General features: G+C 36.3%; 1 protein-coding gene across 5 annotated transcripts; it reads left to right on the forward strand.

The window, feature by feature from the left end:
* Window positions 1-29,135: 29,135 nt before the first annotated feature.
* LOC131150734 (RPM1-interacting protein 4-like) lies at window positions 29,136-56,136 on the forward strand. Of its 5 annotated transcripts, none has more exons than XM_058101653.1 (5): window positions 29,231-29,435; window positions 40,763-41,533; window positions 42,196-42,387; window positions 42,631-42,699; window positions 55,773-56,136. In XM_058101653.1, exons 1-4 carry the CDS (start codon window positions 29,430-29,432, stop codon window positions 42,661-42,663), a joined length of 1,002 nt encoding a protein of 333 aa, XP_057957636.1. In that variant the 5' UTR covers window positions 29,231-29,429; the 3' UTR covers window positions 42,664-42,699; window positions 55,773-56,136. The 5 variants fall into 5 exon arrangements, with proteins under 5 accessions (XP_057957635.1, XP_057957633.1, XP_057957636.1 ...); XM_058101651.1 differs by lacking the exon at window positions 55,773-56,136 and adding an exon at window positions 51,499-51,807; XM_058101654.1 differs by lacking the exon at window positions 55,773-56,136 and adding an exon at window positions 50,159-50,855.
* Window positions 56,137-72,089: the final 15,953 nt, after the last annotated feature.

A 72,089-nucleotide genomic window follows, 5' to 3' on the forward strand; every position in this document is an offset into this window, starting at 1 on the left:
ATATGTTCTTACAATCCCTAAAAAGACATTCTAAACTAAGTCTAGTATATATACAAAACACTTACGTAAACTACACACAATACTACACTCCAAGTCCCTCTAGAAACTAAGATCGATGTTCTGCAGGACCTGAAACAAAGGTTGTATGTTGGGGTAAGACACTTCTCAGTAAGGTGGAAGATATTACATTAGTATGGGACAACATATGTTTAAACCAATAGAAAGCAGTTACATACTTAAAGCATTCTCAATCCTGTAATATAGGAGATATATACATATATAATTCTTGCAATAGATAGTTTAGCATCATAACAAGCGAGAGTTCGTGAGGTTAGGGTATGGTACAGGCCCATACATTGTACAATCCCTCCACCTGGTACTCTAACCTGTGACTTTTCCCATTTTATTTTTAAATCATATATATGCATATTTAGAACACCGTCCAACTTTGAAACAATCAAACTAATGCCAACACTACCCTATGGCGTGGGTTGTGCGATCATAAAGCCCTGATCAAGCCCTACCTTGCGCAGGCATTGTCAATCATTATGGTTATTATAGTTCGACTGAATCTAATCCACCTGGTCCATTAATCCACCAGTGGCCACACCTACCTAGCCGACTATCTTGATACGCACAATGAAAAATAGATGTGTGGTTGCACTGTACCTGAATTATAGCAACGGTACCACGGTTAAGCTTTTTAAGGCTTCCATATAATATTGACCTTTCTAAGGCTCTCATAGTAACAAGCTGTGGTCCCAATATCATATATATAATTTACAATAAGATATATTAACTTGTTTCCAATTCATAAATCACCTATGCAGTTCCAGTACTTTCACCATTCATTCATACTGTGCTATAAACCAGCACACACACTCGGTTTAACCCTTTTTCACATATAGAGCTCGGTATCTAACCAGCACTTTTTTTCCACATTTTCTAATAACAATTTGGAACTTCAGTTCCCATAATTCACATACGTGCTAGTCAGTTCATCACACTCCTTTTCATATCATATGTCACACTCATTTGATCAAAATATGCTATATATAGTATAAGACTAGAAAATATCATTTAAATGGAAAAACAAGGGTTTCAAGTGTCCCCTACGTTAAGTTTAATGCAAATAAAGAAGTGTTGGAAAGTTTGGAGATGTAACGCCCCGACCCCCTACGTGGGCCTGGAGTGCTACTAATCCATCCATTTACCTGATAATCCACATACTAATATCATGTACACAGCGGAAAACAAAAATATAATTTCCACAAATATAATACCAGAGTTTACTATTCCTATCCATAATCCAAATTAACTATTCGTCACCTGTAATTACATATTTACATGTCTCCAAAACATAATCCCCAAATACTAGTATTCTTAACTATTCATCTATCTGAAAACTTCAATACATAAAACATAGAAATATGCATCTCAAAATTAGCATAAAAATATACCCTTTTCTTTTTCTATTTCCCAAAAATGCTATAAAACCTCGAGCTCTCTAAGCTCGATCTCGAGGAAATCCTAAAAAAAATATATTTATATTCGAGTGAGACACATCTTAGTAAGGGAAGAAACAATATATTAAAACAATGTGTGGCCAACATGAGTCTATATAACAGCATATTATTTAACATTTGAAAATCATTAATATAATTTATGAAATCATTCTCTGAACCTAATCAATCACATGCAAAAGATTTAACCCACGAGATTACCTAAGGATAGGGGTTATTACCTGCCTATACAAGTAGCACTCCTCTGCTCTGATACATTTGGTAACCCGAAGGTCACAACTGAAGCATATAAGGGAACTCACCATACTCAGTAAGCCCTCAAGTATTAGATTGATCTCGAACTCATACAGTTCAAACAAAGGTTTACCAGTGAAGGCCCCAAGGATAGGAAAACCTACCCGCCTATACAAGTAGGTTCCCTCTGCCCTAGTATGTTATGCATCTACTGCCACATCTAAAGTTACTAGCGCACTCACCTTTCTCAACAAGCCCTCAAGCGAAGAGTACGCCCCGCCCAATCGTAACATGTTTTACGAGCATAGATACTTCTAGTATCATAATACATTGTTCTTTCTATCATTATTCAACCATTCACATATGTTCATGTTCATAACTTTAACATTTCATTTCATTTCACTTTAAGTGACTCTTTCCCATTTTACATTGTTCACATTTCAAACTTCATTTTCGTTTCATTCATTTCCATTTTCATTTCATTTCATTACATACCCAGCATCTTTCAAGTGTTTTACCCAGCATCTTTCAGCTATTTTACCCAGCATTTTTCAACTATTTTACCTAGCATCTTTCAGCTGTTCTACCCAATATCTTTCAACTGTTTTACATGGTTGCATTAACACTCACATGCAGCATATTTCATATAACATTTTCATACTCAATTCATCTCCTGTATATCCTACATCTCATACATATAACATATATCCACACAGAATTGCTATTTACCCATGCCATACTATTTAGCAGTAAAATTCATATATATTTCCACACAGTATTCCTATAAAATAAGCCAACCCATATTTAGCATTCACATACTGAAAAAATACCTTTAATTTCTTACATAATTATTTTGGAAAATATTTCACTTTCATTAGTTCAATTTCACATATAAGTATCTAATAAAATAGCCCTACGCTCAGAAAGCATAATTTAAAGGGTTGTCAATTTAAACCCGAACCGATACATATACACGTATATATAACACAATTCATTTTCCATTAAATTCATAAAAATTCTGGTTTAATATATATTTTTTCCCTTACCTGATTTCTTGAACTACGCCAACAAGGACCTCGAAAAAATACCTGCAGCACTCACCCGAGTCCTAAATCAAAAATCCTAATTCTATTAAATCAACCCTAAATAAAATACTATTTTAATATTTCCTAGGCCCTTAAATACCAAATAAACAATTATATTCTCAAATATAAATCTCACTCTCGCTTTGGAGTGGGGCCTAGAAAACCCCAATTAGAAATTTACCCACGCCAAAATGACGACGATCACGACTAGGACCTCATAGTGGTGCCTGATCGTTGATTTAATGGCAGATTTAAGGAGAAATTAAGGATTTAGAGGAAATATACCTTTTTCCATAAGTGGTGCCTACGCCGCTCCCACGATAAATCCGCTATAATAGAAATGTCGGTGACGGAGCTAAGAACTCAACAGTACCTTCTGTTTTCCAATCAGCGCCCGTTAGGCTGACGAAATCGAGGAGAGAGAGGAGGAGGATGGAGGAGAGTGACGGAGACAGAGAGAGAACCTGAGAGATGTAGATGTTGAAGAAGAAGATGGAATTGGATTTTCATCCTATTACATTTAATATACATTATTATATATATATATATCTTTATTCATATTTTTTTTACTATTCTTTTTTATTTATTTGTTTAATTAATTAATTTAATAATGTTTAATTAATTAATCAATAAATACTCTTAACTTTTTTTCATACTATTTCTTTTTACTTGTTCATTTAATACATTAATTTAGTAATGTTTAACTAATTAATGGATTAATAATTTTAATTAATTAATTTTTTTTAATTTTTTCCCCGGGTTATTACAGGAGATCATATGCCAAAACCCTAGTTTTCACCAAAACTGTAAAAATCATAAAACCAACATTTTTATCTGATGAAATTTTGCAAACGAGTAGTCATAACGTACATATAAACATAAACTAACTTTCTAGTGGTTCAGTTTTCTAAAAGGACTTATGTAAACAAATACCCTTACCTATTTCCTAAAAATAGACGAATGTTCGAAAACTGACCATTGACCTTTTTCACAAACTCAAGAATCTGCTCCACTAGTATTAAAGATCTTAGTTTCCTGATCTTTGTGGTAACCTCTAATCGTCAAAACGGGCAACAAACGGCGAAGGATCAAAGAGAGAGAGAGAGAGAGAGAGAGAGAGAGAGAGAGAGAGAGAGAGAGAGAGAGAGAGAGAGAGAGCTTTTGTGATTTCTTAACCCCTAAGTAATGAAAAATGATATTTATAAACCCCTTAACTCGGTCAAATTCATCGACAAATTGATGCCTTCGTTGACGAGCTATAGAAGGCTTTTCGTCGACAAACCTCTTCCTTCGTCGACGAACCCTAGTCCGATATTTTTCCTATCAGTTGGGATCTCTTCATCGCCGAGGCTCTGAATTACGACGATGAACCTTATAAGAGCATTTGTCGATGAGAACCTTGGCTTCGTCGACGAAGCTTGCTAAAATTACTTTTTACGATTTTCTTCTTTATTTCCTTATTTTGTGGGTTCGGGTCTTTACAATCTCCCCTCCTTATAAGAATTTTGTCCTCAAAATTTGTTAACTGTTTATAAGCATAATCTTACTGTCGCGACGTCTCGGGAGCGCGTGTGCCCCGGGCGGCGAAATAAAAATCAATTTTAATCTTCAATTAAAAATAAGATTATCGGAAGGTCTTTAAGACTCGGGACGAAACGTAGGCTTAAGGACTGTCATTCTCTTCAACTGTCATTCAAAAGTCATGTAACGTTGATTTCCCAGCTTAGATGACTGTCATTCTCTTCAACTGCCCCTGTTTCATCAACTCATGCTTTGATCTCAAGATGGTCTTTAAGACTCGGGACGAAACGTAGGCTTAAGGATGTAGGATTTCAGAATAAAAGGGAAACTAAGGCTCAAAAATACCACCCCAAATAATGTTTTATGCTCCCAGTTCGAGTTGAGGCGTTTTGCAAGATGTTAACCGAACTTGTTATTTAAACAAGCTGCCTACGTACCTTTTCAGGATCAGGTCATTACGTAGTTCAGACTCAGTATTGAGTCTAACAAATCATTAGAGACAACAACGTATACCAATCTGGTCAGGACTTTCATTTGGACCGTAATGTAGGCTAAGGATATGGGTTAAAGAAGAAAGGAATTACATAAGGCTCAAAATCATCAATTTTATCAAGGGTAATTTGGTCAAAGATCACATATGTAGTAAGTCCCTTATTCTCTTTCTTCTTCTTCCTGTTTTTCTTTTTTTCTTTCCCTTTTAATCTTCTTTTCCTTCTTTTACTGCAACTTTTACTTTTTCTTTTATAAAGGAATCTTGACTTCATTTTCATTTGAACTTCAATTGGGACCAATCTTTTAAAAACTGCCCCAGTGTGGGGTTTGATCCTTTGACGGTTTAATCAAGAAATGAATCTTTCAGGCTCAAAAATGGTTTGCAAGGGATTTTCTTCTTTGACTTTCTTTTGGGTAGCAGAACAATGGCCTGCCATCCTTTTTGTAATGACTATTGACTCAAATGATTTGCCAAACGCTAAGGGACCCAGACCCAGGTTGGATTTTTAGTGATCTGACTTTTAAGAGAAAGCTGGTTTAACATTCAGGCTCAATTTGGTTAACAAATGGTAAATCATTGTTTGGGTTCTTTATAGGGATAACTGGTCAGCCAAAGAGGGCCATCCATCATTTGATCAAAACATGAGGGATTAATTGATAGGAAATTATCAAAACAGTATAGCCGCTTCGTTGGATTCCTTGGAAAGTAAGATACTTCTTCATAACGTCTGAATTCAATAATTATTTCATCCTTTAACATCTCTTTCTAACTTATGAACACTGGTAATATTACTTTCCCTATTCCGGCATGAAACATAGGTAAACAAAATTTGGCAACTGGACTCATGATGCAAGTGAGATAACGAAATGCATAATTCATTTTATTGAATATAGAAACTATTCCGAGCCACAGGCGTCCACGAATTACAAAAAGCCAATAACAATGGGAAACAAAAGAACATTAATTGAAAAGGATTAGATAGTCAAGAGTTCGGTACTCCATCATTTTAGCCTCGGTGGATAACGACTGAAACCATTGATTTGGGAATCTCCTGGATATGTTAACCACTTCCTTCCTCGTGTTTGGGCAAAGGATTCCCCTGGACTCCCGGTTGCTTGTCATCGAAGGCTAACCATCTGGCGTCTCTTAACGATTGCACCTTATGCTTGAAAGCCCAACAACAGTCAATAGTATGGCCGGGAGAGTTAGCATGGTACTCACAACGAAACCCAGGATCATACCATTGTCGAGGAGGGTTCACAACGGGCATCCCAGGGATTGCAAATACCATCCCCCTTTCCCACAGCTGAGGAAATAATTCGGCATATGTCATGGGAATGGGGTCCACCCTTAAAGTTTCTAGTCACATTCCTATCTTGTGCTTGTTGATTCGGTGGACCAGAGTGAACAATCTGGGGCCTTGTGCCCGAATGCGCCGTTTGATTTACCATGGGCTCAAAACTAAAGTTTCTTTTGGGCCATTGGTTCCCACCTCTGGTGTATTGATTCTTCCAATTAAATTGCCCCTGTATCATTTGCGCCTCTTCCTCCTTCTTCCTATTAGTCCACCTTTTGCCTAAACCAGTTTTCGAGCCACTATCCTTGACTAGGCCTGCCTTGATATCGCCTTCAATTCTTCCTCCCGCAGCCACAATATCCATAAAATCGTGGGGAGTTGCTCCCCGAAGGTGCGTGCGGTAGGGGTCTTTTAATGTGCTTACAAACAAAGAGATGGCTTCTCGGTCACTCATCGAGGGGTCCACTTGGATCGACATATCTCTCCACCTATAAGCATATTCTCTAAATGTTTCGGTGGATTTCTTCTCCATTTCTTGCAGCATCATTCGATCAGGTGCCATTTCCGTCACATGGCAGTAGTGAGTGATAAAGGCACTGGCCAAGTCCTTCCAGGTGCGAATCCGAGCCTTATCTTGCTGAATGTACCAACGGATAGCGGATCCGGTCAAACTGCTTTGAAAGCAATGCATCATTAGTTTTTCATCGTCTGAGTAAGCGGCCATTGCTTGGCAGTACATCACTAAATGAGTTCGAGGGCACCGGGTCTCGTCAAACTTTTCAAAGTCTGGCATTTTAAACTTTGGTGGCAAGGTGACTTTCGGCACCAAGAAAAGGTCATTTGGATTGACTGAATCAAAAGTATTAGGACCTTCCATTGCTTTTAAGCACTCTTCCAATACGTCACAACGATGCTCAGCCTCAGATTTGCTGATCCCCATATCAGAAGGTACTAACGGAGGAGTTCCTACTATTGGGAACCCCTGTGTTGGCATAGCAGGGATGAAAGGAGGCATATTTGGCGGTGGACCCCCCATGACACCAGGTGGAGGAATTGATGTTTGTCCATGATCTGGGGTGAATCCTGGGGGATGAGCGGGGTCCACCTCTACTTCGGGGTCAACATGCACTGCCTTTCCCTTGTTCATTAATAACTCCAAAACCTTACTTATCTTGTCATTTATCTCTTCTTGTCCTTGTTCTAGACCCAGGACTCTATTTTCCAATTGTTCGCTCATTTCTCTCGCTCTTCGCCTGGTATTGTACTGATACGTGGTGGTCTCAATTATTGCTTTATATTACTCAAACCACCTCTTTGATTAGGAATTGAAAACCAAAAAATTTCCGTTTTTAGAACCATGAATGCACAATTATGTACTGCATGAGTGAAAGTGTTTTGATGCATGATTAGGGTATGCAATAGGTGTTTATGCATGGATGCAACTAATGCACTTATATATACAAACAAAGATATGAGTGTGCACGCAACCTATCATGCATGGCTATGTATGAAATGAAGTGCATGAATATGAAGTAACCTAAGTGACCACTTAGCCAAAATTCTAGAAAAATTCCACTAATGAGAGATTTCAAGATTAACACGACCATTGATGGGCCACGATTTCAATTCAAATCTTCCCTTAACCATTCCTTTCCTAATTAACGGTCTATGTACCTCAGGTTTTATGAAAGGTCAGATTATGTTCTGAGGTTGGGGGTTGACCCAGGCTAGTCAACCCGTCGGATTTGTTCAATGTGGACTTGTGGACTTTTAGTGTGCACTTGGGCCTCAAGTATTTTAAAATATGGGCTTCGACCTATTTCATGATGGGCTAAGGCTTTAGTTGAAAAGGAATTGGGCTTGAATTACTTGAAAAAATGTTGGCTCAAATTTTTAGGCAATAGGGCTGAAGCCCATTTTTGGAAATTTGGGTTTGACCCTTTTTGAAAATCAGGCCTGGGTCGAGTTTTTGCTTAGGAAAATGTTGGGCCCAAGATTTGTTTTTAAAGAATTGGGCCCGAGTTATTTGAAAAGGGTTGGGCCGACCCATATTTTAAAATGTTTGGGCCAAGTGCTTCATTTTTTTTTTTTTTTTTAAAAGGATGGGCCATGGTCTCATTATTGGGCTTTTTCAGAATACTGGCTAAGTAGCATGTAAGTCTAAAATGGATGCCGAATGCATGGTATAATATAAGGTATCTCACAACATATATACAATAGACAGTATGGGGATAAGGATGTCTCAACCCAGGGTAGGTATGTATATACAGGGTTCCTCATGACTCTATCCTAGTTAGGGAAGACTATAGACAAGTATGTGTGGGTAAGCTCTAATCCCTATATACAAAGGTTCCCAATCTAACCTTCATCCTCACCCAAAAGGGGTTTGGACGAAGTTTAAATTGAGCGGAGTGGTTCGCGGGTCCCCACAAGCCCTGCCACGTGGGGACAAACGCTATTACACCCCTATCTAATCTTAGCAGGTAAAGCCCGGGTATAGAGCGTGAGAGTGTGAATTTAAATTTAACCTAATCCCGCTATCTCCACATTTATTCACATGCTATAAACAATATGGAAACAAGATATCAACAATTAATATATATATTCAAAAGATAAGGAAACACAATACATGCAATTAATATGTTTATTCACAAACAATTTGGAAACAAAAAATAAGGAAACAAAATATTTACGATTAGTATACAAAATATTGGTAATTAATATGCTTATTCAGAATATTTGAAAATAAAATATCTACAATTAGTATTCACAAAATTAGGAAACAAAATATTTTTAACTAACTTTGGTTATTTACAAATTATGGAAGTAAAATATTTACAATTAATCAAAGTTTATTTACAAATTACAATATTTACAAAATAAGGAGTAATTAAAAGATTTATTAAATTTAAACTTGGGATAATTTTCAATTAATTAATGGCTCGACTCTCTAAGTCCCCAGCGGAGTCGCCAAGCTGTCGCGACGTCCCGGGAGCGCGTGTGCCCCGGGCGGCGAAATAAAAATCAATTTTAATCTTCAATTAAAAATAAGATTATCGGAGTCGCCACTAACCTTTAGTGCGGTTAGAACACATGATTATTACCCCATTAGGGGTAGAATCGGTCTACATTACCAGAGTTGGGGTCGGGAGTTCGGTTACGCGAGGGGAAGGTACGAGCACCCCCTACGCGCCCATTCTTACGAACGGTACCTAATTAATTTGAAATTATCCCTTAGTTAATCTAATAATCCTTTAAATTACTCCTTTTTATGAATTTATAAATACATAGAGAAAATAAATAAATAAATATATACATATATTCCCTCAGAGTTTAAGGTACGTGAAGCCCGAAGGCTCATACCCCCGCATTTAAATCATAGGGATAAAAATCAAAAATATTTTAATAAAAATAAATAGTCTAGTACATATAAGACCAAATAACAAAAAATAAATAAATAAATAAATAAAAATAAAAATAAAAATAAAAATATTAGTAATAGTAATAATACTAATGCTGATAATAATGATAATATTAATAATAATAGTGATAACAATACTAATGTTAATAACAATAATAGTTAATACCATAATGATAACAATACTAAAAATGATAATAATAATAATAAATACTAATAGTAATAATAATGATAATAGTAATATTAACAGTAATAGTAAGTAGTACAATAATAATAATAATAACAATGGTAATAATAATAATAATAATAATAATAATAATATTAAAATAATAATAAAAGTAACACGCATATTTTAACTAAAAGACATTTACCTTAATATGAACACGCAATCAGTGATACACTTAATACATACGGAAACAATATTACCAAAACTAAGGAAATAATTTACACATCGAATTATGGAAATCAATGTATGATGAGATGGGAACACTATGAATCAAAATGAGGAAACCCTAAAAAATTAGTATGAAACCTAATACGGACACTAAATACAACAAAAATATAAACTTAAATTTTAAAACATATTTTAACCATAACAATTCTGCGATAACAACAATGATTATTAAATAATACGTATAGCCAAAATACAAACATGGATACTAACTAACAAATATTAAAAATCCTATTACAGTAAAAGTTTAACAAGAAAATTCTACAAATATAATCATAAATACTACAAAAGATAGAAACATGAATATCAATTATCAAACATGAATGTTAAATAAATAAGTACAACAATGAAATTAAATAAAAACTACCCTAAATGCACAAACATTGAACACACAACAGTAAACAAAAATAACCCCCAAACATGAAAACCGAATATTTAAAATAACTATAACAATAATAAAAACCTACAACATGAATAAAACATATGACCACGTATTATAACATTAAGGATCCTACAATAATAATAATTCAATAAATACAAAAGGTTAAACTTTAAATATTAAGACAAAATCCAACTATAAAAAACTTCACAACAATAATAATAAAACAATTAACCTATAGAACAAATACAACAAAAAACAAGAAAAAAAATTACCATGAACATTAAATCAATAAAAAAAAACCTATAAAACGAATGGTACTCATTTAATATATATACAACCTAAGCATGCCACCTGCATTTACAATGAAACCCAAATATTAGAATATGTCAAAACCAAGAAATAAACCAAACTGGAAAGAAAAAGAAAAATAAAGAAAGGAAAATAAATAAATAAATAAAAATACAGGTGAACGTGTGTGTTTTACTCTGTGTGTGTGTGCAGTGTGTGTGCTGTGTGTGTGTGTGCTGTGTGTGTGTGTGTTGCTGTGTGTGTGTGCTGTGTGTGTGTGTGTTGCTGTGTGTGTGTGCTGTGTGTGTGCGTTTCTGTGTGTGTGTGCTGTGTGTGTGTGCAGTGTGGTACTGGTTGGAGCAAGGGCGGCTACTTGCTGCGGTTTTGCCGGATTGCTGGAGTGTTGCAGCGGTGTGGGCTGGAGATTGCTCTGCTATGATCGCTGGGTTCTGAGGGAACTCGCCGGAGTTGCAGCAAAGAAGGTGGCCGGAGCAGAGCGTGGAGACGTCTTCGGATTTCTGGTGCTCTGGTTCGTGGACCACCGGCGACGGCGGTAGCGTGGTAGCAGATGGGTCTCGGGTCTGCTGTGGAAGATGGATGATGGGGCAGCAGGGTGATGGAGAGGATGAGAAAGATGCCGGTCGTGGAGGCTGGGTGCGCCGGCGCGTGTGAAAGAGAAGGAGAAGAAGAAGAAGAACACCACGAGAATTTTTTTTATTTTTTTTTCTTCTTTGCTGTTTTGGCCTCCGCCCCCTTCGTTGTCTTGGCCTCCCTTCTTATAAAAAATTTTTGAAAACCCTAAAAACATTTCCTTTTTTGGATTTTATTTTTCTTTTTCTCTTTTTTTATTTTTATTCTTATGGTAATAATGAAAAAGGAAATAATATTAATAATAAGTATCATAATAATATAAGTATCCATAAGATAATAATAATAATAATACTACTATATTAATATTAAATAATAATAAATAATTATGGTAAAAATAAAAATAAAGTATTATCAGTAAATTAATAAAAATAGAGTAATAATACAAAAAGTAATAATAATAATGATATATCAAAAACAACAAAATAAATGAAAAATAAAAATAAGTATAGTAAAGTAAAAATAAAATAAAGATAATAAAAGTACTAGTAATAATAATAACAATGAAAAATAATAATAATGATAATAAAAATACTAGAAAAATAATAGTAAAGTACTAATAATATAGGAAAATAATAATAATAAAATAATAATAATAATAATAAAATAATAATAATAATAATAAAAATAAGAGGGGACCCAGTGTTCTATTTGGCTATGGCAAAAATAGGGTGTCTACACTTACCTTATGACTCAATTCTACAGAAGAGTCGGCAGCCACCCACAAAGCGGCTCTGACCCAAGTTTATTACATACCCTCACATATGATGGAGGAATGCTATGGTTACAACGTGATGCTTCGAGTGATTACAATACACATACAAGACACCCGTTCTGTAACGACCTACCTATTTTGCTTTATAAATTTTTTTTCCTTCATAACAACATTCATAATAACTCTAATATTCTGCTAAATTGATATAGTCATGATCAACTCGGACCCATGGGTGCCGAGAATATACCTGTCATACATCTCTGATACCTAAGCAGTAGAAAACATAAATTACATACATTTCATACAACATCGGACACAATAACACAGTTCTACTGAATCTGTCATATAAATAAAAACATCCACAAAAGGACCAAAAAGTATCCTAGGGTCATAACCCCAAAAACCAATCTGACCCTAGCTCAACTACTTACCATTCTGACAGGGTAGTTCAGTCAATCTCTACTGCTGCGGAGCTCTATCCGCCCTTCTATCTAGATTTCCTGAAATGTTTGTAATTCTAGGGTGAGACACCTCTTAGCAAGGGAGATAAACTAATATCAGTGTGTGGCAACATGATTATTATCGTGCTTGAACCTGAACTGTACATAATACGTATATATTTGATAAAACTGGCTGTATAAATTCTACGTAAAACATGATTCATCATATCATAATAAATAGCGTACTAAATTCTATAATCATGTAAATCATCTTCTATAGCTGTACAATACTGAAATAATACCAAGGATGGATAGCTAGCTGATGTCATGTCTTACCCCCCGCATGACAGGGTTGTGCGGCTCGAAGGCGGGACCTAGCAATGGTTGGCCGACCACACTAAGTCAACATATGTATGTAAGTACGATGGGCTTGTCCCAATTGGTCTGGACTGTCAGAGGAACACCTGCCCTACACTGAAGCCACATCGACTGCCATCTCCCACACTCTATCTGAGATGTGTGGTAGCACTAACATAAACTTGAACTTATACATATAGCTACGGTACCGTGCTCTGAAAGATTAAACTAAGTCATCCTGGTTCTGATAACATATAGTACATTTCATTCTGATACATAGCTATTTCGTATTTCTGAGTAATATCTGACATGATCATATTTTCATGGATTCTAACATATCATACAAAATTGAGGCATCTGCGTCGATTGTAAATCATGACATCTACGCCAGCCATATCATATAATATAAATCACGACATCTACGCAGGTCATATCATAACATATAAATCACGGCATCTACTCCGGCCATATCGTAACGTACTGAACATGAATTTTCTGCATTGTTTAACATAATATTTTAAACCATAATTTCTGTACTGCTTTCATGTTTTTTCTGTGTAACATGCTTATTTTGGAAAATCATATTATTCTGATTTAACATAATTTTCATGGAAATTTATACTCATGCCACACAAATATGAATAATATTCTAAATATAAAATTTGATCTGAAAATTATATTTTCTGGTAAAATATGCTACATCTATTTTCCTATTCAACAACAGTATTTTCAAACACTGTACTATACATATATAATTTATGAAAATAAATGTTGTATATTAATAAATAATTTCATGAAAAGTGTTGACTTAATTTATCCCCTTACCTGGCTTATTGAGAAGCCCACAAATCTAAACAAACCTATTCCTATGTGTTCCTAGTTCAACACCTTGAAATTCACATTTTCCAACAAATCAACATATACTAGTATAACACCTTCCAACAAATTCCCCTCAGTCCAGAAATACTCAATAACTTATAGAATTTAAAATAACCAACTTATCTAAATTTTGGGAAGGTGTCCAAATATTCCAAATCAAAATTCTGATCCGGTAGTATTGTAGAGAATCTTCCCAGGAGTAATGTGACGGCTTTTAATCGTCAAATAGGCGAGAATTGAAGCCGAAATCCTAGAGAAAAAGAGAGAGACAAATTTTTGAGAGAGAGAAAGAGAGAGAGGGTTTTGCATGTGAGTTTCTCGCTGAAAACCCGTTTTGAGCTTATTTATACACCTTTGAACACGTGACTTCGTTGACGAGACATGTCACCTTGTCGACAAGTCCAAGAAGTAAGTTCATCGACGAACTTGTAACCTTCGTCAATGAACTTCAGGCTCTGATATAACCCCTCTCGGTATTTTTCTGTCGACGAGACACGTGGTGCACAACGAACCTAAGAAGGAGTTCGTTGACGAGACCAGAGGGTTCGTCGACGAATCCTACTTAATTCCCTTTTTGAATTTCCTTTTTCCTTCCTCCTATTTACCTCTCTCTTTATTATTAAATGACTATTATTTTTCGGGTCTCTACATGTTCTACGAACGATACCTAATTAATTATGAATTATCTATAATTTGAATTTGATGGTCTTTAATTAACTCCTTAAAATAAACAAATAAAATAAATAAAATAAAATAAAATAAAAATAAAAATCAAAGTGCGATTTATGAATGTCTCATTAGATAAACCCCCCCCCCCCCTCAGAGCTAATAGAGGCGAGCTGTGAAATACCTCTTTACTATTTTTGAAATCTTCGGGATGCATCCACACAAAAACAAGTAAAATCATCAAAAAGTATCTTTGAAAACATTTCCAGATTTTTTTTTTCAAAAATCTTCGTAAAATTTTTCTGAAATTTTTCAATATTTTTCTGAAATTTTCTGATATTTTTAAAGATTTTTTCTCATTTTTTGGTATTTTTATTTTCCATTTCTTTTATTTTGATTCAAAATAACTCGAAATACTTTTATTGAGTTCAAAAATATTTTTTCCAAAATTTTCTTTATTTTTTAATGATTTTTTCATTATTTTTCTTCAATTAAAAAAACCAATTAAAAAATAAATAAAGAAAATATCATTAAACACAATAGAAAAAAAAAAAAAAATTGAAAGAGAAAAAGTGTACTTATCAATTGCCTTTTCTTCAATTTGACCATAAAACTGTAGGCTTCTTTGTGGATTACAATACTTGAAGCTGCTACTACAATGGAGCTATTGTATGAGGCACGAAACCAACGTTGAAACAGCTCCAAATGAAAATTCGACTGCCCATAATGAAGAAGGATGAGTCATGCACAACTTTCCAAAAATTTTAACTCAATCGAATGAGAAATGTTCATCCGAACATCTAGATCAAATTGACTGCGCAGGCACTTCCAATCCTGAAGTTGTTGTTGCAATGGGGGGTTGCTGTCCAAGCCATGAAACCAAAGTTGTGAATCTTTAAATGATAATCTGCCCGTCTAGAATGAAGAAGGATGAATTTGGAACAATCTGTCAAAAGTTCAGTTCAATCAGACAAGACATTACCATCCGATTGTCTAGACCATGCTGACATGCGCAGGCACCTCCAATCTTGAAGCTGCTGTTGCAATAGAGCTCTTTTCCAAGCCATGAAACCAATGTTGTAAGGCTTGAAATGACAATCCGACCATACAAAATGATGATTAATGAGCCATGAACAACCTATAAAAATTTCAATTTAATCAGATGAGAAATTACTATCCGATGGTCTAGATCAAGTTGACATGCACATGCATCTCCAATCCTGAAGCCGCTGCAGCTGTAATGGGGCTGTTTTCCAAGTTACAAAGCTCCAAATAACAATATGACCGTATAGAATGAATACAAATAAGTTATAAACCACCTATCAAAATTTTAGCTCAATTAGACGAGAAATTACCATCTGATTGTCTAGGTCAAGCTGACTGCGCAGACACCTCCAATCCTAAATTTTCAGCAAAAACAATTTTTTTCTCCTTCACTCTTTCTTAGCACGTAGCTCTCTGTTTTTTTTTTTCCTCCTCTCTTCTTGTGTTGTGTCCTTTCATTCTCTTCAAAAGCCTCTATTTATAGGCTTAGTGATTCAACCAACTTTAAATTTGATTTGAACAATCAATTTCTAATGGATCAATCAAACTTAACACAAATTGATAATTTGACTAATCACGCCAATCAAATTTACTTTTGATTTTTGCACATTTCACACAAGTTTATTTTTTTGATTTTTCCTCGTAGGTTTAAATTGGAGGCTTGAATATGTTGATTCACATTTATTTTTTTTAAAAAAAATTTTGATCTAAAAATGTAGTTCCCTTTTCTCTACATTTTGTATTTTTTTGTATTTGCATTTTTTTTTTGTATTTTTTTGTATGAAATTAAAATTCTTTTTTTTTTCCCTTCGTTTTTGTAATATAAGACCCTTGGAAAAATTAGGGTGTTTACAATATGCACTCTTGGGATTTGACTATCAATCACTTGTAAAGGGCGATTGACCACCTAGTAACCCAACAACTACTTTTTCAAATCAAACAGAGGGCGGTTGGCTGCTTGAATGAACCAGTCGACCGCCTATAGGCAAATTTCATGAAAACATGCATTTTTTAGCTTTTGAATATGTAGAAACATATATTAACATTTCTAACATACATTATTGACATAAATGAATGGAGATATCATAAAACATCGAACATGTACATTCAAAAAGCATCAACATGTTTCATCATAAAAAAATTCAAAAAAAACATGTGAAAAAGAATGAAGTGGTAGTTTAGACATTAATCTTATTGAAGGAAAATCCTCTATAGATCAAGTGGAGGACTCTCTCACTTTAGTTTACTCCCTAAATACCCACAAAACAATGAATAAGAGATGGCATCTCTATTTCTTTCTTTTAACCCAAACTGCCTATTTGACCTCACAAAACACTTAAAAAATCATCTCCTTGCCTCCACTTGGACATGTCATCATATTTCTCCCAAGAGGTCCTTTTATAAACCTCTAATGGGATGAAAGAAAAAGGCTCTTTGAATTTAATTTTTAAAATTCAAATTCAATTTTAACTATCACCAATTACCAAACACCAACTACCAATGTCGTTGCTTTACATGCAACAACTTTAGGACACATGGCATGCCTAGATCTCCTACACAATCACAAAAAAATAACATAAAATTTTAAATTTTATTAGGTTTAGTCGACTGACTAAATGGGTTGGTCAACCACCTTCTGGTGCTACCAAGCAAAAAAGGGCGGGAAGGACGTTGATTGCCATCCTATAATGGCCATTTGACTACCTAGTAGAAAATTTTCTCTCTATATATTTTCTTGAATTTTGATATCTTCATTTGAACTAAGATTTATTTGATAAAAAAATGGTTGTCAACGAGAAACAATTGATCAAGTGCATAATCCACTAAAATGTTTTGGTCTTGGGAGATTTAATTTTTTGTAATTAGTTAAAGCTATAAACAACTTGTTTTTATGCTGTCCATTGCCATTTTTAATAATATGTTTTTTATGTTGTGCCCAAAAAAATAAATAAATAAAAGAGAAATGATCATGTAATTTTATTTTATTTTTTTAAAATCTACTTATAGAAATGAGGTTAATGTCTCAAATCAATGAGAACAATAGAGGAAAAAAATTCATTGGAAATTTTGGTAAAAGTTTATGATTATTCATGAAAATATTTAAAGCTCAAGTGCCTATAGAGTAGCCTAAAAACTCTCATTATTTTTATTTATAATTTCACTATTTTTAATTGAACATGTCATTGTAGGGAAACATAATCCCAAAATCATGGAGACCCATGCTTTGTCCCTTTCACAATTGAAAAATGTTCATACTTTTATGAATACCATTTGTACTTAATATTTATATATCCTTTTTCTTATTTTATTTATATTTTTCATTTTCCTTTCCTTAATTACTTCAAATTATTTCAAAAGCTAAATTTTGTGAAAAAATATTCTCCCCCACAAAAATTGATCAATAAACATAACTTTGGTTGAAGGAAAAGTCACTTGCAATGTCACTAAAAATTTGCAAATATTGAAATTCCTCCAAATTTTCAAAAGTAAACAAAAATATAATAAATTAAATAAAAATATTTTTGCACTTCCAAAAAAAATTAAAACATTTTTTAGTTGAATTTCATCCCCACAAATATTTTAGACATTCTAAATTAAGTTTCAGTCGTCATATTTTATTCTCATTAATTTTAACAATTGTAGTAAAATTTTGAAAATACGATCTTTGACTGAAATTTTTTATTTGAAAAATTACAAAATTTTAAATGTGAACATCAAAGAAACCTTCTAAAGGAATAATTTCCATTCCCAACTAAGTGGTATATGGTATCTTGGAATTGACTAATTTTATAGTTTTACATTTCAAGTTCTTATGTTAAGAACATTTTCACATGACATTTTCATCTCTTTGTCCTCAAAACATAAAGTGTGACTATTTTGTTTCTTAACTTTCAAACTTACTACTTTCACTTTGTAAAGTTGAAATTTTATGGATATTTAGGTTTGAAATATGTTGTCTAAAATTATATGTTTATTTGTATTACCATAATTCACATATTGTGATACTGAACTTGTAATGGCATTATTTTGTTTTGTAAAATTCTCTTTATGGGTAAAAATGTTTATAAATGTTTTAGCAATGGAAAAAAATTAAAATTAAATTAATTTTATTAAAAAATTATATAAAATATAAGCGGAAAAACATTTTAGTCAATTTTCAATCTTGTACTTAATTAAAGTGGATTTAAAATTTTTAATCTTCATACATAGTTGGATTGTTTCAAGATACTTAAAGTGGGTTTGAAATATAATGATTAACTAGTTTCTATTTTAATATTTATTATTTTGGATATTTATTTTTAAATTCACATTTAATTAATTTAGCTTTAAATGTATTTGTAACGATTAATTCATTAATATTTAATAATTACTATAGTGATTCCAAAAAATAAATAAATAAATAAATAAATAAATAATTAATTAAAATTATTAATTAAATAATATAATATAATATATTATATAATAATAATAATAATAATATTATTATTATTATTATTATTATTATTATTATTATAAACATTCCTTAAAAGAAACCACCCCCTAGCTCACTCTCTTGTCTCTCTGCTCTCACCCTCTCTCTATTTCTCTCTGCGGTCTCTCTCGTCACACTCTCTCTCTCTCTCTCTCTCTCTCTCTCTCTCTCTCTCTCTCTCTCTCTCTTCAATTTCTCGGCATTTCTCAGCCTAATAAAAAAACGAACACCATATCTAGATCCTAACTTCGCTCCTAAACATTTTAACCGGAGTGAATTCGTTGTTAGGAGTAGGCACCACTCCACTACTAAGATAAGAGTAATATATTATGTCAGGTATTTTAGAAAATTTACCCGATTAAATTGAAGCACATGAATTTAATTAGATTTGTATTATTTAAAATATGTCCGATTTAAATTGAGTATGTGAAATTAATTATATTTATGTCCAGATTTTATTTTAAAAATAAGTTTGAGTTAAATTAAATTGCAAGGATTTGATTATAGCAGCTTTTTGGGAATATTTTGGAATTGAATTAAATAGGTGAAATTAATTCTACCCTCGTTGTCAGCAAAAATATATTTTTCCCAAACAGTTATTATATAATGGATTATCACTCAAACTGTGTGACATGAGTTTAATTATTTTTATCACATAAATGAGTTTTTTAGAATATTTTATGTATATTCAAAACAATTACGATATGATAATGATTTTTAAAAAATGTTATAAATATTATGGAATTACGATATGACAGTTCAGCCAGTTTAATATCATGTTCAGTACGATATGACAGTTTAGTTGGCTTAATGTCAAGTTCAGTAAATTATGATAGTTCAGCAAGCTTAATGCCGTAATTAGTATATTATGACAGTTTAGCTGACTTAATGTCGTGATCAGTTATGAAATAATGAGTTTATACAGAAATATGATATGACAGTTTATGCAAAATTATAAAACTGAGATTTATGTTACAGCTATATTATATGAATTGTATTATATGGTAGCAGAACCCTGATGGATTAGTTAAAATTCAGAGTACGGTACCATAGCTATTATGTTAGATCAGTGCCACCACACTTCTTAGATAGAGTGTTGGTGAATGGTAGTCGATTGGGCCATTGAAGAGTAGGATATCCCTTCTGGTAGTTCAAACTAGGTTGGGCGGCCAATCGTACAAACAAACGCGTTACGTTTGACTTAGCGTGGTAGGCCAGCCATAACTAAGTCTCGTCTACGGGATGCACAACCCAATCATGTGGGGGTAATACATGATATCAGCTAACTATCCATCAAGAGGAAACTTTCAATATTATATAGATATATCAAATGATTTACATATTCAGAGAAACTTATTATAATAAAATATGTTTATGTTGAAAAGTACATATTTACCAAACTTACATATGTATGAGTACATATTTATATGATTTACCAGTTAAAGTAAATTATTTACTGGATATGTTTATGATACATTAGAACTCATGTTATCACACACTGATGATAATTTATTCCTTCTTACTGAGAGGTGTCTTATCCCAATATTCTTAACATTTCAGGAAATGCGAGAAACTAAGGTTAGAGAACTCCGAGGCAGGTTCAAGATAGTTTTGTCAAAAGTAAGTGCCTGTGAGTACTAATATGTATATAATTATATTTTGTACACCATGGGTTGTAATTATGGTTATGGGAAGATATTTGTGTGATGATTGATGGTATTAGAACTCTGGTATTGTATCTGAGATTTTATGTATATGTTTCCACTATTTGGATTAGATGAATTATGGACAGGTATACCCGTTATCCCACTTTAGGTTAGTATAGTTTTGGTATCAGAGTATTTTTATATTATAATAGTATAATTTTTGGGTCGTCACAGTTTGGTATCAGAGCCTAGGTTGTTAGGTTCTGTAGACTTCAGCGGATAACAATATCAGTATAGGAATGGATCTTTATGTGGGTAGGAAATGGGGTAGATCAAGATTTTAGTAAGTCATTATTGGAGGTTAAAGAAGAATTTAGGGTTTTGTCTTGCAGCTTGGAGGCAGGATTTCCATGAAGGTTTTTGTGATTTTCTTGAGACAACGGTTTCAGAAAAGTCATGGTAAACTATCGTCGGTTCTTGTTTTTGAGTAGTAAGACTGAATCTTAAATTGGAATCATGGATGTAAGTTCGTTGATTGTATGATGATATTTTATGGTTTCTTAGTTAGATAAATGCACTGACCGTGTTATGATATTGGGATTCTAACACTTTCTTGTCCTAATTTCTAGATGGACCCTGGAAAAAACAATGCAAATGTTGGAGGTAGTAGAGACGCGGGGCCTTCCAGCATGGGTGGCAGTGATTCAGATACATTGTTGTGTAGTATAGCCCAGTCGGTTATGACAGAGATAGCAAGAAACTCAAGAGAACAAAACTACCCAGTAGCTCATCAGGGATGTACAATAGAACAATTCACTCGTATGATCCCCCCAGTTTTCTTGGGGGGAGCCGACCCATTTGCTGCAGAAAACTAGGTCCAGGAAATTAAAGAAATACTAGCAATCTTTCCTTGTACTGAGGAACAAAAAGTCTTATTCACCACTTTCAAGATGACGAAGGAGGCTAAGCGCTAGTGGAGACCAGTGAAGCTATTAGAGGAGCAGAGGTTGGCACCCATAACTTTGATCTAGAGCCGCTTTAAGGAAATTTTCTTCGATTGGTATTTTCATGCTACTACCAAAATTGCTAAAGCAAAAGAATTTTTGAATTTGACCCAGGAGCACCTGACAGTTCAGCGGTGTGCAGCTAAATTTGTAGAGCTATCCCATTTTTCCCCATATATGGTACCAGATGAGGAGAAGAAGGCGAGGAGATTTGAGAGAGGCCCGAGGCAGGGTATTTATGAATAGGTAGTGGCTTTCTAGGTCTAGAACTTTTTAGAATTGGTGGATAAAGTCACAGTGATAGAGACCAGCCTACAGAGAGGTGCTGGGGTGCAGAGTCAGAGGAAGAGGCCCACGCCTCCTAAATTCCAAGCAGGTACCAGTTAAAATCCATAGAAGAGACACAATGGGGGGTAGAGACAGGAGATAGGGAGGTAAGTGTATCAGGGTAATAAAATATATCCTACTTGCCCTAGATGTAACAAGAGGCAAGTGGGAGAATGCCAAGTCGGAATGAATGTTTGCTATCAGTGTGGTAGATTTGGTCACATGGCACAAGACTATCGTGCGCTGCCTAGCTACATGCCCGCTCTTAGACAATTTCGGGGAAATAACCAAGCATCGTGAGGTGGCCAATAAAGGAACACCACCTAGGTGTGGGTTTATGCACTTACACCAAATGATGCAAAGACTGCAGGTGACGCGGTGATAGGTATTATTGTTATGTTTTCAATTAAAGCTGTTGTTTTGTCTTATTCTGGAGCAACACAATCTTTCGTTTCTTTGGGGTTTATCAAATTGTTTGGGGTAGAAACTCAGTTATTAGACGTCAAATTATTTGTGGCCACATCGACAGGAACAGTAGTGGTATGTAGGAAGGTGCTTAAGGGCTATCTAGTGAATATTCAAGGAAGAATGTTACTAGACGATTTAGTAGTGTTTGATATGCATGAGTTTAATGTGATTTTGGGAATGGACTGGCTAGCTTCCAACTATGCTAGTATTGATTGTTACAAGAAAGATGCAGTATTCAGACCTCCTGGGGAGTAGGAGTACAGGTTTGTTGGGTCGAGTGTGCACTCCTCACCATAGATATTGTCAGCCATTCAGGCGAGAAGGTTACTTCTGGAGGGATGTCAGGGGTACTTAACCTGCGTGAAGGAAGCACCATGGGGAGACTTAAAGATTGAAGATATTCCAGTGGTGAGAGAGTTCTCAGATGTATTCCCAGAGGATTTACCTAGGTTGCCTCCCGACTGTGAAATTGAATTTGCTATTGATTTATTTCCAAGGACGGCACCAATCTCTAAGGCTCCCTACAAAATGGCTTCGGTAGAGTTGAAATTGCAAGAATTACTGGATAAGGGGTTTATTAGACCCAGTGTGTCACCTTAAGGCGCACCAATTTTGTTTGTTAAAAAGAATGATGGGTCGATGAGGATGTGTATTGACTATCAGGAAATAAATAAAGTGACAATTAAGAATAAACTCGCTATCCTGAATTGATGATTTGTTTGACCAACTCTAGGGAACACAAGTTTATTCTAAGATTGACCTTTGATGTGGGTATCATCAGGTGAAAGTCAAGGCAGAATATGTTCCAAAGACTGCTTTCCGAACCAGGTATGACCATTATGAGTTTTTGGTTATGCCTTTCGAACTGACTAATGCCCCTACGATATTTATGGACCTGATTAACAGGGTCTTCCATAAATACCTAGATTAGTTTTTGGTGGTGTTTATAGATGATATTCTAGTTTATTTGAGGAATCCCAGAGGAACATGAAAATCATTTGAGGTTGGTACTTCATTTGCTAAAGGAAAAGAAACTTTATGCTAAACTCAAGAAATGTGAATTGTGGCTAGAGAAAGTTGCATTCCTTGGACATGTGATATCCAGGGATGGTGTTTCCATAGATCCGAGTAAAATAGAGGAGGTAGTGGAATAGGTGAGACCAAGGAATGTTCAAGAGGACAGAAGTTTCTTGAGTTTGGCAGGATACTACCGGCGATCCGTGAAGGGACTTTCTAAACTATTGGGTCTTCTGACATGGTTGACAAGGGAGAATGTAAATTTTGAGTGGACAAATGAATATGAATGAAGTTTTTAGGAATTAAAGCAGTGACTCGTCACTACTCAGATTTTAACTATTCCATTAGGAGATGGTTGATTTGTAATTTATAGTGATGCGTCTCAGAAGGGATTGGGGTGTGTTTTGATGAAATAGGGAAAAGTGGTGGCTTATGCTTCTCAGTAACTCAAGGAGTACAAGAAGAACTACTCCACACATGATTTGGAATTGGCAGCAGTGGTATATGAGTTAAAAATCATTACCTGCATGGTGGAAGGTGTGAAATTTTCACAAATCATAAAAGTTTATAGTACTTTTTCATGCAGAAGGAGGTGAATATAAGGTAGAGAAGATGGCTAGAGCTAATTAAGGACTATGACTACACTATCATCTATCACCTAGGGAAAGCTAATGTGGTAGTTGATGGCTTGAGCCAGAAATTAGGGAGTGCATCAGTATCAGCAATGGTAACCTAACATCAGATCATGATGGATCTAGAAAGACTTGGTGTGAAACTAGTAAAGGGAAGTCATCAAGCATTCATTGTGAGTCTGGTAATTCAGCCCACTTTATTGGAGAGGATTAAGACTGCTCAGATGAAAGACATAGAATTGGTAAAAATTATGGGTACGGGACAGAGTGAACTAATGGCAGATTTTAATGTTTTAGATAATGGACTTTTGAGATTCCATACCAGATTATGTGTAACTAATGATGCTGAGATTCAAACAATTATTTTGGAAGAGGTACATCGCTCCTTTTGCACAATACACTTAGGAAGCACTAAAATGTATAGAGATCTGCAAGAATCCTCCTGGTGGAGTAATATGAAAATAGAAATTTCCCGATAAGTAGAGAAGTGCTTGACATGTCAGCAGGTAAAGGCTGAGCATCAAAGACCGACATGACTATTGCAACCACTTCACATTCCAGAATGGAAGTGGGAGCACATTTTCATGGACTTCATCATGAGGTTGCCATCGGAACTGCATGGGCAAAACATCATTTGGGTAGTAGTAGATCGATTGACATAGACTGCCCATTTTCTTCTAATTAAGGCTAACTACTTTATGAATAGGTTGGTAGAATTGTATATTTAGGAGATAGTTAGACTTCATGGCGTGTCAGTGTCCATCGTATCAAAGCAGGACCCACGGTTCACATCCCAGTTTTGGAAGAGCTTATAGAGGGTCTTGGGATCCCAACTGACATTTAGGGCAACATTTCACCCCAGACCAATGGACAGTTAGAAAGGATAATTCAGATACTAAAAGATATGTTGCGAGCTTTTGTGCTGAATTTATGAGGAAGTTGGATTCAATATCTGTCACTAGTAGAGTTTGCTTATAATAATAGCTATCAGGCCAGTATTAGGATGACACCATATGAAACATTATACGGTTGGAGGTGCCAAACTCCAATATATTAGGATGAAGTTAGTGAAAGGCAAATTCCAGGGCCAGAAATTGTATAGCAAATTTATGAGAAAATCAGACTTATTTAGGAAAGAATTAAAACAGCCCAAAGTTGACAGAAAAGCTGTGCAGATACCCGCTATCAGAAGTTGGAGTTTGGGGTAGAAGATAATGTATTCTTGAAAATTGCGCCAATGAAAGGAGTTATGAGATTTGAGAAGAAAGGTAAGCTAAGCCCTACGTATATTAGGTCATTTGAGATACTAGAAAGAATTGGTCTAGTTGCCTACAGGTTAGTGTTACCCTCAACATTATCCAGGATCCACAACGTCTTTCATGTGTCTATGTTGAAGAAGTATGTCCCAGGTCCATCACACGTAATAAGTTATGAGGCACTGGAGCTTGTAGATACTTTATCCTATGATGAAGTGCCAGTTCAGATCCTAGATTGGAAAGAACAAAAATTACGTACTAAGAAAATTCTGTTGGTAAAGGTACTTTGGAGGAATCATGCAGTTGAGGAAGCCTCATGGGAATTAGAAAAGGAGATACGTCAGAAGTATCTGCAATTAATTGATGAGGCCCCAACACTAGGCAGTTTAGTGTGACTGTTCAGGTAAGTATTCATCTGTATGTAAGTTGGTTTTGTGCAGGGTAATTAGTTGAGTGTAATTAGTTGTAAATCTAAATGTGATGATTTTTATGTTGAGTGGTTTTGGGAGAGTTTTTGTTTGGGCTATTTGTAATCTCCTAGAGCCGTTTATGTAACCACGATATTCCTACGCCATAAGTGAGGGTTATTAATAAATTGAAACGGGGCTGCTATGTGGGTGGCCGTCGTCTTTTTCTAGAGTTGGGTAAACATTTCAGTAATTTCTTAACAAATTTCGATGACGAAATTCTTTTATAAGAAGGGAAGAATGTAGTGATTCAAAAAAAAAAAAATTAATTAATTAATATAATATAATATAATATTATATATATATATATATATATAATAAATTAATCTGGATGCCTAGAAGCATCCATATTACATTCCTAAAAAGAAACCCCTCCGCTCACTCTCTCATCTCTATGCTCTCACCCTCTCTCTGCACTCTCTCGTCACACTCTCTCTCTTCAATTTCTTGACATTTCTTAGCCTAATCAAAAAACAAACACCATATCCAGGTCCTAACTTCGCTTCTGAACATTTTAACCAGAGTGAATTCGTCGTTGGGACGTCGTAGACACCACTCCAGGGCTAAGGTAAAGAGAATAAATTATGTCAGATATTTTAGAAAATTTACCCGATTAAATTGAAGCACGTGAATTTAATTATATTTGTGTTATTTAAAATATGTCCATTTTAAATTGAGTATGTGAAATTAATTATATTTATGTCCAAATTTTATTTTAAAAATATACCTGAGCTAAGTTAAACTGCATGAATTTGATTATATTAGCTTTTTGGGAATATTTTGGAATTGAATTAAATAGGTGAAATTAATTCTACCCTCGTTGTTAGCAAAAATATATTTTTCCTAAGCAGTTATTATATTATGGATTATCACTCAAACTGCGTGACATGAGTTTAATTATTTTTATCACATAAATGAGTTTGTTAGAATATTTTATGTATATTCAGAACAAGTACGATATGATAATGATTTTCAGAAAATGTTATAAATATTATGAAATTATAATATAACAGTTAAGCTGACTTAATGCCGTGTTGAGTACGATATGACAATTTAGTTGGCTTAATGCCATATTTAGTATATTATGATAGTTCAGCGGGTTTAATGCCGCGATCAGTATATTATGAAAGTTTAGCCGGTTAAATGCCGTGATCAGTTATGAAATGATGAGTTTATACAGAAATATGATATGACAGTTTCATGAAAAACTATAAAAATGAGATTTATGTTATAGTTATATTATATGAATTGTATTATATGGTAGCAGAGTCTTGATGGATTAATTCAGATTCAGAGCACAGTATCGTAGCTATTATGTTAGATCAGTGTCACCACACTTCTTAGATAGAGTATTGGTGAATGGTAGTCGATTGGGCCATTGAAGAGTAGGATATCTCTTCTAGTAGTCTGGACTAGGTTGGAGTGGCCAATCGTACCTGCAGATGCGTTATGTTTGACTTAGCGTGGTAGGTCAGTCATAGTTAAGTCTCGCCTACGGGCTGCATAATCCAATCATATGGGGTAATACATGATATCAGCTAACTATCCATGCAGGAGAAAATTTCAGTACTATACAGATATATCATATGATTTACATATATAGAGAAACTTATAATGATAAAGTATGTTTATGTTGAAAAGTATGTATTTACCAGACTACATATGTATGAGTAGAGATTTACATGATTTACTAGTTAAAGTAAATTATTTATAGGATATGTTTATGATATACTAGAACTCATGTTATCACACACCGATGATAATTTTTTCCTTCTTACTAAGACGTCTCTCACTCCAATATTCTTAACATTTCAGGAAATACGAGAAACCAAGATCATAGAACTCTGGGGCGGGGTCAAGATAGTTTTGTCAAAAGTAAGTGTTTGTGAGTACTAATATGTATATAGTGATGTTTTGTAGACCATGAGTTGTAATTATGGTTATGGGAAGATATTTGTGTGATGATTGATGGTATTAGAACTTTAGTATTGTATCTGAGATTTTATGTATATGTTTCCGCTGTTTGGATTAGATGAATTATGGACAAGTATACCTGTTATCCCACTTTGGGTTTGGGTCAGTATAGTTTTGGTATCAGAATATTTTTATATTTATAGAAGTATAATTTTTGGGTTGCTACAATTACGCCTTTAAATATTTAGTTATGTCATGATTAGCAAAATGAAATGGTAGGAATAAAAAAGAATGAAAATTTGAGTACAAAACAATAAGAAATCAAGTAATAAATTCAAGTTTATTCTACCCAATTGCAATCCATTCTTATGTACAAAACATGTACTTAGTGCTTAATGATGAAAATAGTTGTAGTGATTAAAATGTGGTGTATAGTTATTTATAATTTAATTCAACTGCGAAAATGAATCCATTCAAAATTTCAAATTATTTTAGCTTGAGGAATTTAAATTGCCAATTTTAAGGTTATTTGTTTCTATTTTTTATTTAAACTATTTTTAAAAATTTTTCTTCCATATTTTTTAAGGATGACATGTGATCTAAAATTTCCTAATTTTAATTTTTTAAAATTAAAAAATTCAGTATTTGGAATGTTTTTTTTTTTTTAAACTAAAAAAAAATAACAATATTTTGTAAGTCACTAAAGGACAAAGAATAAAAAACAATTCCCATCCTTGGCACTTGTAGTTTACATTACCAACTTATTATTTAAATAAATATTTATCACCTAACATAACAGAAAATTAATGACAACATTAAATGTAAAGTACTTTCACAAAATAGTAACATCTAGGACATTTAAAACTTGGAAAGTAGAAGTGGGGAACCACCTTTTCATATTTAGTTTTTAAGGAAAATCATATAAAAATAAAAAATATTTTAATTTATTAATGAAAATTTAATTTTATACATGATTAATATATGATTTTTAAAGTTTCAAATAATATTAAAATAAATTTTCATTTTTAATAATATTTGATATAAACAAAAATATCATAAAAAATTAATTTCCTTTGCCTAAATAAATTCTTAAATAACACAATACTATTAGAAAAAAGTTTAAAAAATAATTCCCCATTATTAAAAGCAAACATTAAGAATAGAAAGGGCAAAACTACATTGACATTTGACATACATGATATAATACAGTTGCTTTAGTTATGGAGGGAGAGGAAGGAGCCACAGGGCATGGCTCAGGTAGTAAACTCGTCCATTGGGTGTGCCTCTCACGAGGTCAGTCTTTGCACCTCCCGGATTCGAGTTTTCCTTGGGTTCCTGAATTTACACCCTCGTGGTGCTGTGAGGCTGGTATCACGGGGCGCGGGAATAGTCTTGACTGTGTTACATCCTAGGATAATCTGGTAGATGCGGCTGAGGACACCGGCGTTATTAAACAAAAATAAAAAAAGAGGAAGGACTACACAACTAAATACGGTCGGCAGGATAACAGTACAGCGTGCTTGACTTTGCGGACCAAAGAGTGGCAGGTCAACATTTACCGGCAGCTCCGGTCAAGCGCTCAATTATTATTATTTTATTAAATTTCACTTTATGTTCTCTTTCTCCTCTACTTTCTGGTTGGATCTTTGTTGGCATTTCTGAAGATAATCTAATTTTTCTGATTAAAATGCCTTCACTCTTTGTGAATTGTGTATGGTCATTGGTCAGAGAAGCCTGAATCTGTTGTGAGTTTCTTCCCCTTTGGTGTTTCTGGGTTGAAGACGAATGGCAGTGAGTTCTACTTCTCTTGATCTTTCCTTTTTTTAGAATTGACCATGTCTCTCTGAATGTGTATGTGCTCATTTAATCAACTCCCTTTGATTTTGACATCTGGTGGGTATGTACATGGATTCCACTGAATTTCAGTGCATGATGGGCATAAATTTTATGTTATAAGGGTTTTTTTTGGGGGGGCGGGGGTTGGTGGTGGTTGTAGTTCTTTCGAGACGATATGCTTTGATATCTTTAGCCTTCCTCATAATTTGAGAGAGCATGTATTCAATAAGTTTGGAGTAAAGAATTTTCTGAGTTGGTTGGAGGATTTGGTTCAGAATTTTCCCCTATTTCAATTTTCAGGGGAATAGAAAGAGAAACTTAAGTTGACAGGTGGATGTTGCCGGTTTGGCTTTTCATTCAGTTAGTTTTTTTTTTGGAATTTAGTTTGAAGCTATTTGGTTGAAATCTCAATGCTCTGCTATTGGTGCTTTCATTTTGTGTCTACCATTTATTGTTGGGGTTTTAGACATTTAGCCTTTTGGTTCTTGGAAAATATTATGGAAAGGAAAGGAACATGTGAAGGATACTACTTTCCATATTTGGCTCTGTATAGAAAATCAATAAATATATTTTTTACTTATTGTGGTTTTAGCTTTTAGTTTTTCGTAATGTTTAATCTTATCTGAACAAATTTTAGTTCTTATTGTATTTGATATAGAGAGAAAATACAATAGAAAATTGATTTATTCTTATTTTCTTTTCCTTTCTTTTTCTCTATCAATATCTTTGATCTGAACCGAATGTTGAGGAGAAAATACTGTTGGGATCCTGGCTGAGTTGAGTTGCCCTTGAGGCTTTAATTGTTTCTTTTGGCTGCTGTTTGGGGTCACTGCCTTCATTTACAAACAGTGGATAATGGAGTTGCATGAGTTATTCCTTGTCATTTTTATAGAGCAATATTGATCAGGAGGGCACAGTTTCCTATACATGATTACTGGTAGAATGGATATATTTTTTATAAGGAAAGAAAATTCATTAAAGGGCATCAAGGGGAGCCATCCTAGTACAAACAAACAGAAGGAAGAACCACACTGGGCCAGGATCCCAAGAGTATTTTCTCAGTCAGGATCCCAACAGAATTTTTTGAATATCAAAAAATTCAAGGATTACATGACTTTCATTCAGAAACAAACCACTGAGCCAATTAGAAACAGTAGCAATCCATTTATCTTTGACAACATGAAGGGCATTAGCTGATCCTTAGAAAGCTCTCCTGTTTCCGTCCCTCTATACCAACCAAAAGGTGGCAAGGGGAATGAGATAAAGAGCTTTCCTCCTTTCTTTGCTAGTGTGGATACCTTCCCACCCCATAGCTTACCCTGCACTTTACTGGCAGTAACCACTGTTGCCTGATACGGGAAATGGCCAAAAAACTTTAGTCTAGGAGCGATGTGCTCAGATGATTCAGCTTATTCTAGACATAAGTAGCACCTACTAACTAGAGGCAAGCCCTTTTTTTTTTGGAGGTTTTCAATGGCAAGAATCCTTCTGAGAGCTGCCTCCTACATGAAGAAAGCAACTTTGTGGGGGCTGCAGTTCTCCAGATAGGCTTCGCGGGGGGTTCCGCGGCGGGGGGGGGGGGGTGTGGATGGGGAGAGAGACTGCAGCTGGTTTTCCAAAAGAAAAGTCAGATAATTGTACAAGGGTCTGACTGTAAAGTTTCCATTTTTTGTCCAGGGTCCACTTGGGTTGATTGGTAGTGTCCCGACATTGGATTTTATATAGGTTACCGTAAAATTCTAAAAAATAATCTCCTATTTCCCAATTGAAAACATTCCTAGCTGGGGGAATGTTCCAGGAAGTTCCATGGTTTGTGAGCTTGAGGTGTTTGCTAAAAAATTTTTATCACAGGCTAGCCTGAAGATGGAAGGGTATTTTGTGCTAAGAGGAGACTTGCACACCAAGTATCATGCCAAAAGAAAACATTCTCCCCATTCCCCACTTGGAAATGAATGAGAGCAAAAAAATCCCATTCTCTCCTGATGAATTTCCAAACACCAACACTGTGAGGGTTTCTGTGCATATAGTATTAGGGTTTCTTTGACCTATATCATATGCACACCTCTGGTTAAGATATGTATTACTGAATTCTGGGCAAAAAGGAATTTACGTTCATGTTTTGTCAGATCTATTCTTCCTTACAGACATAGCATCTGCATGAGAATTCTATATATGTTTTTTGAAAAGGATAGAAATGCTATTGCTTGTTGTATGGCCTGTTTATGTTTTTCATTTAAATTTTAATTCAGTTTCATCGGAGGAGAAAGAAAGGTTTACTCTGCTCCTGGTTTCTCCTTATTGCTTAAAACATATTTGTCCTCTTGTAGCTTTAATTTGATTAGGCTGATGTGGTATAAATTTCAAAGATGGATTGTGGAAGTGGGAATGTAAGTTTGTTAGAGCTGCAATTAATTGGAATTCCTGAAAATAACATTCTTTAGTGGCCAGAAAGGGTTGTCTTTTGTAGGGTTATATAATGCTGGAGAAGAGCAAAAATGTAGTAAAAATATGTTGATTGATCTAAAATCCTGTGACTAGGCAACAAATATTTCAAATTGAGACGGTGAAATGGTAACCCATAAGTCGTGAATGTAGTTTTTATGATTGCACATAGGTCTGACCTATCTCACTGTAGTCCTCCTCTTTTGTTTATAAACAAGGGGCAGTTGGTCTAATTATCCTGGTTTTCCATGTGAACAGTACCTGAGACGCAATACATGTTACATTACATACATGCTGAGGGACTCAGGTTTTGTTTTTGTACATGTAATGCTCATCAATATCAGAAAATTTAGTGAATATTGTGCAAGAGGGTGAGGTGATGCGGATGAGGAGATTCTGCATATTTTTGAGGATTGAGTTGTAGAGTAGGTGGAAGACTTCTCACCTTGTCTTTCTTGGTGTGCAAGTCTTTTAACATTAATGTTATCTGTGGTTTCAACATATTTAAGATTTTAGTTTCTGGCATGGAAAACTGGGTAAATTTTATTGGTATCCTAAATAATCTTTCCATCTAGGATTCAGTTACTAAGAAATTTTAGGACTAAATGAAATTATAGAAAAAAGAAATAAAAAAAATCTCAAAAAGTCATTGTCTTGAATGGGAAGATAGCTTTGGTCTTGGCCAGCCCCTCCTCCTTCACCTAGGCCTAGTTTTGTACATAGCAAGAAAATAGAAGGTCTTGTTCTCGCTAGGGTTGCTAGGATTAAGAATGATTTTTGAGCTTGGGGACTGGTAAGTGGTAACTGTGGTAGCATGAATGAATTGAACAATTATATCTTGTCTCCCATATGGAGTTTGTCAAGGTAGCAACCATGGTCTTAAATTTCAACAAAATTCCATCAAATTTTTACTTTCCATCACCCTCAAAATAGAAATGGCAGTCAGTTTCCATCTTACAAAAAATTTCCGTCGAAATTTTAATGAACCATATGAAGTTTATCAAAATCTTGAAATTTTAGCAAAACTTGTTGAAATATAAACTATAGAAAGAAACATCCTTGGAATTGGAATATGAGACCTACACAGTGAAATTTATTTCGCAATTTATCTTTTTTGTTTTTATTTATTTTATTGAATCCAAAGATTATTATGAGGGAATTTGAATGAAAAATTAAACTTAGATATTAGCGATAACATTTTGTTTCATCATTTATGTCTAAATTATCTTTGTTTTTATAGTAAATAATATTTAAATAATTGATAAATTTCAATTATATTAACTAAATATGTGTAGTACTAATATTATATTACAACTACTACACCTTGTTGAATAATTGGGGAAAATGGAATGCCTAATGATAGGTCAAGTACATACCATGACCATAAGACACTTAGTAACTCTCACTAATTAACATAACACTAACACAATAATAATGCTAAATGACTAAAATAACAATCAACACTCCTCCTCAGGTTGGAATATATATATCATATGCTCATAGCTTGTTACAAATGAATTTTACACGAGACCCCCAAGACTTTAGCAAATAAATCAACAAGCTGCAAATCAGACTTCACTTAGGTGGTGATAATGAGCTTTTGCACTAGTTTCTCCCAAACAAAGCAGCAATCAACTTCAATGTGTTTGGTCTACTCATGGAAGACTGATTTGGAGGCAATATGAATGGCAGCTTGATTATCACACATCAAGTCCAAAGACTGAGAATGTAGAAAACCCAATTCTTCCAACATTTTCTTCAGCCAAACAAGTTCACATGTAGTGTGAGCCATGACTCTATACTCTCACTTAGCACTTGACCTGGCCACTAGCCATCATTGTTTGTTTTTACTTCTCCAAGAAACCAAATTACCACTAACAAAGATTCAGTACCCAATTGTGTATCTTCTATCGAAGGTGACCCGACCTAATCAGCATCAATATATCCCTGAATATGAGTGTGACCTCTATCCTAGTATAAGAGACCTCTCTTAGGTGCACCTTTGAGATATCTCTAGATGCACATTATTGCATCCTAATGACTTGTTCTGGGAGAATTGAGAAACTAACTCAAAACACTTGTTGTGAAAGATATATTTGGCTGAGTGACCATGATAGTTTACCTTTCCAACAAGTCTCCATGGTTGGACAGCAAATCACTCATATCTAGCACTAACTTACATAGCTATATCAATGGGTTTGGGTCCAAGCATCCTAGACTCATTTAAAAAAGATAAAAAAACATACTTCCTTTATAATAAGACAATTCTTGTACAAAATCTCGATACTTCTATACCCAAGAAGTGCTTCAATGGTCCCAAATCCTTAGTTTTAAACTTAGTTTGCAGGAAATGCTTTAGGCTTTGGATTCTTTGATCATCATCATCAATAATCACAATACCATCCACATAAAAAATAAGCAGAATCCTGTTGGATGGAGTACGATGATAAAATATAGAATGATCTATTGCACACCATCGAGGGCCAAACTCAAGTACTACAACATTGAATCGACCAAACCATGCCCTAGAAGACTATTTTAAACCATATATTGACTTCTTGAGCTAGAAAGCTAAGCTTGACTCTCCTTGAGTAATAAGCCCAAGTGGCTGCTCCATATAGACCTCCTCCTAAAGATCACCGTGTAGGAGAGAATTCTTCACATATAACTGGTGTAGAGACTAGTGATAGGTGGTGGCTAAGGAGATGAACAAACGTATTGAGGCAAGTTTGGCAATAGAGGAGAATTGTTGACTTTGGTGTGATTCCAAGAGGTGGGGTGAATTGAGTTTTAAAACATTTCGGCTAATTTAAACATTTACATTGATTCACCATAGTTCATATCCCATTCATAATATAAACGTGTATGTAAATTAATAAAGCGATAAATGCAGACATACAGGTAGAACATATCTCATTTGAAATAGAGATGTGCATGCAAATAATTATAACTATAAATGAAAGCATACACGTGCAGAAATTTAAGTGCATAAAGATAAATGAGATAGAGAGAGAGCGACACAAGATTTGTTATCGAGGTTCGACCAAACCAGCCTACGTCCCCGCCTTGAGCATACCCCTCAAGGATTCTACTAACCCTGCTCACTTAAACGGGCGGAGTAAAAGCCGTTTCAACCTCTCCTTATGGGGCAAGATAAACCTTAGCTCAATTACAAGGTTGAACCCAACTTGTCTCTCTTACAGGGCAGAAACTCCCCAACTCAATTTCCGGGCTGAACCTAATCGGTCTCACGTATGGGGTTGAGACTCTTTAATTCAATTTACGGGATGAACCCAATCAATCTATTAAAAGCCATTTTGTGCATAATACAATGCTTCTAAATACAAGTATGGATGTACACATTAAAAACTCTAATGCACGAGTATGATATGAAATTAATGCTCAGTAGAGTAAGGGTGTTTTCAAAATAATTGTGCAATCTTTGAGTATGATATATAAATGAAATTTTTGCACAAATGAAAAGTATATGATCTTTGATTTAGAATAGAGTATGCAATAAAATACTTCAAAGATCTTAAAACCTACAAAAAGTTTCTCCCAAAATATTTATTAGGAAAATAATCGGGAGAAACCAAGATTTACTCTCAATAATGATTTTAAAATAATGAAAGAATTTGTGAGAGTAAAATGCTTTTGATAAAATAAATGCCCAATCAAAAAATGAATACACTCTTTCAAATGATTTTACAAAGAGTAATAAAGAGAGTTTGAGAGTAAAAAATTTAACCCCAAAATGATTTTTGAAATAAAAGTGTATGTGGGGGAACTTTGATTAAGTGAAAAATTTTAGAGAAAATATTTGTTAATCAAAGTTACTAATTCAAGCAAATGAAGGGGTATTTATAGTTTTTCTGAAAAATATGACCGTTGGGGATATATTGGGGATTTTGAAAAAATTTAATTAAATTTTAACCCTAATTACCGCTGTTAATTCTTGGCAACCCGAGAGATTTGGTTGCTCGGTCCTTAAGGTCGGTCGCCCAAACAGACACAAAGCCTGTATTGGGTTCCGGTGGCTGTAGGTGAGTCAAGTTAGTTGAAGTCAAGGCAATTTCCTAACTTTCGTAGGTTCGGGCGCTCGGTTCTTTGTTCGGTTTTCTGTGCCTCACAATTCGGTCGCCCGAGATGATTTTGAACTATAAGTTCGGGCGGTCGGTGCCAGTGGAACAATCAATGATCAGGGTTCAGTCGACCGTGGATGATACGTTCCTTTTTTTTTGGTCGCCCAAGGCTTAGTCAACAGTTTGACTTTTTGGCCAACAAAGTGTTCGGTTGACCGAGGGCTATAACACATAAATTGGTCAGTCACCCGAGGCATTTAATTAAATCTAAAAACCCAACGTCGGTCGATCGAAGTCTGTCCTAAGGTTAGGCTGTCTATGGCCTATCTGATTATTAAGTCATATCATGCAGTATGTATGCATTTATTACAGACCAAAATATAAAAACCTAAATGCATATACAAATTAAATCAAATATGTCTTCTTCTTTGCTTTCCTGACATCATGGAATGCGCCCAAGTATATAGTCTTTACGTCCTTCAAGGCTTCCATTGCCAGTTTCCTTATGTGTGTGTTGAATTATAACCTGTTCAATCACTAAATACACACATAAGTAACTTGTGCTTTGTTTGCATCAAAACAGGGATTGGACTCAAAAAGCCAACAAGAATGTGTTTGAATATTCCAAACCATATGCCTGAGTATATCCCTTAGCAACAAGGTGGGTCTTTGATCGAGGCATGGAACCATCTAGATTGACCATCCTGGTTTACACCCAATGACAACCAACCATAGACTTACCAAGAGGAAGAGGTACCAACTCCCAAGTATCATTATCCCATAGTGCATGCATCTCTTCTATCATTGCATTCCTCCACCCAGAATGGGACATGGTTTCAAAATAGGCTTTGGAAGAGCAACAGAAAATAGAGTACTAACAAAATTGTAGTATGAGGTTGACAAGAATGCATAACAAAAAGTTAGAGATTGTAACAAATCATAAATGGAGGGATTCAAGTACTACTTGATGAATTTAGGCCAGAAACATGTCTAAAATTAGCTTCACACACCAACATGTGGGGTTGGCCTTGGCAGCCTCCAACCGGCATGTGAGGGCGGCGCATGGGGGAGTGTCTTGAGGTGGGATTTCTGTTTGTTTGGGGGGGGGGGGGGGAGAGATAGGCAGTGTCCATGGGTGACTATGATGTTGCTTTTGCAAAATCTGTAGTGGTTTTTGTGTTCCTGAACTGGTAGTGTCGCCCAGGAAATTTGTGGTGACTGCTCTGGCTTCTGGAATCTGGTGGCTGTTTTTCAGGGCTATAGTGTTGATTGAAATTGGTCTATGATGGTATATGTGCAGAAGATTTAGAGTTTTAGGCTTTGCTTTTGATGGTGGCTGTGACAATTGGGCTTTAGATCTCAGAATCATGCTCTGACACCATGTTAGAATACCACTTTGTCTAAAAGCTTAAGTTGTGGCTTGTGGGCCAACCATGTATATCGGACCTTGACACTCCAACACAATAATTTTTTAACAAACTTACATTAACCTCGGGAAACAAGAATGGAACCCAGGACCTCTTGGCAACCATGGCACTAATACCATGTTGAATAATTAGGTAAAAAATGGAAGACCTAATCACAATGGTAGGTCTCTCCCTCTATTTATAGTATATGTAAAGTACATTCCAATGACTATAATACCCTTACTAACTCTCACTTATTAACATAACACTAACACAATAATAATACAAAATGACTAAAATAACCATCAACACACCTCATACACAATATACCTGTAATTGATTATTTTGTTTATAATGTATTAGTTCTAAAACTTGCATTAGCATGTCTATTAAATATTTCTAAAGTTTAATAAACGAATTACATGCTTTACTACAAATTTCTATCATTTTTAAAATTGAAATTAAAATTGGTATCAAAATCGAAATTTCTATACTTTTGGAGTGTTGATTTTAATTGAAATCGAATTTTAAGACCTTGTTGGCGACCACTGAACTCTTCTGTGAAATCATCTAAAATATAAATTTATGGTTAGGTGGAAAAGCAGAAGTTTAATTTTGGGAGGACCTATGATGAAATGAGGATCTATTAAAAAGTTTTAATTCCAATTTCACTACCAGTGGATAACAAACTTTTTCTCTTCCTATTCTACCACTTTGTGGGCATAAACTAAAGTGTTTCATACCTCTAGAGGAAATTCAGTATCTCGTACTTGTTAGCCTTGGTTGACTGACGCTCAATCTGTGAAAACCACTGGAAAAGGAAGCCATATTTACAGACTAGCTGATGCAGTTTTGCACATAAATCCTTTCCTGCCATCCCTGCCAACCATTCTTAATAATGTGCTCAACCATTCTTAGTAATGTGCTATTTATGCAATGTCAGCAATGTAATTTAGTTGTTTCATCTTATGTTCTGGAGAAAGCACTTGCCATTATAAAAGCATGCTTATTTTGTGTGATAGGAATGCTGTCTCTGTATACCAACCGAAATGAAAACTGGAATGAGTTGGATTAAATTGCCAGATATTGTTTATGGTCCATCTAGTTCAGTTTGCTGGGAAATGATACATTATTCTCAGAACTTTCCCTAGTTTTCCATTGGTATCCTAAGAAGTGCTACTACCAGGCTAACAGCAGCCTAGAGGTGTTTGCCATTAAGTGCATCTTCTTTCCTGCGTTATATTGTCCTGACAGTCCAAATGTGTTCGTGTTGTTGGTTCCCTTTTTTTTCAAGAAAAATAATTCGAAATGTTTTGTTCATTCTTTATCCCACTATGCCTTTTATTATTGGTGCTTGAATTATGAGACCCAAACTTCTTGTATTCTTGTTTTTGTTTTTGCTTTTATTCTTTTTCTTTCTTTCTTTCTTTTTGGAAAGGTGCAAAAGCCAATGGTATATGAGGTGTTTTAACTGCCTTTTGATGCTTTGCCTTTTGGATCAAAAGCAAACTGCTTCTACAACCAGAGAAACTATTCTCATGTCTCGTGATATTGCATTCAAAATCTACATTCTTGGTCTTGCAACGGAAAAATGGGGAGACTAGGCGTACGAGTTAGAAAAGATGTCTCTGTATGAGAGAAATTCTTTATTGAGTCTTTGCTTGTTCATTCCAAACAAAGTGAACTGATAGTCCAGAAGATGCAGATAAAAAGCCAAAGAAAAATTTTCCCTTTATGTATATCACAGGCAAGACTTAGGGCCCATTTGAAGCAACCATGTTGTTTGGGTAAAGGAAAATAAGAAAGAAATTCATTTTCCATTGTATTTTCTCCCTATATCAAATACTACTAAAAATGAAAAAAATTTCTAATATGATTAAAAATTAGAAAAAATCAAATGTTAATCATGTGTAATATCAAATTTTCATTCATTTATTTGGTATATTTTTTTATTTTCTTTCTCACTTTCCTTGGAACCCATGCATGAAAAAGTAGAATACTTTTGTATTTTCCTTTCCTTTTGCCAAATATTTTTCAAGTACCAAACAGGCTTCTAGGGTTTTGGGTAAATTGTTGTTGGTTTCTTGACCTTACCAGGACTTGAACCTTGGCTTCCTTTGTAATACGGATGCACGAATCGAAATGTTTTTCTTCTTATTCTTTAAGTTTTAATTCTTAATTTATTAGATATGGCTTTGCTCGTGCTTGTATAACTCACAACTTTTCTCTTGTGTAAATAGTTGAAAAACATTTTCATGTGGTTAGCTGGCAGATTGTGGGCCAACAATGTATGTCAAGCTTAACACTCTTTGCATGTGCAGTCTGATGGCATGTGGATAGATAAACAAATGATAAGTAACTCCCACATGGAATGCAATAATTGTTAAACGCCACACAATAAATGCAGGCAACAAGACTAGAACGAGAACCTTTTGGCAACTTGGCCTTGATACCATGTTAGATTACCACTTTACCTAAAAGCTTAAGTTAGATTGTGGGCCAGCAATGTATATCAAGATTTGACACAATTGTTTTAATCTTGCATTATTATTTTGCTTTAAATGTAAATTAACATTGAAGGCAAACACATATAAAGCTCTTGTAGGGAATAAAAAAGAAAGCAGAAAAATGTGTCTCCTTTCTTCGATGCACAATAGATTGGTCTTTTTTAAGCAAATAACATTGCTTCTTCCTAAATCCTAACCACCCAATTTTTGATGCATAGTAACATTTCAACTGCTATCCAAAATAGTGGGATAAAAGCCAGCTGCTAGTATGTTAGTAGTAGCAGTAACATTTCTATTGCTAATCCTTCTTGTGTTGAGGTTAATGTCCTCTATTTTACATGTCATTCCCATAACCCAGAAAAGGAGGGGGTTCCAATAGGCTGACAACTAGTGTAAAACTTGTGATCTTACACATCTTATGCGAATGGTGGAAAAATCAGTTTTATCGGTGCTATTGGATGAGCATGGTGCCATTGTTATGGTAATAATGATATGAGATGATTGAGGGTGAGCATAGGCGGTCTGGCATCTGTTAAAGAAAAACTTTGAGCAATGAAGGAAAGAAAAATGGATACATATCAATTTTTTGCCCATTTTGTAGCAAGATCTGTGTCCTATAACACATGCGTGCACAACACACTTATTGATACATAAAAAACTGTGGACACAGGACAGTTGTTTGTAGTTCTTTATGCACTCACTATTTTCTAGTACCGAACAAGAATTGAGCTTCTGAAGACATGGCTAAACTCATTTAGACATTGCTCTCAACTCATCTCTTTTTTTTGAGTTTATTTTTTTGTATTGAATTAATTTTACTTTTTTTTTTTCCTGGTTCATCACAGCAACGTTCATCTGTGCCAAAGTTTGGAAATTGGGAAAGTGAAGAAAATGTCCCTTACACGGCTTATTTTGAAAAGGCAAGGAAGGATAAAGGTGGCAGAAAGATGGACCCAAATGACTCTCAAAGTGACTCTGATATGCTCTCTAAGAGTACACATCCAGTTCAAGCCCCTCCCTTTCAAACAGAAGTGAAGCCAGAAGCACCAAAAGGTTCTGAAGCAGTAAGGTCAAGGCATGAGCGTCGAATCAGCCGAGAAGATGTTGAACTAAGGAGGCTAACTGAATCTCCATTGCATCATGACCATATGGGCCGGAGGCCTGTCAATGACTTGTCTCATCAAAGTCAAGGGGGTGTTAGATATGGAAGCAGTAAGACTGAAACAGAAGGACCAAAGGTCTCTGAAGCATTAAGGCCGAATCATGAACGAAGATCAAGCAAGGAAGATGGTGATGTGAGGATTCCCATCGATCCTGTGTTGCACCATGATGCTGCTGGCCGGGGAGCATCTGCTGACTGGCCTCACCAACGTCATGGTAGGGTAGGCTCAGGTGATAACCCCAAAAAGGTTGTGCGGCAGGGTGCTGGATCTGATCGCAGCGTCGAACACTCGCCACTACATCCACACCACCAGGCGAGGGTTGGAGGCAAAGGCAGTGGAGTGTCCTCTCCTTCATGGGAGAGAAAGGGTTCATCTGAAGGGAGCAGCCATGGCTTAGGTTCCTCTACTCCTGGAAGGTCCCGACTGAGATCAGGTGCTCGTGGTGATGAAACGGTAACTCTTTACTCTCTTTATGATTATAAAAATTCTCAACTAATTTTCATTAATTCTGACAATTATCTGCACCTTTATATTGGAGAACAAGTAATTTGGAACCAAATGAAACTGCTAAAGGTGAAGTAATTTGGTACAATGTTTCCAATGCCCAACCAAAATTTGGAGCTCTTATTTCTTGGTTGTGATATCTAAGCAGTTGACAGGAGGATTTGGAAGAAATCAAGCAGAGGGCAGGATATAAGAGATTTTTGACTAAGCTCATTGAACTCCATCAAATATGGTGTTTTTTTTTTTCCCTGAATTCATATTTGCAGGACCATTTTTGTAGCTCTTGGAATTTTATAATTATTCATTTTTAATTGTGAATCTCTGAAATGTGCTGTTGAAAACTTTAAATTTTTTTTTTTTTATTGAATCCCATAAAATCAGAAAGGGCAATATTGTGTTTTTAAATTTTTCATCAGGGTTTAAGTTAGCAAATGGATGGAAGCTTGTAAGAGGCTGGCAAATGGAACTGTTAAATGTTTACTGAACTCCCTTGGCAGTTGGATTGTTCTTACATCTCACCTTCTTTTTCATTACAAATTTTTAATGAAATCTTCCACACTGATCTTTCAAGGAATGTTTAAAGGATTATGATGTTAGTTCTGATGTGGCAGCCTGATCACAATGCGGCTGTTCCGAAATTTGGCGATTGGGATGAGACCAATCCAGCTTCTGCCGACGGGTACACTCATATTTTCAACAAAGTGCGGGAGGAGAGGCAAAGTGGAACAGGGAAGGTACCAATCATGTCGACAGACACTTATTATCCCAATGGTCAGAAGCATGGTCCTAATCGTGGTTCCAAGGTCTGTGGAACCTTTATACTAGTATTTTTACATCTTATAATTGTTGCAGTTGACACGAAAGTAGCCAATGAAAATGCCTAACATTGCAGTCTGTACAGTGTCCAAGTCATTTATTTGAAATAATGCAGAGATACTTTTTTCCTTTACTCCTTTGTTGGTTGCAACAACCTACGACTGTTCTTTTTGGCTCTTTAATTTTTCTGCTTTTGCAAATATTCTGAACTCTCTCTCTCTCTCTGGCAGAAGAGCTGCTGCTTTCCATGGGGTCGAAAATGAAATTTTTTACATGTGGATGAACAGAAAGTGTCTGAGGTGTGTATATTATATATGTAGCTTTGAAGGTTGCCTTTGTATAGGATTACATTGTAGTAGTTCATTCATTGTCATATGCTTTCTATGACAAGAAAGGATGTTTACCCATGACATCTTTTTTCATATTCTTCTGTTAGTTTGTGTGGCTATAATTCTATATATGTTTTGTTGACCAATTATTTTTAAGTTTATTTTTGGTGGAGGAACTCTGTGGTTCTTGATTCTTTTATTATACTACTTGATTTTAGCGTAGGATCCATGGACAAATGCAATTTGATAATATCGAATTGACTACATAATCAATGATGTATTACAATTTAGTTACTAATATCTCTACAATAAGAACATGATTCATTATCTTATCCATGGTGCAGTTCTATTTAAAAATTAACAAGTATGAATATGATGCAATATCTATTTTTTTTACATTAAATTTAAATACATAATTGGGCACGTTAAGATTGAGCCCATCACCTGTCCTTCAAATGTGCATTAAGAACTTTAATTTGATTGATGGAAAAAAAAAAATAGTAATATCTAAAATTGTGGATCAATGATAACGTTTGTTGTTAAACTATGATGTTTGGAGTTCATTTTTTTGTTCAAGTATTTATTTGATCATATAATAACTAAATATATAAAAGAAAAAGTGATTCAATAATGACATAATGATAACAAATCAATATTAGTTGGTGTAAACATTTCTATATGTTGTGCATATTTTATGGTATGAAGTATAAAACATATTAATGGATAATACTTTCATTCTGAAGCATCACTGAGTGCTTGTTTGCTTTTATATATTAAGAAGAAAGTAAAAGAGAGATAACTATACAAGAGGAAGTGAATATCAATTGGTGTACTTAGCTTACAATTTCGAGATGTATATATAGTTATACAAGAGAGGGAGGTTATCCTAAACAAGAGAGTGAGGTTATCCTAATATTCTAATATGGGACTAAAAACTATACACTATGTTCAATACTTCCCCTCAAGCTGAAACAAAGATGTTGACATGTTGAAGTTTGGAGAGAGCAATCTGTAATAATCTTGGGCCAAAAGACTTGGTGAAGACATCAGCAACCTGGCCTTTGGAGGAGATAAAGTGCGGAGAGATAATCCCAGAATGAACTTTTTCTCTAATGAAGTGAATGTCTACCTCAATATGCTTGGTCCACTTATGCATAACTGAATCAGAAGAGAGAGATATAGCAGACTTGTTGTCAGAAAACAACAAAAAAGAGTCTGTCACAGGAAAACAAATCTCAAATAGGAGAGAGCATAGCCACAGGATCTCACAGGTACCTTGTGCCATAGCACAGTACTCAGCCTCAGCAGAAGAAAGTGAAACCACCGCCTGCTTCTTACTCTTCCAAGAAAGAAGATGATCACCTTTGAAAGTACAAATACCTGAGGTAGATCCTCTGTCAGTCTTAGACCCAACATAGTCAGCATCAGTAAACATGGAAAGACCTGGTTGTATTCGAGATGAATAGAATAATCCCAGTCCAGGTGAGGCCTTCGCATACCATAAGATGTGATAGACGACATCAAGATGTGAAGTCCAGGGAGAATGCATGAATTGACTTATTAGGCGTACTGCATAGGCCAAATCAGGCAGAGTGTTGGTCAAATAGATGAGGTGACCAACAAGTCTCTGATACACTGAAGGGCCTGTCAATAGATCACCAGACTCTGTAGAAAGGGAAATATTACAATCCAGGGGCGTAGAAGCAGACCGACATCCCAACATACCAGTGTCCATAAGGAGATCTAGGGCGTATTTCCAGAGAGAGGGAAATGCCTTACGGGAGCGTGTTATCTCAATGCCTAAGAAATACTTGAGAGGTCCCAGATCATTGATGTCAAAGGTGTCCCCTAAGTCCTTTATAATCTGAGCAATTCCAGGAAAATCATTACCTTTAACAATAATATCATCCACATAGACATAGATAATGATGCAAGGACCATGGGAGAGATGCCTAATAAAGTGAGTGTGGTATGACTGGCATTGAATAAATCCCATAGAGAGAACAACATCACTAAATCTTCTGAACCATGCACGAGGTGATTGCTTAAGCCCATATAAGGACTTGCGCAATTTACACACCTTTCCAGAATACTCCCCATGAGCAAAAAAACTGGGAGGGGGATCCATGTAAATATTATAAATAAGATCACTATTCAAGAAGGCGTTCTTGACATCAAGCTGATATAAAAGCCAAGTGAAAGAAGCCGCCAAAGAGATCAGGAGGTGAATTGTAGTAAGCTTTGCCATAGGAGCAAATGTAGCATGAAAGTCCTAATCTGGAATCTGTGTAAAACCCTTGGCCACCAAGTGGGCTTTATACCTATCAACGGTACCATCTGCAAGATTCTTAACTATGAACACCCATTTATAGCCCATCGTGCGTGCACTTGAAGGAAGGGGAACAAGATCCCAAGTATGCTGCCGCTGTAGAGCTTCCATCTCAGTACGCATGGCTGCAACCCGTTTGGGGTCCTAGAGTGCCTCATGAGCTAAGCGAGGTATGATAATAGCATCAACCTGTCTAAAAAAGGCTCGATAACTCGAGGAAATATCTTGATAAGAAAGATACTGGGAGATAGGGTAGTCAGTAGAACAGCTAAAGAAAGTCTATTAGGAGCTCAACGAATTTGAGAAGGATACCGTGAGGAGGGAACAAGGGGATCAGGGACTATAGGAGACATACCTAAGCTCAGTGAAGATGCTGGCAAAGGCTCCAAAGGGCGTGGTTGGCGAGTGTAAACATGTGGAATGAGAGAGATATGGTCTTGCCCAGTGGGGGCAGAGGTAGGAGGCTCAGAAGATGAAGATGACACTGAAGAAAAGGGCACTGGTACAGATGGGTGAAAGATAGGCTCAGGTCGAGGAAGTGGAGATGGCACTGGCGGAGATATGGAAGGAGAGGAGTCAATGTAGAAGGGGGTAGACTCATGGAACGTGACATCGAGAGGGTGATAAGTGTGCCGACCAACAGGATCATAACAACGATATCCCTTAGACATAGAGGAATATCCTAGAAAAATGCCCTAGATGACCTTATCATCAAGCTTGGTCCAAGGAGGACTCTGGTCATGAACAAAGTAGGTGCATCCAAACACTCCAGGAAGAAGGAAGAAAAGGGACCTGTCAGGATGCAGAAGATGAAGTGGAGCAGAATTCTACAATGCACAACTTGAGGTACGATTGAGAAGATAGACTGCAGTGAGAACGGCGTGAGGCCAACACAACTTGGGGACTTGCATTCCCTGAAGAAGACAACGGACAATAGACATGATGTGGCGATTTGCGTTCAGCCGCACCATTCTGTTTAGAAGTGTTAGGCCATGTCAGATGTTGGAGAATACCCTTTTGACACAACTCAGCACAAAACTCATTACTGAGATACTCACGACTATTGTCAAACCTCAAAATACGAACCATGGTATTGTATTGAGCTTAATCTTTCGCAAGAAAGCCTGAAAATGAGTGAAAACTTCGGATTTATTTTTCATGCGGTAGACCCAGGTACAACAGGAGTAATCGTCAATAAAGGTGACATAATATCGATGTTGAGTGAGTGAGGAGACAAGGAAGGAACCCCAAATATCACTATGAACAATCTCAAAAGCTGCAAGAGAACGGTGCATACGAGACGGATAAGATGAATGAACATGTTTATATAATTCGCCAGTAGCACATTGAAAATTAAAATTCTTGCAAGCTTTGTTAAATTTTGGAAATAGCCAACACATATATTTAAAATTTGAATGTCCCAAATGGGCATGCCACAAATCCAAGGTTTTTAAAGAGAAAATAGAGGAAACATCAGAAGGCAAAATAGATGCTTGAAAACTAGAAGAGGACGCAGGATAGGAAGGCGGATCACCAAAGTAGTAGAGCTCTTCCTTTTCAAACCCTTTGCTAAAAATCTTCCTCGAACTCAGGTCCTACAAGTAACAAAAGTTGGGTAAGAAAACCACAACACTGTTATATTGTTTGGCAATACGGCTAACAAATAACAAATTATAGGAAAATTCTAGAACATAATAAACAATGAATAAAGATAGAGTCGAGGATAAACAGGCAGTGCCTTGGGTATGAATGGAATGAGAGGGACCATCGACAATGCGGACAGTACAAACCAACGAAGGGACTGGGGGGGGGGGGATATAATGAAAGATGCCTCACTAGTCAAATGGTTGTTCGGCCCTGAGTCCAGTATCCAAACGGGTGTGCCACCGAGTGTGCCAGACTTACTTAAAAAGGTAGTAGGGTTACCTACAGCAAAGGTGGCTGTAGAGGAGGATGCAGTCAGTGGAGCAGAGGCAAGGAGGCTAATATAAGACTGAAGCTGAGTAAGCTGAGCCTGGAGCTAAGAGAAATCTTGAGTAGCAGCAAGTGCAGGAGCAAGAGAAGCAGAAGGTGCAGGAAGAGATTCTACAATAGCTCCAATGTTAGAAGGTCCCCGACCTTTGCCATGGCCACGACCATGAGAAGCTTGTTTGGAGTAACGCTCTTGCAACTCATGGTGGAGAATGAAGCAACGCTCAATGGTGTGATTATTCCGTTGGCAATGCTGGCAGAATCGAGTCTTGCGGTCAACAGACCTAGCACCAGTAGGGACTGCAAGGGCAACCTGCTCGGGCACACTAGAAGAAGCAAATCCAGGGAGAAGACGTTGTCGTCGATCATCACCATCAATCATTGCAAATACCTCGTAAAAAGAGGGCACTAGGTATGTGTTCAAAATTTGAGTTCGGAGTGATTCAAACTCAGGTTTTAAACCCATCAAGAACTGATAGGTATGCTCACAATCTTGGCGCTTTGCCTCAATAGCTTCTACCTCAGTAGGAAACTCAGAAAGAGGCTTATATTGGGCGAGCTCCTCCCACTAAGACTGGAGATAGTTGAAGAAGTCAGTCACAGATAAACCCAAAGAAGTATGAGTCGCCTAGTGGAGCTCCTGATAAAGCTCAAAAATCCGAGCCTCAAACCTTGTGTGGGCGAACATTTTGGTCAAGGCAGACCAAAGGCCATGAACGATATCGTGAAACATGAACATCCTGTAGAGGCAATCTTCCATAGAAGCAAATATCCAACCCAGGATGACAATTGTCAATGGACCACTATTAGTGAGTCGAATCAATATTAGCAGGGCAAAACTCCAATCCTAACAACAACTTAGCCTTGTCACGGCCCCCAAGATATAAGTGAAAGGACTGTGACTTGGCATGAAAGTTGCCGCCATTCAAAAGAGTGCTGGTGACCTTCTGAATAGGAGCAGTCTGAGCTATAGATAAGTCAGGGCGTGGAAGGTTTTGAAAGTTAAAGAGTTGTCCCAAGAGGGGGATGAATTGGATTATTAAAATTTCTTTTAATTCTTTTTATGAATTCTTTGACCTCTTGTTAAATTATCAAACACTCAGCAAAGAACTTAATTTCTTAGTCAATCCACACTCCAATCCTTAACACAACACAAATAAATCAAAACTTAAACACTCATTCAACCAATCAATCAACATTAAAGTAATCAATCACAAAATATAATCTATAGCACTTTGACAATTTTCAACTTTTGTATGTAGCCTTATGAATTTATATAAGCCCCGTGGTTAATGGATTTGATTGCTCAATTTGCTGCACAATCAACACTCTTTTCAAAACTTTTAAATAAACTTTCAGTTAATAAGTCTTGGGTGTTGAATCAATCAACGTACTCCCTTACGGTTTTCACAATTAATATTGATCAATCAACGTACTTTCTTTCGGTTTCCGCAAATCCCTAAAAACAAATTAAGCTTTAATTTATTTAATATCTAATCCACGTAGTGTATATGATCAGAAATTAAAACACAACCACGCAGTTAATATATGCTAGAAAAGTAAAGAGAATATTGAAAGAGAGTGACACCATGTTTTTTACGAGGTTCGGCTTATCTCCAGCCCACGTCCTCGCCTTTGGCTAATACCACCAAAGGATTCCACTATGTCATTCCTTTCCAGGCGGAACAAACCTTTTACACACTCCTTCAATAGGCTAGAGCAACGCCTCTCCAAGCGATACCCCACGCTTGGTTACTCCTTCAATAGGCTAGAGCAAGACCTCTCCAAGCAATACCCCACGCTCGATCAACAATCCAACAACTTGGAATCATCAAGAAACAAGAAAAACTAGCTGCGTACAGTGACACTCTCACAAAGAGTAGATTAGTACAAATTTAATCACTATGTACTTCAATATTAAATATCAATATGAAATACAATTGAAGTTCAAAAGAATTTATCACCGAGTTTCTTCTAGATGAGAATTAGCAACTCAGAACTCAGTAGTAGGATGTTCAGCACTTCAGAAATTCAACACTTCGATTGAGCAAAGATTTGAGCAAGAGAAAGCAGCAAGATAGCTTTCAGCTTACAAACAGATTTTTCAATTCTTTTGTTCTTAGCTTTCTTGGTGTATAATTTGATTTGCAAAATCATGTATTTATAGGCTTCTAAAAGTGATTTCGTGTTGCCCAAATTTATTTGGAGTATCTTCCAAGCTTTTTGAAAATTTGAGGCACAAGAAACCTTTATTTTAAATTTAAAAAAAATAAATTTCTAACCGTTAACAGTGTTCAGACGACTGAACTATCGGGTTCAATCTTCTAATGTTCCTTAAAGCACTGAAAATTTTAGTCTGGACATAGGGTCAGACGACTAAACTGTAGGTTCAGCTTTCTGAAGTCCCAGCTTAGACAACTGAACTGAGGGTTCAGTCTTTTGAGGGTATTTTGCCTGTACAGTGTTTCAATAAATAAATCTTCAATTGAAGAAATTCTTCAGACGTCTAAAGTAAAACTCCAGTCGTCTGAGGGTGCATCTTCAGTCTTCTGAGGGTACACCTCAGTCGTTTGGGTAAACCAACTTCAGAATTTTCATTTTAGGTTTTAAAATTATTTGTACTCTCTTGCTTTAATTTCTTATAAAACATTTTGCAGGTTTTGAAATAAGATCTCTAAGTCCATAATTAACCCTAGAAGAGTTTTAAAAATATTTCAAGAGATATTTAAACAAGAAGTACTTACATAAAGACTTCTTATGATTTTTGACATTCTAAACACTGAAGTCTTCATACTTGTATTTCTTTGAGCTTTCTTACTTTGTTTTTCTTTGACTTTATCTTTTCTTCAAGCTTTAAAATACTTTAAGCTTTTTAGCAAGTCCTCCTCTTTATCATCCATGCTCTCATAATCTTCAAATTTTATTTTGACATCTTTGAATCCATGCCTTGACTCTTTAAGTTTCATTTGATCATCTTTCTTTGAAGTATAGGTTTTAAATGATCCTTATGAGCATTTGACTTTGTATTCACATACTTAAGTCCTGAAATAGCATCAGTTGACCAAATATGTTAAGTTCATCTTATTTGTTATCATTAAAACAAAATTTTAAGCCTTGTAAGGCCAACAGGTTCATAGAAGAAGAGGTGGATTTACTATCCTTGGTAGGCATATCACCGTCCTTGGTAGCCGTTGTAAAGAAGAGGAATAGGTTGCAAAAGTATAAACGCAGCAAAGCAAAGCAAGTCGCCGGAAGCCGACGGAGTCACCTGAAAAGATGCTGGAAGTCGCCAGAAAAGTCAACGAAGTCACCAGGAGAGTTGCCGGAAAGGTTGTTGGAAGTCGCTAGAAAAAGGGCACTGGAAGCCGTCGAAGTCATCGGGAAAGTCGCTGGAAAAGTTGTTGAAGTCGTCTAAAAAGCTGTCGGAAGGCACTGGGAAAGTCGTTGGAAGTCGGTGGAAAAGGGCGCCGAAAGTTGCTAGAAAAGTCGACGGAGTCACTGAGAAAATAGTAGATTGAGTTTTCTAATGTACAAGATCCACTAAAAGGGGCAAGTACAGAGCATGCGACTCAACCTACTACTAATAAAGCTTTCTAATACACAAGCTCCACATACGTGACGAGTGCAGAGCATACTGCTCAATTGAGAATCCGGACCTTAAACAAGGAACCCAACCTTGCTATGATACCAAGAAGAAAGTAAAAGAGAGAGAATTATACAAGAGGAAGTGAATATTACTTGGTATACTTAACTTACAACTTTAAGATGTATATATAACTATATAAAAGAGTAAGGTTATCCTAACATTCCAATGTGGGACTAAAAATTATACACTATGTTCAATATACTATATAAGATATCAATAATGTTTATTTTTCTTGTTACCCTCTTATTGGGTGATTACCAGGATTGAAATTTAGTAAAGATGTATAGCTCATAAAAAAGTATCTATAATTAGGTTTCTATTTATATTGAATAAGACGATAAAAAAAAGACCAGCATACGATTCACTAGAACACCACTAAGCAGTCCCCCGGCATAGACATCATTGATGCCCAGCTTGTTGCATATGTTTCTCACTCTACAATCACCACATTCTTTTTAAACATATTCAGTAACTGATCGATAGAGGATATGCAGGATGGACATGCATGTCTCACTCAAGAAAATGACAATCAACCTCAATGTGCTATGTCTTCTCATGATAAATTAAATCATTTGCAATGTAATTGACAACTTGATTATCACAATGCAAGTGCATGAGTTTCAAGATTTTGAACCCATCTTTAGCATTTGAATCTCAAACCACCCGACCTCGCTGATCTGTCTATGCTCAGCCTTTGCACTTGATTGAGCTTTAGCATTCTGCACCTTGGATCTTCCAATATCCTCCCTTCTCTCTTATTTTCCATATCTGGCTTACTACTTTCCAACTGACTCTGTCTTCCTCTTTTGTCGGTGGTCCCCAGCGACTGGAAACTTGGTATCAAAGCCATGGGGATGCAAGTGTTATGTGTTCAAGTCCTTACCTAGGTCCGTCGACTTGGATCCTTTCTGACGGAGCCCATCAAGCGAAACGGTCCATTGCATTTCATTCATTATGTTTGCAGCTATGCTGAGTTTTCCAGGGGCGCAGGGGTGGAGTCCTGTAGTGCGGACTTGACTCAACTCAACACTCTGTCTTGTATTTGTGAGTGTTTGTCAGGCTTGGACGGTTTTCTTTTATTTGTGTGAGGTTAGCAGCAAATAATACCATTATATATTCTCTTGATATCAAATATTATATAAAATTTATTTAATATAACTACATTTTAAAAAAAAAAAAAAACCAAATGCTAATGATAGGTAAAATCAAAACTTTGTTCATTAATTTGACATTTACATTGTTTATTTTTCTTTCTCACTCTATTTTATAACAAAAATGTGAAATTAGATTCTTTCAAATTTAAAAAAAAAAAAAAATTATTTTCAGGTTTTAAATGGGGTTAAGATGTTTTATAATGTCTAATGTTCTTACTCTTATCATATTTTATTTGCAATTTGACGAGTTAATTAACTTGTTGGGCTAGGACAATTTTTTTTTTTTGCATTAAAAATTAGTCTTAGATTTTATCTATTAAAAACACGAAAAAGACTATGGATGATAATTTGTCTTAGATATATCGCGAACACTCTTATTCCTGTAAAATCAATCCATATCTATTTTTTATTTTATTTTTTTTAAAAAAACTGCAATCATTTTTAACCCAAAAATCAAGTGAATGTATCTACTGCAGATACAAGACTGCAACTTTATATGTTGAGAATCTGAACTTGGTGAAGAAAAGTATAAAAAAACAGAGAAGGCAACCTCAAGATGAACATGGATGTTAATGATGTTCATCTTGCAAAGATTATGATGAAAAGGTAGAGATCCGAGGGGCTTTGTAAATATGTCTGCTAGCTGTAATCTCGATGAAATATGGAAGAGTTTAATAACATGCTGCTGCAATTTTTCTCTAATAAGATGACAATCAATCTAGATATGCTTCGTTCTCTCATGCTAAATGGGATTTGTAGCTATGGACATTGCTAATTTACTGTCAATATATAGCAAAGCGGACTATGAATGATTGATATCCAAGTCTTGTAAGGCATACAAAAGCCATTTAATTTCACATCTTGTAGTAGCAAGGGTTCGGTACTTTACCTCTACAGATGATCCACTGATGGTAACTTGTTTCTTTGATTTCCATGAAATTAATGAGTTGCCAAGAAAAATTGCAAAACCACTGACACTCCTTCGAGTATCTACACAACCTGCCCAATCACTATCTGAAAAACCCTTTAATTAAAAATATGAAGAGGATGGGAAGAAGATACCTTGCCCCAAAGTGGCCTTTAGATACCTCAATACTTGAATGGTTGCTTGATGGTGACTAATAGCAGGGTTTGCTAAAAACCGACTGAGCACTTATACATAATAGGCTAAGTTAGGCCTAGTGAGAATTAAGTAAAGTAATATGCCAATAAGTCTTCGATAACCTAATGGATCTTCATATAAATTGGTATCATTTGCTAATAACTTGAGGGTAGATTCCATAGGGCAGGCAGCAGGTTTTGATCCAGTTAAACCAGTGTCTTCAAGTATGTCAAGTATGTACTTTCGTTGGCATAAAGAGATACCAGTTTTGGACCTTGCAACTTCCAAGCCAAGAAAGTATTTCAGTTGTCCTAAGTCTTTAATAGGGAACTTTTCATCTAAAAAGGTCTTCAACCTTTCAATTTCCTAAATGCTATCACTTGCCAAGAGCACATCATCTACATAAGCTAATAAGGCCATAAAGGAACTATAAGATTTCTTAATGAACAGAGAACAGTCGGAATTACCTTGAACAAATCCATAGGAAATAAGAACATTGGATAGCTTCGCAAACCATTGCCTAGAAGCCTACTTTAAGCCATAGAGACTCTTTAAAATTCGACATACTTTCTATTCTCCTTGGACAGCCAATCTAGGAGGCAATTCCATGTATACCTCTTCATGTAAATTACCATGCAGAAATGCATTATTTACATCTAGTTGATGGAGATGCCATTATTTGATTGCAGCTACAACAAGTAGTAATCGAATGGATGTAATTTTGGCCATAAGAGAAAGTATCAAAGAAATCTAGGCCTTCTTGCTGAGTATACCCTTAAGCCACCTATGACGCCCTAATTTTCATACCATTTTTTTTCCTCTTCAATAAATAATAAATATTAATCAAACATCGGCCACGTCAAAAACTATGATACCAATTAAACATAATTTGACCCGAAGTCGGTACAGGGTAATCATTTCACCCTATACACACATTCCTAACAACAGAAGTCAATATTTACAAACCATCCAGAATACAAATACCCAGAGTTCTATACAACCATACACATCCCCAAATACCCACAATATACACTAGGAATCATATATCCCTAAACAAAACACTCACCCTATCTATCAAGGTACCAATGTGGTGACCCAGAGAAATTATAATATTTAAATAATAATAGAAGGGGAAAAGGAATAAGGGAAACAGGGCCTTGTCAATGAATTTTAGCGGGTTCGTCGACAAGAGAGCATGAGGGGCTCGTCGACGAGAAAGTACCGAGAGGATATTTTTGGCATTTCTAAATTTCGTCGACGAGAGAAGAGTTCGTCGACGAATTGTCTTCTTGACCTCGTCGACGAGATGACGTGGCTCGTCGACGAAGGCTAGAGTATAAGTAGCCCTAAACCCGATTTTCAGCTTATTTTGGCTGCATAAATTCTCTCTCTCTCTCTCTCTCTCTCTCTCTCTCTCTCTCTTCAGTTTTCCCTCCTTTTCTCTAGGATTTCGGGCCAATCTTTTGCCGGTTCGACGATCCAAGGCCACCACACACTCCTAGGGAAGTTCTCTTCAACTCTGCTAGAGTGGATCGTTGGTGGGGTTAAGTTGGAATTCATCCTAAATTCAGGATAAAGGTTTTATTCAGTATTTGACTTATTTGCAGTTGTAGAAAATGTAGTAGTCAAAGAAATACTGAATTTCTATTCTAAAAAATGTTGATTTCAAGATGTTGAATGGGGAACCCTGCGGGTGTAGGACTGATATACTCTAGGGGGCTTTTTAGAAATCAGGTAAGGGGATAAACTAAGTTAGATGTTTTTATAAAAATTATAAGTATACTTTTATAGCATTTAATTTCAGGAAAATATATGTATACATATATGCATTATGTTGGGAAATACTACTGAAAATGATGATGATATGTCTTGAATATACATAATACCCATTTTGTGTGGCATGAGTAGATTTTATAATGAATTAATGTTTTTTGGGAACATGATTTTATTATGGATTTTTATAATGAAAAACTGGCGTACCGGCCAAAAATTTTATATGATTTGCTGGTATAAGGGCCGAGTTATGGATATGATTTGCCGGCGTACAGGCCAAGCTATGGATATGTTTTGCTGGCATACGAGTCAAGCTATGAATATGTTTTGTCGGCATACGAGCCGAGTTATGGATAAGATTTGCCGACGTACGGGTTGAGTTACGGTAAAATATGAAATGCCGACTTACGAGCCGATAATTTTCATGATGTATATATATATATATATATAAGCAAAATGATATGATGATATTAACTTGACAATTATTAGTATGAAATATACGTGTATCACAGTTTGATTATATGTTATACGTTATCAGAACGTGGTTGGTTTGGTTTAGGCTAACACTTGCACGGTATTGCTGCTATGTGTTCATGATCATCATGATATTGTATTAACACTGTTGTACGGGGTTAGCGTGAGGAAAGATAGTTAATGTGGTTTTTAAGAAATGTGGACGCCCCTGGTGTACGAACTAGGTTTGATAGACCCATTGGACTTACAGACTGTACTTTTGACTTGGCAGTGGTCAGCCAACCATTGTCAGGTCCCGCCTTCGAGCCACACAACCTAGTCATGTGGGGGTAATATATGACAACAACCAGCTAACCTACTAGAGTTGTTTTCGTATTATTAATATATGAGATGAATTATGCTATGAAAATCTTGTATGTTCTGCCATGTTATGATTATACATGTTTTTCTCAGAAATGATACGAACGTATTTACTAGATATGTTTATATATGTTTTTATATATAACACGGATAAACTCATATTGCCACACACTAGTATTAGTTTATTTCTCTTACTGAGAGGTGTCTCACCCTAAAATTATACAATCATTTCAGGAGCCACAGGTAGGAGAGCGGATAAAGCTCCGCAGCATTAGAGTTCATCCGCTTTACCCTATCTAAAGGGTAAGCCTTTTTCTAGGGTTTGATGGATTTGAGGGCGACAACCCTATGCTACTTTTGGACATTTTTGGGTTATGTGTATTTCATGATATTTGTAGTGAACTCCGGTATTGTACTGATTTGGTGTTGGGGCAATATTTGATGTTATGTTTCTTGCTTCTTAGGCTTCCGTATTGTATTTCTGTTATATCTCTGGTACCCACGGGTTCAGATTTACTATGATCTGTTGGATTGGTTATAATGGATTTGTATTATTTGGAAACAAAAAATATTTATGGAAAATAAGCAGTTTGTTACAGTTTGGTATCAGAGTTTAGGTTGCTAGGTTCTATAGACTTTAAAGTGCAGCGGAAACAATACCAGAGTATAGGAAAATGATTTAAGGTTTTGTTCTACAGTCTAGAGGCAAGACTTCCATGACGGTTTCTGGAGTTTTCCTTAGGTGACGATTTCAGGAAAACTATAATAAACTATTATCGGGATATGTTCCTAGAATGTAAGATTAGGGTTAGAAATAAGTTATGAGTGTTGAGATAAAAGGCTAAGTTAAGTGGGTAAATTATAAGGATAGGATTACTGAGTTACGTTTTCTGTTTTTCATGATAGATCCAGGAGGGGGTAGTGCCCATGTGAGTGGCAATGATGGAGCAGGGCCCTCGAGTGCAGGTGGGACTGACTCTGACCCAGTATTACGTAGCGTGGCTCAGCAGGTTATAGCTGAGATCGCTAGGAGCTCTAGGGAGCAGGGTGGTCCGTCGGTAGTCCATGGGTGCACTATAGAAAAGTTTATGAAGATGAATCCGCTAGTATTTTCAGGAGGAGTTGATCCTACAGCCGCTGAGAACTGGATGCAGGAGACCAAGAAAGTCTTAGTCATATTACAGTGTACTAAAGAACAGAGGGTCCTCTTCGTCACCTATAAACTGATAGGAGAGGCTGAGAGGTGGTGGGCTGCTGTGGGGCTTCTGAAGCAGTTGAGTACTATGTTGATAGCCATGACTTGGGATCGATTTAAGGAATTGTTCTTTGATAGATATTTTCCTGCTACTACTAGGGAGGCTAAAGTGGAGGAATTTCTGAATTTGAAGTAAGGACAGTTATCAGTCCATTAGTATGCGACGCGTTTTATTGAGCTCTCTTGCTTCGTTCCATATATTGTCCCTGATGAGGTGAAGAAAGCGAGGTAGTTTGAAAGAGGTTTGAGGCAGAGTATATTCAAGCAAGTGGTAGTGTTATGGATCTAGGATTTTGCTGAGTTAGTCGATAAAGCAGCATTAGTAGAGGTTGGTGAGCGTCTGGATGCAGAGGAGTAGGAACAGAGGAAGAGATCTGCATCATCGAGCTACCAGCAGAGTCCTAGACAGGGTCAATGGAGGAGAGGAAACCATGGTAGAGGACGGAGACAAGAGACTGGAGGGCGCAAGGTTCAAGCAGTGTAGCGTCCTCCTGTTTGTCAGACTTGTGGGAGGAGATACTAGGGAGAATGTCGGGTAGGTGGAGCTGTCTGCTATCGCTGCGGTAGACAGGGGCATATGGTGCAAGACTACCCTACACCATTAGATGCAGCTCCTACTCCTAGACCGTACCAAGGAGGCTACCAGGGTCCACGTGGGGGTCAGCAGAGGAATATGGCTCCAGCCAAAGTGTTCGCCTTAACGCCGGGAGATGCTGAGACGGCTAGTGATGTGGTAACAAGTATGGTTAATATGCTTTCTTTTAAAGTTATTGCATTATTTGATTTAGGAGCCACAAACTTGTTTGTGTCTTTGGAATGCACATTACTATGTGGGGTAGAAACACAGTTGTTAGATACTGAATTGTTGGTATTTACACCAATTGGGTCAGTAGTGAGGTGTAGTAGGGTGCTCTAGGGTGGTTCAGTCAATATCCAAGGGAAAATCTTGTCTATTGATTTAATAGTGTTGGATATGCATGTGTTTGATATAATATTTGGTATGGATTGACTAGCAGTTAATTTTGCCAGTATAGATTGTCATGTACGAAAAGTGATATTTAGACCTCCAAGAATAGCAGAATTCAAGTTTGTAGGATCGCGAGTACAATCCCTACCTCGTCTAGTTTCAGCTATTTAGGCGAGAAGACTACTGCTGAGCGGTTGTTAGGAGTTTGTGGCTTTTGTGAAAGAGATGTCAGAAAATGAATTGAAACTTGCTAACACGCCTGTAGTAAAGGGGTTTACAAATGTTTTTTCAGATGAGTTACCAGACTTGCCACCTGATCGTGAGGTTGATTTTCCTATTGATCTACTTCTAGGTACAGTGCCGATTTCTAAAGTATTCTACTGAATGACACCAATAGAGTTGGCAAAATTGAAAAATCAGCTACAAGATTTGCTTGATAAGAGCTTTATATGACCTAGTGTATCTCCGTGGGGAGCTCCAGTTCTATTTGTGAAGAAGAAAGACGGTTCTATAAGGATGTGTATAGATTATAGGGAGATTAATAAAGTGAAAATTAAGAATAAATATCATCTACCCTGTATAGATGATTTGTTTGACCAGCTCTAGGGTACACGGGTATATTCGAAGATTGACCTTTGATCCGGCTATCATCAGGTAAAAGTGAAAGCATAAGATGTCTCGAAGACGGTCTTCAGGACTAGGTATGAGCATTACGAGTTCCTTGTTATGCCATTTGGTTTGACGAATGCTCATACTATATTTATGGATTTGATTAATAGGATTTTTCATCCATATTCAAATCAGTTTGTTGTTTTTATTAACGATGTAATGGTCTATTCGAGGAGCTATGAGGAGCATGAGACGCACTTGAGACAGGTTCTGCAAAGGCTTTGGGAAAAGAAGTTATACGTTAAGTTCAGTAAATGTGACTTCTGGCTTGAGAATGTCGTGTTTTTGGGGCATGTTATTTCTAGAGATGGTATTTCTGTGGATCTTAATAAGATTGAGGCAGTAGTGAATTGGGTTAGACCGAGGAATGTCTAGGAAATCAGGAGTTTCTTGGGACTAGCTGGGTATTACCGTCGTTTCGTAGAGGGATTTTCAGCGTTATTAAGGCCTCTGACACAACTGACTAGGAAGAATGTCAAATTTGAGTGGGACAATAGTTGTGAGTAGAGTTTCCCGAAATTGAAGCAGAGGTTAGTCACAACACCAGTATTGATCATTCCATCAGGGGGTGAGAGTTATGTCATTTACTGTGATGCGTCCTTGAAATGACTTGGCTTTATATTCATGCAGCATGACAAGGTGGCAACGTATGCTTCCAGACAGTTGAAAAAATATGAAAAGAACTACCATATTTATGATCTTGAATTGGTTGTAATAGTACACGCATTGAAGATTTGGAGGCATTACTTGTATAGCGAGCGGCGTGAGATGTTCTCCGACCACAAGAGTTTAAAGTACTTTTTTCACTCAAATGGAACTGAATATGAGGCGGAGAAGGTGGTTGGAGCTTATTAAAGATTTTAAGTGCACTATCAGTTACCACCCAAGGAAGACTAACGTGGTAGTTGATGCGTTGAGTAGGAAATCTAGGGAATCAGCGTTGGTGGCTATGGAGATCCAGTATCCGATCATGATGGATCTGGAGAAACTCGGCATCGAATTAGTTGAAAGTGATCCTCAGATATGTATCTCCAGTTTAGTAGTGCAACCTACTCTGCAATAAAGAATTAAAGTTACTCAGAAAAAAGACCCAGAATTAGCAGAGGTGATGGACAGAGTGTAGAGTGGTAAGGGGGAGGAATTCAGTATTGCAGATAACGGAGCTCTATAGTTCCGTCCAGATTATGTGTTCCTACTGATACTGTAATCAAGAAGACGATTTTAGAGGAGGTTCACAGATTTTTGTATACAGTTCATCATGATAGTACAAAAATGTATAGGGATCTTCAAGAGTCGTATTGGTTGAGTGGTATGAAGAAAGAAATTGCCGAGTATGTAGCCCAGTATTTGACGTGCCAGCAAGTAAAAGCTTAGCATCAGAGGCCGGCAAGACAGTTGCAGATATTATTTATCTCATAGTAGAAGTGGGATCATATATCTATGAATTTTGTGTCAGGACTACCAACAACGTTACACGGCCAGAATGTCATTTGGGTGATTGTTGACTGTTTGACTAAGACTACCAACTTCTTACCTATCAAGATCAGCTACCCCTGTTGCGACGTCCCAGACCCGGCCCAGAGAGAACCTACTCTCCGACGAAAATGGTGGGTTCGGTTGAGAACGAGGAGAAAATGGAATGTGTATTTTGAAAAAGATTTTTTTCGTGGAAAACAATGTGTGATGGAGTCACCACTAACCTTTTAAAGTGCGGTTAGAACACTTGATTGTTATCCCGTTAGGGGTAGAATCGGTCTGCATTACTAGAGTCGGGTTCGAGAGTACGGTTATGCGAGGAAAAGGTATTAGCACCTCCTACACGCCCGTTCTTATAAACGGTACCAAAACAATCAAAAATTATCCCAACATAAATCGAATAAGCCTTTTAAAAATTACTCCCTTTCAAAAATCAAAAGAATGAAAATACAATATAGGTATTTTCTCAGAACCGAGGCAATTCAATACTCTGAATATACAATGCCCTTGGTTGCAATCATCGGGAAGGAAAATCAAAAATAGGATACAAAATACGCTTCCAGGGGTTTTGAAATTTGTAGATTTTTTTTAAGTAAGAAAAAACCATTCCGAGAGGTTTTTGAAATTTGTTCGAGATGAAAATGATTTTTTTGTGCCTAAAAATATTTTTGTGATTTTTCAAAGTGTGAAAACATTTTTTTTTTTGTGATTTTTCAATATTTTCTCGAACTTCAAAATAACGCAAATAAAATCAATGGAAATCAAAGTATGAAAATATTTTTGAGATTTTTGAGAATTTTGTGATTGTTGTGAATTTTCTGGATATCTAAATAATAATATACAAGTAAAATGGAGAAAATCAGCACGAATCGATTTTGGGGAGGAGCCGGTCAAGCAATGACCGGTCGGAGAGAAAACCAGTTTAAGGTCTTGGTCGAGACCATAATTTTTTAGGATTTTTCAACATTTTTTCGAAGTAACAAAAGAAAAATTAAAGCAAAATTCTCAAAAATTAAGAAGAAGATCAGAAACAAAATGGGAAACTAAACCCGTTTCATACCGATTCAGAAGACCCAGCCGATTCGGGAAAGAACCGATCTAAAGAGGGTCGACTCGTTTTAGGCCCGGTCAAGGCCACAATATTTTTAAATTTTTCTGAGTTTCCTCCTAATTTTTCCCTTTTTATGAGTTTTTGTAAATGTAAAATAATCATATATACAATAATATTATGATGATAAGATGAAATAAGATAAAATAAATCATAGTGCATGTGTGTGTGGGTGGCATGCATGCATACATGAGTAAGTGTGTGTATGAAAGAGAGCTAGTGGAGGGGTATTATATAGGCATGAAAACTTGAGTGGATGTATATATATATATATATATATGGAGTGTGTGCAGATGGTGTGTAAGAGAGTGAGATTTTGTATGTAAGTGTGTGTGGCAGTGTATGTAAATATGGAGTGTATTTTTTAGTGTGTAATGTGTGTGTAGGTGAGTCTTGTAGTGTGTATGTGGCTGCGAGTGGTGCGTGGGTTAACGCGTGTCAGTGTGGGCTGGGGGGATGTGTAGTGATGTGAGTTAGTGTGTATTTTTTTTTTATTTGTGGGTGTGTATGTGTGTGTGAACAGTGAATGTCTTAGTGGTTTGGTATGTGCAACAATGTGCTGTGTGTTTGCAGCAGGTGCTGCCGACATCACCCTGCTGTGGCGATATGGTGGTTGCCGAGAGGTTTGAGGTGAGTGATATTGGCAGGCTATTGTGTGTGGACGGCGGTTGTTGGGGAGTGAGGGAGAGTGGATGAGTCGTGAGATGGTGGCCACTCTGTGGATAGAGCTGCGAGAGTTTGGAGGGTCTGATGAGAGAGATGACTATGAGGGTGAGGAATGGAGCTAGGAGAGCTGGGTGTACGATGGTGGAGCTGCAATGGTTGGGGATGAAGGATGGAGGTGGTAAAGGCGGTGTCGGTTTTTGGAGGCGAGTTGCTGCAGGGGAGGTCACTGTGGAGGGTTCGCCGTGACTCTGTGTGAGTTGATTTTTTTTTTTTTTTGGATTATGCACCGGGTATTTGTGTGTCTATTTTATAGTTCATGTGACTAATTCTGCGCCCCTAGAAGTTGGTCCCATAACTCAAAATAGAAAATAAATTCAGGAATTCAGGAACGAAAATGAACCCGAAAGAATTTGAACACCTAACCTCGGAAAAGACACTCCCGCAGTCCGCACTACCACCTGAACCATACTCGGAAGTTGTGTGAGTTGATTTTCTTTTTTGGATTATGCACCGAATATCCACGTGTCCGTTTTACGATCCATGTGACTAATCTTGCGCCCCTTGAATTACACTTCACAACTCTAAAGGGAGGGTAAATTCAGGAGTTCAGGGACGAAAATGAACCCAAGAGAATTTGAACACCTGATCTCATGAGAGGCACTCTTACAGCCCATACTATCACCTGAACCATACCTGCAGGTTGTGAGTTGGTTTTCTTATTACCATGTGATGTGGTGGTATACTGTTGTCAACGTCATTTCTTCTTCTTTATAGTTGTTTTATTTTCGTTTTTTATACTTTGGTATTGTAGGCTTAGTATTACCATGTTCGTATATCATCTTATATAATACCTGCCCAGACTTCACCTCCGTCCACCCAAGCCTCACAACACCACACAACCATGTTTACAGCCGTGGTGTGCGGGGTAGCATTACGGGGCGTGGGATTAGTCGCGGACCCTAAAACAAACGCGGACACCTGGCGATATTAAAAAAAAAAAAAAGAAAACCACCACAAAAGGTCAGTTCAGATGGGCCAAACCGGCGAGTAGGAACAGATCCGATATCTTCTGACAAAGCACCTGTAAGCCGGGGTAATTGCCTGATGTTCGTGTCTCCTCCTTTTTCGGCATGTGACAGGGTTGCGGAGAAAACCCGAGCATTGCAAGTAGCCTAAGGTGCCGTAGAGTTGGTGAAGATTCGCAGAGCTGCTGCCGCTGGTGCTAGATGATGCCGGTGTAGGGGAGAGAGGCCGTGAGGGTGGCCAGGTGCTGGTGGAGAAGTTGTGAGAGAAAACAGAGGGGTCTCGGGTTTGATGGAAGGTGGTGGTTTGGGTATGGAGGCACCGAGGAGCTGCTGGGTTACGTGGTATGGATCTGAGTTCGGGTGAGAGAGAGAGGCCGGCGAGGTGGAGCTGTGAGAGAGAACAGAGAGAGTGGCCACGGGAGAGATGAGGGACCCGGGGTAGTCTGGATGTTGCTGTGTTGCCGGGAGATGGAGGAGTGGGAGAGAGGAGAGTTTGTAAGTGATGGTTTTGTGGGAGAAGGTGTGAGGTGGCCGAAGGTGATGGTGGGTGTCTCTACTGGTAGAGTGTGTCAGAGAGAGATGGCAACGTGTGCAGATGGAGATGGCCTGGTGAGAGAGATCGTGAGGGTGAGTGGAATGTTGCTGGTGTTTGAGGTGGTTGTGATTATGGAGGAGCAGCTGGCGGTTATGGGGACTGAAGGTAAGATTGGGAGAGCCGAGGTAGTTGCCGATGATGATACATATGGTGGAGACGACAGTGAAAACAGTAGGGAATGAAGGGTGACTAGATCGGGATTTGGTGGCTATGGTGGTTCGGGTATGGTCAGAGGGAAATAGAGCTCAGGGATGGTGGCTGGTTGTAGAGAGGAAATGGAGAGTTTCAGAGAGGGAGTGAAGATGGTGATGGGCTCTGCGTGTAATGAATAGTGAGGTCTGGATGCTCCCTCCTCCGCCTCACTTTATAGGACGCAGGTGGTGTGAAATGGCGCGAAAAAGCAGCTTTCCCCCGCGTGAATGGTCCTAAAAGAATAAAAATGACTTGAATAAAATAAAAGGAATTCAATTTTAAACAAAAAGAACCGAACCTTGATTTTTATTCTATAAAAACCTAACCCCTGTTTTTTTTTTTTTTTTTTTTAAGACTCCCTCTAAAATAAAACGACACTCAATTTGGGAATAATCGAGACTTATCTTTGAGAAGAAGACAGGACTTGATTTTGGACTAGCCGAAAATTAAATTAAAATACCGAGACTCAATTAAAGTCATTGAAACTCAAATTAAAATATCAGGATTCAATTAAAGTCACTAGGACTCAAATTAAAATACCAAGACTCAAATTAAAATAGCGGGTTTTTCAAAAAGGGTTCTCCAATTTTCAGGATTCGAAGTCAACTTTTATTGCACCGGATCTTTCCAGGAAAAGCCTGGTAAAAATTAGGGTGTCTACGACTCCTTCGACGGGTTGGCGGAGATTTACATTCAGGAAATAGTTTGTTCACATGGGGTGCCAATATCTATTGAATCAGATCGAGACCCACGCTTTACGTCGAGGAGCTTGCAGGAAGTTCTAGGGTCTCAGTTGTCTTTTAACACGACATTCCATCCTCAGTTGTACGGACAGACTGAGAGGACGATACAGATATTAGAAGATATGCTTTGAGCGTGCATGCTAGATTTTGGGAGTAGTTGGATCATGCCACTGGTAGAATTTGCGTACAATAATAGTTATCAAGCCAGCATAGGCATGACACCATTTGAAGCATTGTATGGCAGGAGATGTCGTTCTCCTTTATTTTGGGATGAAGTGGGTGAGTGGCGAGTTGTGGGACCAAAGCTTGTTCAACAAGCGTGTGATAAGGTTCGGCTTATTAGAGAAAGAATCAGTGCAGCTCAGAGCTGACAAAAAATTTACGCTGATACCCGCAGCAGGAAATTGGAGTTGATGTTGGTAATCATGTATTTCTGAAAATAGATCTGCTAAAAGGGGTTATGCGATTTGGGAAGAAGGGTAAACTTAACCCTAAGTTTATCGGTCCATTTGAGATTCTAGAGAAAGTGGTGTTGATTGCCTATAGGCTACCTTTGCCACTTGTATTATCTAGGATGCATGACATATTTCACGTTTCCATGTTGAGGAAGTACGTTCCAGATCTTTCTCATATTATCAGTTATGGTGAATTAGAGATCAGTGATTCATTGGTGTATGAGGAGGTACCAGTATAGATTTTGAATAGAAAGTGTAGGAGTTACGTAACAAGAACATTCCTATGGTAAAATTTTTGTGGAGGAATTATACAGTAGAAGAAGCTTCTTGGGAGTCTAAGGAGCAGATGAAGTAGAAGTATTCGCAATTATTTCAAGAAGCTTAAGTCGTTAAGTAATATTTCTTTTGCAGGTACATGTAATAGTAACATTTTTGTTTTGGGGGAATTTTCTTTTGTATATGTAATCTCCCAAGACTTAGAATGTAACCATGGTATTCCTCCGCCATAAGTGAGGGTAAGTAATAAAATAAGTAAACCGTTTTGTTTTAAGGGATGATGAATCACATGAATAGCAAATTTCGAGAACGAAATTTTATAAGGAGGGGAGAATGTGGTGACCTAGAAAAATTATAATATTTAAATAATAATCGAAGGGAAAAAGGAATAAGGGAAACCAGGCCTCGTCGATGAATTTTAGGGGGTTCGTCGACAAGAGAGCATGAGGGGCTCGTCAACGAGGGAATGTTTCGTTGACGAGAATGTTTTGGGCATTTCTAAATTTCATCAACAAGGGAAGAGTTCGTCGACGAATTGTCTTCTTCACCTCGTTGACGAGATGACGTGGCTCGTCGACGAAGGTTAGAGTATAAGTAGCCCTAAACATGATTTTTCGGCTTATTTTGGCTGCATAAATTCTCTCTCTCTCTCTCTCTCTCTCTCTCTCTCTCTCTCTCTCTCTCTCTCTCTTCTTTCAGTTTTCCCTCCTTCTCTTTAGGATTTCGGGCCGATCTTTTGCCAGTTTGATGATCCAAGGCCACCACGACACTCTTGGGGAAGTTCTCTTCAACTCTACTAGAGTGGATCGTTTGTGAGGCTAAGTTGGAATTCATCCCAAATTTAGGGTAAAAGTTTTATTCAGTATTTGACTTACCTGTAGTTGTAGAAAATGTAGTAGTCAAAGAAATACTGAATTTCTATTCTGAGAAATGTTGATTTCAGGATGTTGAACGAGGATCCCTACGGGTGCAGGATTGATATACTCTAGGGGGCTCTTTAGGAATTAGGTAAAAGGATAAACTAAGTTAGATGTTTTTATGAAAATTATAAGTATAATTTTATTACATTTGATTTCAATAATATATATATATATATATATATATGCATTATGTTGGGAAATACTGCTGAAAATGATGATGATATGTCTTGAATATACATAATACCTATTTTGTGTGGCATGAGTAGATTTTATGATGAATTATTGTTTTCTGAGAACATAATTATATTATGAATTTTTATAATGAAAAATCGGCGTACAGACCGAGAATTTTATATGATTTGCCGGCGTACGGGCCGAGCTATGGATATGATTTGCCAACGTATGGGCCGAGCTATGGATATGATTTGCTGGCGTACAGGCTGAGCTATGAATATGTTTTGCTAACGTACGGGCCGAGCTATGGATATGTTTTGCCGGCGTACAGGCCGAGCTATGGATATGATTTGTTGGCGTACGGGTCCAATTATGATAAAATATGAAATGACGGTGTACGGACCGATGATTTTTATGATGTATATATATATATGCAAAATGATGTGATGATATTAACTTGATAATTATTAGTATGAAATATCTATGTATCACAGTTTGATTATATGCTATATGTCATTAGAAACTAGTTAGCTTGGTCTAGGCTAGCACGTGCACGGTGCCGCTGCTATGTGTTCATGATCATCATGATATTATGTTAACGTTGCCATACGGGGTTAGTGTGAGGACAGATAGTCGATGTGGTTTGTAAGAAGTGTGGATGCCCCTAGTGTACGGATCAGGTCTAGCAAACCCATCGAACTTACAGACTGTACTTTTGACTTAGTAGTGGTCAGCCAACCATTGTCAAGTCTCGCCTTCGGGTCACACAACCCAATCATGTGGGGTTAATTCATCAAAACAGTCAGCTAACCTGTCAGGGTTGTTTTCGTATTATTAATATATGAGATAAATTATGCTATGAAAATCTTATATGTTCTATCATGTTATGATTATACATGTTTTTCCCAGAAATGATACGGACGTATTTACTAGATATGTTTATATATGTTTTTATGTATAACACAGATGAACTCATGTTGTCACACACTAGTATTAGTTTATTTCCCTTACTGAGAGGTGTCTCACCCCAAAATTATACAAACATTTCAGGAGCCCCAGGTAGGTGAGCGGATAAAACTCCGCAACATTAGAGTTCAACCGTTTTACCCTGTCTAAAGGGTAAGCCTTTTTCTAGGGTTTGACGAATTTGAGGGTGGTGACCCTATGCTACTTTTGGACATTTTGGGTTATGTGCATTTCATGATATTTGTAGTAAACTCTGGAATTGTACTGATTTGGTGTTGGGGTAATATTTGATGTTATGTTTCCTACTGCTTAGGCTTTCGTATCGTGTTTCTATTATATCCCTGGTACCCACAGGTTCAAGTTGACTATGATCTACTGGATTGGTTATAATAGATTTGTATTATTTGGAAACAAAAAATATTTATGGAATATAAGCACGTCGTTACAACCAGCCGCCCTCTATCATGGAGTTCTATCACCTGGGGGGTCACAGTTTCCTGAAATATTAGATATTTAGGTGAGACACATCTCAGTAAAACGAAATAATTAGTGTGTGGCAATATAATTTTTGTTATATCATAATATACTCATTCGAGTGATAATACCATTTGAGAAAATATACAAATTCGTATTCATAATCGTATAAATATAAAACATAATATTTTATAAGTTTTATTCCATTTCTCAAATTCATGCATATGCAACCCATAATTATCAATGAAAGTTCCCAATGATAGGGGAGATTACACGCCCATACATGTAACTCCCCTCTACTCTGATATTGTTTGTAACATTGCTCAAATAGTTCGGGTGCGGCTACAACTGATACTTATCAGGATACTCACCTTACTCAGTAAGCCCTTAGGTGGAGAGTTTTACTTCACCCTAGTTATTTATGTAATTAAACTAACACTCTTTCACTTCTCATTTTCATTTCACAATCTAGCTCACGAGTGTCCGCTGTAACCCATCCATGTGCCGTTTGTAACTCATGGCTGCCCTGAGGATATTCACCACGCCATGCTTCCCCCCATGGTCAAGGTTGTGCGGCTCGAAGGCTGGATCTAAACCGTAGTTGGCCTACCTGGTTAGATCAAAATAATAAATCCATCAATTCGTCAGTAGTACGATTGGCCTACCTATCCCTAGTCCGGGCCCATGGAGCAAAATTACCTTTCTCACTGGCTCAATCGACTGTCACGCCACACTCTCCACAAGACCGTGTGGTTGCACTTATCATCCCACTAGAAACGGTGTCGTGCTTTCAGAAATAATCCAGTCCATCAGGGTTCTCATTTCCCCATTTTCATATTCACATATCCATATTCACATTTCAGTATTCACATTGCAATATTCATATTTTAGTATACGCATTGCAAAATTCACATTTTAATATGTTGGTACATTTCATTACATCAGAAATATTCTTATCACTTTTTGTTTCATTCCCAACATATCAGTACACATTCCATCTCATAATAGTATATATATCATTTCACGTATTTCAACATTTCTCAATAAAGCATATCGAAATTTCTTATTTCCTCGTTTATCATAGGAAAACATTTTTATTCATATATATATATATATATATATATATATATATATATCATATTCCATCATTTTCGAGTAAAATACACATTGGTTATATCACAATTTATGGTTCTCAATAAAATAAATTTGTGTTCCACTTTTCAACATTTTCCATATTTCAAATCTCATATAATCATAGTTCAGTATATAAACATAATCGGTTTCCATTATCTTCATTTCTGCATAAAACATTTCAATATAAATATATCACAGCCTATTTATTTTCAATGCAAATCACATAACCCAAATTCAACACATTTCCAATATAAATCATATGCCACCCAATTCTATTTTGTATTCATATCATAATAATCTCAAGGAAAATATCATATTCTCATTTTCAATTATTTACTCAATCAAAAATTTTCAAAAATAACTGTTATAATTTATTCCCTTTACCTAACTTATTGAGAAGCCTACTAAAATACGCAATCCCCCGCTCGCGACGTAGAAAATTCAAAACCCTGAAATCATATTTTCTCCAATTCAATTAACTCAACCTTGGAATTACAATTATTTTAAACATTTTCTAGGCTCACACGCTCCCATTAACCGGTTAAATTCTAAAAATTCGGGTTTGATCCACTTCATGTATTTAAATTTAATTTCTAATATAGTTAAAAATACTAGTATGATCAAATCCCCACAATTTAATCTAACATCCAAAATATTCCCCAAAATTCCATTTAATCAATTCCCTACAATTTAACTTAATCCCAAAACATTCCCAAAAATCTAATATAATCCAATACTCCAATTTAATAATCACCTATTATAATTTAACCGGTTGATTTTAAAAATAATTAACATAATTTGCACTCCTCACTTTAGCCTTGGAGTGGTGTCTCAGACCCCCAAATCAAAAATATGTTTTGGCTAACATGATAAGGTTCAAACCTAGGACCCTGTGGTGGTGTTCGATCGTCAATTTGGCTAGAGATTTAAAGAAAAATTGAGGAGAGAGTGAGAGGTTACCTTACCTCAGGAGTGGTGCCTACATCGCTCCTACGACAAATCCACTCCGGTTAAAATATCTGTGGTGGAGAATGGAACCTAGGGGTATCTTCCGTTTTTCGATCGGCACCCATTTAGCCAAGGAAATCGAGAGAGAGAGAGAGAGAGAGAGAGAGGACGAGTAGAAAGAGAGAGAGACATGAGAGGCGCTGAGAGAGACATAGTCAAAGAAACTGAGAGAGATTGAGGGGCGTAAGGGGGGAAACCTCCAATTAAAATCTAATTCAATCTTCCTTTAGGAAGATTCATTTAACCACTTTATTTTATATATATATATATATATATATATATATATCTTATTATATTACTTATTTAATTAATTAATTTTTTTCATGGGTTACTACATTCTTTTCTCCTTACTAAAATTTCGTCTTCGAAATTTGTTGAATACAACCTCAAGTAAAATCCATTATCAACCTAACAAATTTTGAGTTAATCTTTTAAACAACTCTATTAGAACTGGTAACTAACATAAATCGTTAGATTATACATTTTGTCTTAATACACCTTACTTCAACACCAACACACAACAATTTCAATTTTTATCTCTAGTCTTCCAAAGATCTAACGCTGATATAACCTTAGAAGAATCAATAGATAACTATCCTTTGATTATGAAATACCCAAAAATTTTGTATTAGTTGTCCAAAACCCACATTTCCTGTTTAGCACATAACTGATGCTCTCATAATGTTTGTAAAATTAATCACAAAAGTTGTTCATGCTCTTCTTGAGTCTTTGAATACCCCAAAATGATCCATAAAAATTATAATGAATTGATTCAAGTATGGTTGAATAACTTGATTCATTATATCTATGAAAATATAAGGTGCATTGGTAACCCCAATTGGTAACACCAAAAACTTATACCGATCTTGCTGTGTACTCAATTCTATCCTTAGGATGTGTGATTCCCAAATCTTAATTAGTGATAATTTAATTGTCAATCAATCTTAAAAATTTTTGGAATTTTACTAATTAAACAAATAATCCACCAATCCCCAGAAGTCGATACCAATTCTTAGTGTAATATGATTCAACTCCCAATGATTAATGCATAGCCTCAAGGCCCCATTATGTTTCTTAGTGAATAACACAGGTGCAACCTATGATAATATATTAGGTCGAACAAATTCCTTGTCGAGAAAATCTTCTAGTTGCACCTTAAGTTGCCTTAGTTCAAGTAATGTCATTTTATATAAAGCAGTCGACATAGACTCCATTTCTAGTACCAAATCAATATTAAATTCAATCTTCTCTTGGAGGTAACCCCGATAAATCATCTGGGAAGAATATCTAAAAATTCATCACTCCATTTGGATCGCTGAGTACTACTTCCTTTTGAAAACAATCAACTAGGTGTATGATAAATAGATAACCACCAAAGGTTAGCCTTATCTTTAAACAGAGAACTTGCAATGATGACTCATACTCATCAAGGACCATACCCGTTGGGACATCTTAGGTCAAGATATGTAATCATTTGCCTATCAGATCAAAAGTATAAAAGGCACTTCAAAACTTTTATCATAGCTTTGTAATTCGTTTGAGTAAAAATTATATGAACTTCTAAACATTCCTTGGAATCCTAATCACCCAAGTCCTTTTTAATGCCAAACTAATGCACAGGTTCACACTTTTAAATCAGGGTAAAGTATCATTTTCCTACCAAATTGGTTTTTAGATTTTTTTTTCCTTGCTTTAAACAGTTTATAAAACTCAACTTCTAACCTATGGTGGCACACATTGAATATCAAAACATAGTTGGAAAATATCCTCAATGAAAAACACAGATTACAATTATGGCAAGTCTAAGTCTTGGTATACTAACTTCAAGTCAACCATGATCTTGCTCTAGTGACTAGACAAATATGCAACAAACACGTGTCTTGGTTTTTCGGTATAAAATACAATACAAATGAAGTTGTTTAGTCAGCTATGATCGGTGATTGGATATTGTCTAGTAGCATAAATCTTGTGTGAGATGGATCAGGAAGGAAATGGTGATATTCATTTATGCTAGAGAGTTGCTAATGGTAGAAAGATTAGATTCTGAAGATGGCTTCAAAAGCTACAATCAATTGTAGACAACAACAGAAAATTTCACATAAATCTATATACAAATTAAATCCCAATCGAGCCGATACCTAAGCGGTTAAATTGGTGTCTCATTGCCAAGTAGGATTTGCATAGGATAGAGCGAAAAGATAAAGCTCCAAATCCTAACATGTATGGTTTTCCTTCTAGATAGCATATTGCTAAAGGTTCGAGTATCATTATAATTTTTTTTTCTTCTAACTAAGTTGCTAAAGATGATTCTGCACAGCCCTTGTACAACTAACATTTTATCGCATTACATATTATTTCAATAATCAATAGAAGGCTGCTTGTAACACAATATTAGGAGGAAATGCAATCACTTCTCATACATTTCTAGTGATGAAAAGAAGGAAGTTG

Source organism: Malania oleifera, chromosome 3 (assembly GCF_029873635.1).
Source record: "Malania oleifera isolate guangnan ecotype guangnan chromosome 3, ASM2987363v1, whole genome shotgun sequence".
NCBI lineage: Eukaryota > Viridiplantae > Streptophyta > Magnoliopsida > Santalales > Ximeniaceae > Malania > Malania oleifera.

Coding starts and splice junctions, on each gene's coding strand:
- LOC131150734 (XM_058101650.1), top strand. Junction 41,534..42,195: donor GTGCTCGTGGTGATGAAACG/GTAACTCTTTAC, acceptor CTGATGTGGCAG/CCTGATCACAATGCGGCTGT.